This window comes from Triturus cristatus, chromosome 8 (genome assembly GCF_964204655.1).
Source record: "Triturus cristatus chromosome 8, aTriCri1.1, whole genome shotgun sequence".
Lineage (NCBI taxonomy): Eukaryota > Metazoa > Chordata > Amphibia > Caudata > Salamandridae > Triturus > Triturus cristatus.
This window is the reverse complement of record NC_140591.1, coordinates 964,629,294-964,701,382: the sequence shown is the minus strand read 5'-3', so window position 1 is coordinate 964,701,382 and position 72,089 is coordinate 964,629,294. Positions and strand designations below refer to the sequence as shown.

Genomic DNA, 72,089 nt, shown 5'->3' with positions numbered 1-72,089 from the left:
CTACTAAAAATGTAACACATATGTTAAAATTACAAACAATTGTTACAAAAAAAATACATCACTTACATTTAAGACATATACTAAAATACAAAACACTAATTAAAAAAAATCTATATTTTTTGCAACTATATTTTTGCAAACGATATTAAACACTTCAATATTTTTAAAATCGATATTACTTACCTTAAGTTGATATTCTTGACCATGATATTCTTGCTGCCGATTTTTCTGAATCACGATATGTCTGACTCGATATTTGTGCAACTCGATATTTTTAACTTGATATTCTGTCTGCACACCAGTGTGTATCTATCTTAATCTGTCTAGGATTGTGGTTCCAGCTTGCACAGGGTGCATACTCTGACAGCCAGAAACCCAAGTTCTAACAGTGTGTGCGTGAAAGGATGGATGGGTGGAAGGATGGCTGGATGAGTGCATTAAAGAATGGGTGGGTGAAAGGATTGGTGGGGAAAAGGGTGGATGAATATGTTGGTGAAAGGATGGATGAATAAGTGGGTGGTAGGATGGATGGGTGCAATAATGGATGGATGAGTGGGTTAAATGGATGGGTGGTTGAAAGGATGGGTGGATGACTAGGTTAGAGGATGGGTAGATGGATGGTTGAAAGCATGGCAGTGAAAATGGAAATCTGAGAGCATGGATGGCTGGGTGGGTGAAAGGATGACAAAGTAATTAGAAATCTGAGAGGATGTATCGAATGGAAGGATGGATGAAGGTACAGATGGGTCGAGGGTGGCAGAGTAAATGGAAATCTGAGAGGATGGATGGATATTTGGATGGATGAATGGATGGACCGTAAAGGAAGCAGTAATCTGAGAGGATGGATGGAACCATGGCAAAGTGCATGTTAATGTTAATCTGAGATGGATGGATGGGCGGGTGGATGGATGGGAAAAAGGACAGCAGAGTAATTAAAGTCTGAGAGAATGGCTGGGTGAACGGATGGCAAAGTACATGGAAATCTGAGAAGATCGATTGATGGGTGGGCAAAAGAATGGCATAGTAAATAGAAATCTTAGAGGATAGAAGGATTATGGATAGATGGACAGATAGATGATAGGATCAATTGATGGATGAAAGGATCTATTGATCTATGAGTAAGTCAAATGGAATGGTCAATAGATGATTGGAATGGTGAAATATTACTTGAAGGATAAATACATGACAGAATGTAAAGATGAAGTGGAGGTATCAGTGGGAGAATGGAAGGGCGAAAGGATGAATGGATAGATGCTTGGATGGAAGACTCACACTTCTAGGGAATTTCTGGCTACTTGATTCACTTGTTTGGTGCCATCAGAGCTTTGATTCAAAGTGGTGGGTACTTTAATTTTCTGGCTACTCCTTTGGCCTTAGACTCCATTTTCTGTGGTGCACATTATAATTATTCATTCTGATAAGGAGCATTACATTGAATCCTCAGCTACAAATTGTAGGAAATTGGGTTACTGGTTGAGAAGGGGTGAAAGCATACTCAGGCAGCAACCAAAATTCTTGTCATAGTGAAACACAGGCCCACCCCAAATTAGTCTTAAAGCAGCAAGCAGAGTGAGGATATGATTCAGCTCCAGAAGACATGGCTCTACTTTGAGGAAAAACTGTTGGGATTTGAATTTTACATTGAAGCAATCAATATCTAAATCTATGTTCATTATTACTTTTGCTCCAAATAATGTCTAAGAAATTGGGCTTTGGTTGAGGTGAGTAAAACCCTACTCAATTAGTAATCACATTCCTTGTCAGGGTGAAGTCATAAGCACACCCTAAAGTAACCTGTGAGCAATCCTCTAGTAGCTTGGCACAAAAACAGTCTAGCTTAACCTAGAGGCAATGTGTAAAGTATTAATGGAGCACAGAAATGAAGTGAAAACACCACACAAGAAAGATCCCACGGAAATTCAGAAAAATAGAATAAAATGTTCTAGATTATGTGAAACCAAAACGACAGAAATACAATCTTAGAACCAAAGATATACAAATTAAAAAATGTAAGTGAAAAAAGTGTTTTTAAGTGTAAAGCGCCATCTGTGGTTATTTGGTCATGCCAGCCTGGGACAAAGTCACAAGTTCAGACCGACCGCAATGGAGCATGGGCCGGATACAAGGACGAAGTTAGGCCTGCTGAGAAAAGTACCGTAAATCCAGGTTGCTGAGCTTTGATGCATCACGCAGTGGTGGTTTCAAGGGCAGTGGGGTGTAATGTAAGGTCCTGCGTCAGAGATGCACGATGCAATGGCGGCTCCAATAATGCCATGGAGGCGGGTTGCAATGCGTAGTTCTGAGTCATCATTGAGGATGGTGCTGATGAAGGATTGTGATGCAAAGTGCTGCATTAGGGATACATTGCAAACTGCAAATCACGGTGTTGTATATTTGTCATGCAGCAGTGATTACTATGCGGAGCTGTGAAGAGATGCAGAGTGCTGAATAAGTTCTGCCCAAGATACTACAGCTGGACTGGCAGAGGACCTTCAGGCCCAGTTTCCAAGGGACCAAGTCATAAGTGACATCACTTGGGCGGGCAGGACACACAGAAGACAGATTTTATGTGCTGGGTTTACTGTAGTTGGAGCCTTAGCTATCCCTGAGTCTCTGACCAGGAGGACAGCCAGCAAGCCCTTTGAGTCACTCTGCTGGTCCTGGGTTCGAGATGCAAGTCCAGTACTTCTCACTAGGGCAGCAGAGTAGCAGTCATTCTTGCAGCAGAGCAGCATAGCAGTCCTTCTGTTTCTTCCACAGGTCCAGAGGTGTACTGATGAGTTGGGTCTGAGGGTCTAGTATTTATATATAGTGTCAGCTTTGAAGTAGGAGAAGGTTCTGTAGGTTTACACCCCTAGAGGTGTTTGGAATTTCCTGCCTCCCTGCCCTGGCCTCAGCTCGCATGGAGGAGCAATAGACTGGTGTGAAACCCTTTGTGGGTGTGCTGAGGCAGAGCCTTTGTGATGTGCTCGAGTGGTAGTGACAGCGCCTCCCCCTATCAAGTTTGAGATGGGCCCTCTTATCAACACCTATTTCCCTCTTGTCTCACTGTCTGGTAACAATACACAAATACCAACTACCAGCTACACCAAGTCATGTGACTGAGGATACCAGCTATGACACTAAATGGTTGGGACAAGAAAATGTCAACGTACTAAAAGTCAGTGTTAATTTGACGAATGCACACCTTCCCTTGTTTAAATTTGATTTTTGCTGATATTGCCAAATAAATGCGTGCTGAACAGTCAGCTGTGATCGTCCCCACACAGCAAGTCAATGATACTCGATGCGAAGGCGTCTGTTCCGCCCACGACTGCCGCACTGCTGAAATGAGGAACCTCTCCTCAGGTGTTGTGCCTAACATTTAGCCATAGTACTCCAAAGTAATCCATAGTAATCCAAGCTTTATAAGTGATAATCAATCGATGTTATTGCTCATGTAGTCACTCCTGAGACAGCAATGTTGAGCAAGAATGTTTTATTGTGCATTTTCAAATGTCTAGTGTTGCAATTAATAGCTTAAACATAGACATGTGCTTTCAACATTCCTAAAGGCTGGCGCTTTGACCCAATGCATTTCGAACTGTTAGAGTTCTTCATCAGGGGTACTGAAACAAATAAGAGAGAGCTCTAACAGTTCGAAATGCATTGGGTCAAAGCGCCAGCCTTTAGGAATGTTGAAAGCACATGTCTATGTTTAAGCTATTAATTGCAACACTAGACATTTGAAAATGCACAATAAAACATTCTTGCTCAACATTGCTGTCTCAGGAGTGACTACATGAGCAATAACATCGATTGATTATCACTTATAAAGCTTGGATTACTATGGATTACTTTGGAGTACTATGGCTAAATGTTGGGCACAACACCTGAGGAGAGGTTCCTCATTTCAGCAGTGCGGCAGTCGTGGGCGGAACAGACGCCTTCGCATCGAGTAACTTACTAAAAGTGGCATTTTCAGAACTGTGACTTAAAATCTGGCTTGATCATAAAAGAGGATTTAAATTAGAATTCTTCAGATATCAAACTCGACATTCCTACCTGCTCTCAATTGAAAGTTACCACTTATTAAATGTAATAAGATAGCCCAATGTAATCCTATGGGAGAGACAGGCCCTGCAGTGGTGAAAAACACATTTAAGGTATTTTCACTATCAGGACATTTAAAACATAAAAGTATGTGCTCAACTTTTTAATTACACTGAAACCTTCCCCCTTGGGTGCATAGGGCTACACTAGGGCTGACTTACATGTATGAAATAGGAATGTTTAGGTCTAGCAAAAGCTTTGTTTTGAGAGGTCGAAATGTCAGTTTAAAATTGCACTCACAGGCTGCAATAGCAGGTCACTTAAGTGGGCGGAACAATTAGGCTGCAATTCCACAAGTTACATTTAATTTATAGGCCCTGGGTATAAGAAGATCCACTTTACTAGGGACTTAACCCCTTCGCTGCCAGGCCTTTTCCCCCTCCTGTGGCAAGCCTTTTTTTGGCTATTTGGGGTAGTGCGCGCTAAGGCCCCTGTAACTTTTTGACCACATAAGGTATCCACGCCAAATTTGCGTCCTTTTCTTCCAACATCATGGGGATTCTAAAGGTACTCAGGGTTTGTGGATTCCCCTGGAGGGGTCACAGAAATGAGCCAAAATACATTTTGTTTTTTTTCGGAAAAATTGGAAAAACGGGCTGCAAATGAAAGCATCTGGGTTTTACCTGCAAATGTTATCAAAAAATGGTTTGTGGGGTTGAAATCACCATTTTCCCAGCTTTTCTGGGATACCAGACTTTTGTCAGAAACCCAACATTTTTTACACAGTTTTGGCATTTTTCTGGGACATAGCCTATTTTTGCTATTTTTTGTGCTTTTGACCTCCTTCCAGTTAATGGTCGAAATGGGTACAAAAGCAATAATGGATCCTAGAAAGCTATACAGTTTAGAGAAGTAGACAAAATTCTAAATTCAGTAAGGGGTCATTTGTGTAGATCCATCAAGGTTTCTTAATAGAAACTAACAGTTAAATATAGGATAAATTGAAAATTAGTTGAATAAAACAGCCTTTTGTGTCAATGTTTTCACCTGTAACTTCTTTTAATTATGACAGCTGTTTGAAAGCAATATACCATTACGTCCGCTGGACATTACTGGTTGTGGGGATATATAGGACTTGTAGGTTCACCAAGAACGCGACGAACCCAGAGCCAAAAACTGAGCAGCAACTTGCAATGGTTTTTTATCATGTACCGGGTATATAGTAATTATTCTGTAAAAATATGTACATGTAAAAATTGGTATGAAAGACACCTATGTATTTCTGAAATGGGAACAAAATATAGAGTTTAGAAACAGTAGATATTTGCACATTTCTGAAATTGGGAATACTCATACTAGCATGAGAATTATCAGTCATTTTTTTGAATGACTTACTTTTTACACAATATCTTTCATTTGGAAGGCAGAAATGCATCGAAAGTCAATAGATAATAACAGTTCCTTTACAAATCTTAATTACCCTAAGTCTCCCGATAAAAATGGTACCTCACTTGTGTGGGTAGGCATAGTGCCCGCGACAGGAAACGGCGCAAAACGCAATGTGGTCACAACTCAATATCGCAGTGAAAAATTACCCTTTTTTGGCAAAGTGCCTAGCTCTAGTTTTTGAACCCTGGCTCTGCGAGCACCTTGGGAAACCTAGCAAACCTATACATTTTTGAAAACTTGACACCCAGGGGAATCCAGTATGGGGGTGACTTGACTGCCTCCCACCAGGGTCTGTTACCCAGAATCCCTTGCAAACGTCAAAAATTGTCAAAAAACCACATTTTCCGCACATTTCTGTCGTAGAAAGTTGCGGAATCTGTGTGGATCCACAAATTTCCACCCACCTCGCGTTCCCCAAAGTCTTACGAGAAAAATGGTACCTCACTTCTGTGGGTCGGCCTAGTGCCCGCGACAGGAAACGCCGCAAAACGCAACGTGGTCACACCTCAATTTCGCAGTGAAAAATGACCCTTTTTTGGCAAAATGTCTAGCTGTAGTTTTTGAACCCTAGCTCTGCGGGCACCTTGGGAAACCTAGCAAACCTATACATTTTTAAAAACTTGACACCCAGGGGAATCCAGGATGGGGTGACTTGACTGCCTCCCACCAGGGTCTGTTACCCAGAATCCCTTGCAAACGTCAAAAATTGTCAAAAAAACCACATTTTCCCCACATTTCTGTCGTGGAAAGTTCCGGAATCTGCGTGGATCCACAAATTTCCACCCACCTCCCGTTCCCCAAAGTCTTACGAGAAAAATGGTACCTCACTTCTGTGGGTCGGCCTAGTGCCCACGACAGGAAACGGCGCAAAACGCAACGTGGTCACACCTCAATTTCGCAGTGAAAAATGACCCTTTTTTGGCAAAATGTCTAGCTGTAGTTTTTGAACCCTAGCTCTGCGGGCGCCTTGGGAAACCTAGCAAACCTATACATTTTTGAAAACTGGACACCCAGGGAAATCCAGGATGGGGTGACTTGACTGCCTCCCACCAGGGTCTGTTACCCAGAATCCCTTGCAAACCTAAAAAATTGTCAAAAAAAACACATTTTCCCCACATTTCTGTCGTGGAAAGTTCCGGAATCTGCGTGGATCCACAAATTTCCACCCACCCCTCATTTCCCAAAGTCTTACGAGAAAAACAGTACCTCACTTGTGTGGGTCGGCCTAGTGCCCGCGACAGGAAACGGCACAAAACGCAACGTGGTCACACCTCAATTTCGCAGTGAAAAATGACCCTTTTTTGGCAAAATCTCTCGCTGTAGTTTTTGAACCCTAGCTCTGCGGGCACCTTGGGAAACCTAGCAAACCTATACATTTTTGAAAACTAGACACCCAGGGGAATTCAGGAAGGGGTGACTTGACTGCCTCCCACCAGGGTCTGTTACCCAGAATACCTTGCAAACCTAAAAAATTGTCAAAAAAAACACATTTTCCCCACATTTCTGTCGTGGAAAGTTCCGGAATCTGTGTGGATCCACAAATTTCCACCCACCCCACGTTCCCCAAAGTCTCCCGATAAAAACGGTACCTCACTTGTGTGGGTCGGCCTAGAGTCCGCGACAGGAAACGGCGCAAAACGCAACGTGGTCACACCTCAATTTCGCAGTGAAAAATGACCCTTTTTTGGCAAAATGTCTAGCTGTAGTTTTTGAACCCTAGCTCTGCGGGCACCTTTGGAAACCTAGCAAACATATACATTTTTGAAAACTAGACACCCAGGGGAATCCAGGATGGGGTGAATTGACTGCATCCCACCAGGGTCTGTTACCCAGAATACCTTGCAAACCTAAAAAATTGTCAAAAAAAACACATTTTCCCTACATTTCTGTCGTGGAAAGTTCCGGAATCTGTGTGGATCCACAAATTTCCACCCACCCCACGTTCCCCAAAGTCTCCCGATAAAAACGGTACCTCACTTGTGTGGGTCGGCCTAGTGCCCGCGACAGGAAATGGCGCAAAACGCAACGTGGTCACTCCTCAATTTCGCAGTGAAAAATGACCCTTTTTTGGCAAAATGTCTAGCTGTAGTTTTTGAACCCTATCTCTGCGGGCACCTTGGAAAACCTAGCATACCTATACATTTTTGAAAACTAGACACCCAGGGGAATCCTGGATGGGGTGACTTGACTGCCTCCCACCAGGGTCTGTTACCCAGAATCCCTTGCAAACCTAAAAAAATTTGAAGAAAAACACATTTTCCCCACATTTCTGTGGTGGAAAGTTCCGGAATCTGCGTGGATCCACAAATTTCCACCCACCCCACGTTCCCCAAAGTCTTATGAGATAAACGATACCTCACTTGTGTGGGTCGGCCTAGTGCCCGCGACAGGAAACGGCGCAAAACGCAACGTGGTCACACCTCAATTTCGCTGTGAAAAATGACCCTTTTTTTGCAAAATGTCTAGCTGTAGTTTTTGAACTCTAGCTCTGCGGGCACCTTGGGAAACCTACCAAACCCATACATTTCTGAAAACTAGACACCCGGGGGCTTCCAGGGAGGTATGGCTTGCGTGGATCCCCCAACGTTTCCTTACCCAGAATCCCCTGCAAACCTCAATTTTAGCTGAAAAAAATCAAATTTTTCACACATTTTGGTGTTGGAAAGTTGTGGCATCACTGGGCTCACTCAAATTTCCCACCACCCAGCGTTTCCCCGGGTCTCCCGGTAAAAATGGTGCCTCACTTGTGTGGGAGGCCCAAGTACCCGCGACAGGCAAGGGCCCAAAACATAGTGAGGCGACATCAAAATTGCCTATCTCAAAACCACCTGGTTTTGCAAGGGGGTTTTGGCCCGGTGCTCGATGGCCATCTTGGGAAACCTACCAAACCCGTACATTTCTGAAAACTAGACAGCCGGGGGCTTCCAGGGAGGTATGACTTGCGTGGATCCCCCAACGTTTCCTTACCCAGATTCCCCTGCAAACCTCACTTTTAGCTGAACAAATCACATTTTTCGCACATTTTTGTGTAGGAAAGTTGTGGCATCACCGGGCTCACTCACATTTCCCACCACCCAGCGTTTCCCCGGGTCTCCCGGTAAAAATGGTGCCTCACTTGTGTAGGAGGCCCAAGTACCCGTGACAGGCCACACAAGTGAGGCACCATTTTTACCGGGAGACCCGGGGGAACGCTGGGTGGTGGGAAATGTGAGTGAGCCCGGTGATGCCACAACTTTCCTACACAAAAATGTGTGAAAAATTTGATTTTTTCAGCTAAAATTGAGGTTTGCAGGGGACTCTGGGTAATGAAACGTTGGGGGATCCACGCAAGCCATACCTCCCTGGAAGCCCCCGGGTGTCTAGTTTTCAGAAATGTAGGGGTTTGGTAGTTTTCCCTAGATGGCCGCAGAGCACCGGGCCAAAAACCCAAGTGACCCCCCTTGCAAAACCAGGTGGTTTTGAGATAGGCAATTTTGATGTCGCCTCACTACGTTTTGGGCCCTTGCCTGTTGCGGGCACTTGGGCCTCCCACACAAGTGAGTCACCATTTTTACCGGGAGACCCTGGGGAACGCTGGGTGGTGGGAAATTTGAGTGAGCCCGGTGATGCCACAACTTTCCTACACAAAAATGTGTGAAAAATGTGTTTTTTTAGCTAAAATTGAGGTTTGCAGGGGATTATGGGTAAGGAAATGTTGGGGGATCCATGCAAGCCATACCTCCCTGGAAGCCCCCGGGTGTCTAGTTTTCAGAAATATATGGGTTTGGTAGGTTTCCCAAGATGGCCGCCGAGCACCGGGCCAAAAACCCAAGTGACCCCCCTTGCAAAACCAGGTGGTTTTGAGATAGGCAATTTTTATGTCTCCTCACTACGTTTTGGGCCCTTGCCTGTCGCTGGTACTTGGGCCTCCCACACAAGTGAGGCACCATTTTTACCGGGAGACCCGGGGGAACGCTGGGTGGTGGGAAATTTGAGTGAGCCCAGTGATGCCACAACTTTCCTACACAAAAATGTGTGAAAAATTTGATTTTTTCAGCTAAAATTGAGGTTTGCAGGGGATTCTGGGTAAGGAAACGTTGGGGGATCCATGCAAGCCATACCTCCCTGGAAGCCCCCGGGTGTCTAGTTTTCAGAAATGTATGGGTTTGGTAGGTTTCCCTAGATGGCCGCCGAGCACCGGGCCAAAAACCCAAGTGACCCCCTTGCAAAAACAGGTGGTTTTGAGATAGGCAATTTTGATGTCGCCTCACTACGTTTTGGGCCCTTGCCTGTCGCGGGTACTTGGGCCTCCCACACAAGTGAGTCACCATTTTTACCGGGAGACCTGGGGGAACGCTGGGTGGTGGGAAATGTGAGTGAGCCCAGATGCCACAACTTTCCTACACAAAAATGTGTGAAAAGTTTGATTTTTTCAGCTAAAATTGAGGTTTGCAGGGGATTCTGGGTAAGGAAACGTTGGGGGATCCACACAAGATATACCTCCCTGGAAGCCCCCGGGTGTCTAGTTTTCAGAAATGTATGGGTTTGGTAGGTTTCCCAAGATGGCTGCCGAGCACGGGCCAAAAAGACAGTTGACCCCCGTGCAAAACCAGATCGTTTTGAAATAATTAGTTTTTGGTTTCTACAGCGTGAGAATTTCGTCACAATATTGCAAGGAAAATGTGACAGACATTTTTAAGTTTGCAGCACATTGTGGATAAAATATCTTTTTGGAATTCACAAGAGAGACATCACCATGAACTCCCATGGGTTTACGACAATATCTACAGTTGGTGGATTATTCTTACATGGAACATACACCTTGGCAGAGAAACTAAAAAGACAAAGATTCCTGCACAGCCATCTATTCCTCAAACACACACACATACTGGTTGGATTTGGCACGAGGGCGAGTGATGGTTCAGTATATTAAATTTTATTAACAAGAGATTTCACAAAAATGAAATGCACTGTCAATAATTAAATAGACAAAAAACTGAACCAATGACTCGCAGCTCGTGAGCTGTAAAGCCACGGCAAGGCACCAACTGCTTTACAGGCCATTCGCACAGCTTTCATACGTGATACACACAAGACCATTCACACCACCAGGCACAAAACCAACACATCACAACATTCACAAAAAGGGACAAAGTACACCCTGCTTCAGGAAGACAAAAAAATATATATATTACTGCACAGCCATCTAATCCTAAAGCACACACACATACTGGTTGGATTTGGCACGAGGGTGAGTAATGGTTCAGTATATACAATTGTATTAGCAAGTGATTTCACAAAAATGAAATGCACTATTAATAATTGAAAGGATGAGAAACTGAACCATTGACTCACAGCTCGTGAGCTGTAAAGCCACGACAAGGCACCAACCTCTTTACAGGCCATTCATACACCTTTCATACGTGTGACAGATACAAAACATTCACGCCGCCAGCCGCGGGCCCATCACATTACAACACTCACACCAGCAGACAGCGCCATTCAAGGGCCCATCACTTCCACACGCCCACATTCCTGACACAGCAACTACACAAACTGATGGATTGCGTGGAGTGGCGCTCAGCTAGCAGTGGGTGTAGTGACCAGCAGCAAGTTACTACTCACACACCGCCAGCCGAACGCCAGTCCACACACACCACCAGCCAAGCACCAGTCCACGCACACCTCCAGCCAAGCGCCAGTCCATGCACACCTCCAGCCAAGCGCCAGTCCATGCACACCTCCAGCCAAGCGCAACTCCACGCACACCGATAGCCAAGCGCAACTCCAAGCACACCTCCAGCCAAGCGCCAGTCCAAGCACACCTCCAGCCAAGCGCCATGCCACGCTCACCACCAGCCAAGCACCAGTCCACGCACACCGCCAGCCAAGCGCAAGTCCACGCACACCTCCAGCCAAGCGCCAGTCCACGCACAGCTCCAGCCAAGCACCACTCCACGCACACCACCAGGCAAGCACCAGAAAACACACACCGCCAGCCAACCGCCAGTCCACGCACACCTCCAGCCAAGCGCCAACCTACACACACCACCATCACATTTAGGATTTTATATACAAAAAAACACAAACCAATTGCAAATAGATACAAATCTTCTAACACAAAATCTGAAACTAAATACATTGCACTAATGCCAACCTTGAAACAGAATAATTTTTTTAAGCAATACAGACCAGGCAGGTCACTTTACCACTCATGGAAGCTCCCAAAATGTCTTTTGCGTGTGGTACGCTCTAAAACAAGCAGGCATACAAAGCCCAGGGTTAGAAGGACACCCGGTACAGAAATAACGAGACTCCTTCCGCTTATCTCTTCGCCAACAGACTCTACATCTCCTAGTGGGAAAATCTTTTGACGGTGTGAGAGGGATGAAATCTGGAAAGTGGTGATCTTTCAATTGAGCCACATCCTCCACCACTCCAAATCTAGGAACACTTGCCTGTTCCACAACAACAAGGCTAGCTATCACAGAGTGCTGAAACTGAAGAAATGTCAACTTTGACGCAGGAGAACACTCCTTGAACACAACAAAAGCATTGAAATTTGCTAATTCGAAGAAATGGATGGCCAACTTCTTATACCAAACATAAGCCTTCCGAATAGCAGAGTAAGGTTCCAACCTCTGATCTACTCTGTCAACACCACCCATGTGCGTATTGTAGTCTAGAATGCACACAGGTTTGCGCACTTCAGCAACTTGACCCCAAACAGCCACAGGTGAAGTACTCTCATCATGGATGGTAGTCAGCATGTACACATCCCTCCGGTCCACAAATTTTACAGCTAGTAGTTCATCACTACGCAAGGAACTGCACTGCCCCCTCTGAAGTTTTTTGCAAACAAGCTCTTTCGGATAACCTTTACGGTTAGAGCGGATTGTGCCACATGCAAAAGTGTCCACTTTATACAATTCCTTAAATAATTGCACAGCAGTATAGGAGTTATCAAGGTATAAATGGTGGCCCCTGTTAAACAGTCTTCTAGCAAGATCCCACACAATTTTCTCTGAAACTCCAAAAGTGAACGGACAACCTGGGGGGTCAATAGTAGAATCTCTACCAGTGTACACATGAAAATTAAAAACATATCCTGTCCTACTCTCAGACAACATATACAGCTTAATTCCATAGCGTGCCCTCTTGCTAGGGATGTACTGCCTAAAAACCAAACGGCCCTTGAACAAGACCAAAGACTCATCAATAGATATTTCTTTCCCTGGCGTATAGATCTCAGAAAATCAATCTACAAAGTGATCAAGAACGGGCCAAATCTTAAAAAGACGGTCACAGTCAGGGTGATCTCGTGGCAACGCCATAGAATTATAAACAAAATGCAGCATACGTAGCAAAAGTAAATACCGATTACGAGTCATAACTGCAGGAAATATGGCAGTTGCCAACAAGGGGATAGTAGACCAATATGAAGCCAAGGTTGGCTTCCTTACCACACCCATCAATAAAGTCAAACCCAAAAACTTCTTAATCTCTTCCAGATATGTGGGAGTCCACCGGGTAGCTCTAGACTGGGGCCTAAGTTTGTCACTGTTGTCCCTCAAAAACTGTTCAGCATACAAATTTGTCTGCTCAACAATCTCACCCAAAAATACATCATCCATAAACAACTGAAAAAAATGTATAGGCAAAAAGTTTCCACAATACACTCCACACCCTGCATCACCGCTAAAGGCAGGCAACACCGGCTGCACCATGTTTGGATCAACCCAAAGTCCAGCACTTCCAGTAGGAAGCCTAGCAGCCTCAGACTGCAATCCAGATGCCCTTGCACCATCGGCACAGCAGTGTCCTCCTCTAAGACAGGCACTTCATCCGCACTGAGAGTTGCTTCATCCACACCAAGTGTACCTTCATCTGCACTGAGAGTACCTTCATCATCTGAAGATTCCATATGGAGAGAAAACTCACTGCCAGAATCTTCACCTCCCTCCTCTTCCTCAGACGCACTGTCATTCTCATAATCATGCTCAGAGGAAGATTCAAGAAGCATACCAACCACCTGCTGAGCAGTCATTCTACGGCTAGCCATAATGCTTACTAATAAAGGTAACTTGTCAAACAAGTCAACAACAACAAACACTTTGTAAAATAAGTAATAAACAAAAAGCACCTTTATCAAAAACACATATATACTCCAAAACAATACCACTCACTTGCCAGAGGCAGCTAAACTACTCACCACCACCTACTCTGCACAGACACAGTATGGATCAACAATATCCCACTAAAAAAGAAAGAGAAAAGAAATTACACATAAGACTATGCAAAACACATCGCAAAGAATTTCATGCTCAAACCACTAACTAAATATGCTGCCATTATGACATCACAAAAAAATTCAGTCAAACATTACAATATTACTCATTTGGAGTAAATACAACAAAAAAATAAATCTTACCAAAACAATGCAACTACACAAAACTGCAGAACAACCACTGTCGAAACCGGAAACAGGAATCAAAAGCTTTAGACCAGAATAAAAAGGAGAAAAAAACATTAATGTCACATATGCATATAATGCTCTAGACCATCACGTACTGCGCAAAATGTATTGCTTGAACCTCCAACTTTCAAGAAGGAAAGATCGATGGCCCAATCCTTTACAGGCAACGTGGCGAGAATCTGGAACTCAGCCTCAGCTCTGGACCTCCCCCTCTTCCCAGTCCTTCAAAATTGACCTCAAAGTTCTCCTCCTGCAAAGACACTTCCAAACTTAATTCACGCCCTCTCTATTGTCTGAAGAAAATCTTTACATTATAGGAAATTCTGTTCTCCATGCCTATAGAAGTGCCTTCCCAGTGTGTTGCTGTGTTTGGAGTGTCTGCCATTTATTGCACTTTTATACCTCTACTTGTACTCTGTACTCTTCTGTAACTTGCACACATGTCACTTTTCCTCTTGTAACGTATTGTTTGCTACCTCTTTGAATTTGTTTGCACTTTAAAATATTAAAATAAGGGGAGCGACCCTTGCCTAAGGCGCCACTCCCACAAACAACCCCAAACCTAAAAAACAAGAACAAAAAACCCTGGCGCTAGTGGCCATTCCTGCTGCACGATCGTGCAGCAGGAATGCATAAAAGAGACATTGGGGGCAGAGGCGTAGCTAGAGCTTGTGGCGCCCAAGACTATCTCTCCGATTGCCGCCCCTTGGGACAGGGGGTTGCTGGGGAAAAAAGATGGCGACCACTTGAAAGAGGTCCGAGAAACACGTAGTATCACCGCTAATAGTTACCTCGATCATGCAAGTTACATGCACATACATGACACGGTCCAAGGCTACACAGTTGAATACACCGGTGACTGGCAGTACAAAAGAGAACACACAGACTGCATGATATATCTGGGGACTCAGAAAAACCACATGTGACATCCATCAGAGAGCTGCGTGAATAATTACCTGGTAATCCCCTCAGCGCAATGCAAACATGCACATACATGACACTGTTCAGGGATCCATCAGCTACAGCTGACATTAAATGACCATTCATCATGGTCCCCCCATTAAAGCAGTGCACTTTGTGATCTGCATAGTACATGTTCTTTGCAGCAGGCACATTAACCCTCTGTGCTACCTTTCCAGGAGTCAACCCTTCCACTAGACAAAACTCCATCTCTCTCTAGGAAGAACATTAATCACCAAAGTTATCAGGACATTTTTATTGTTTCTGAAAATTGCTGGAGGCCAGGAAGGAGGCAGCAAGTTTTTTTCAAACCATAATAAACTTGAAAACACTACACACCCACCCAAAATAGGTACCCAGTGAGGTCACACCTTTCGCATCGCCCTAATCTGCTCAAGGTTCATGTGACCTCAGTGACAGAGTCACAGCGACTGGATCACTGTTGCTCTAGGGTGTGCTGCTTTGTAGGCCTGCCCGCAAGACTGGAGATGGATTATGGTGGACAGGCCTTCAAGGTTAACCCACAATAGACACCACTAGGGTACACCTGCTTGTGCTAAGACATCAAGCCTTCTAAGGTCTAGTGGGGCCTTCTACGGTCTAGCTTGGGAATGTGCTCCCTCAGTAGAGTGGTCTGGTGGACTGGTCATGAAGGCTGAACCCGGTTCCCCAGTTCCAAATTCGACAGCTCTGGCCATAGTGCCACATCCTCTCCCCCAATGAACACCATACTTCCCCACTGACAGAAACTCGCACTGCCTTCAGCTATAACCTAATTGTGCCCACTATAAACACTTGGATGGGGCTCAATTCAAATTATGCACTTGATAAGAGTAATATGCTGCCTAAAAAAAAAAAAAAGCAACCACTCTTAGGGAATGCAAGATTAAGTAAAGCATGTGAAATGTAAGCAGAAACAACATGGTTACCTTAACGATCTCTCACTCACTATTCAGAAATCAGAAACTGAAAAGTTATGGACGTGACTAGAGGGCCCTGAAGGGAACCGTTTCAATGTCCATTGCTTATGTCCTTACAAAACGTAAGCACTATGGTATCAAAAAAGACCACATCCATATACACAGAGCCATGGTACACATTGTGTTTTCCAATCCACCCATCAACCAGGTATTGCAGTACCTCCATGGTGCACTTTCCCTCCTGGGAACCACAATGCTGTTCAAAGAAAGACGAGAAAACGAAAGTAGCGCTTCACTGGCAAACTCTGTAAAGTGAGGCTGATGTATTTGGATGTAAATAAAACCAATCTGGCCACTTTGCAACCCCTCTGTCTTGCTTTATTTAGTTGTGTATTTATTTCCCATATAATATCTTCTAACTCTCTTCATCCCATCCTGCTGCACTTTGTAATAGTGAAGATCAGAAGAAGGGCATTACTCGGCAGAGCGTTATTTCTTTTTTGGATCCATTTCACAGGGAAGCAACAGACAAAAAACACGAACGAAGCCGAGCCTTGCAGCATGGCTTCGACCTCCCCCTACATAGTGCCCCCACCCTGAAAAAAAACAACGATGACAACAAAATCCCACCTCCCCAGCCCCAAAACTCACCTTCACTCTCCGACGCGCAGGAAGCAAATGGCTTCCTGCACCTCGGAGAACAAAGGGGAAACCTCCGATGACGTCAGCGCGGCTCGCGCGCTGACGTCATTGATGACGCGGGGGTGGGGGGCGGGGGGAGGTCTTCCCCTGCCTTCCCAATAAAAAAAAAAAGATCGACCACTCACGGGGGGAGAGCCAGCGCTTCCCCCGTGGGTGGGTGTCATGACGAGCTGGACTCGTCATGGGCACAGCGCGACTGTGCTCCATGACCAGTCCAGCTCGTCATAGGCACAGAAGGGGTTAAATGTAAATTAAATGTACCAATTGAGAGTAACCCATATTTTAGGGAGTGAGCACACACACTTTAGGGCTGGTCAGCAGTGGTAAAGTGGGCAGATCTTAATGCCAAATAAAGAGATCTGCAAAAATGGAGGAGTATGGAAAAGGCTTGGGGCAAGACCACTCTAAGGCTGACAGATCTAACAAATGTATATCCATACCTTCCAGAAAATATAGCTGGGGATGTTCTCCATTTTCAATACAATCAGCTAATGTTTTGAAATCAGTATCACTGCATCACGAGCCAACTGGGATTTTTTCTTTTTTGAACAGTGTGCCATCAAAACATCGCTCTTCTTCATTGACGATTGACATACACTCGTGCAAGTTAGGTCTTGGTCAATCAGTATGGTCAATCGGGGCTACGTTAATGCTTTGTAAAGGGGCTCAATAGTCAATCAATGAACATTGGTACAGGCATACAATGCAGGTTCTGAATCAAACTGCAGAAGAGCAAACTGCTTGGCACCAATGGAGACTTGTCTCACTTCTATATGAACTCTCCCAACATCTGGTGGAACCCTCACCTTGTCTCAAGATTTCCATATATAAATGACATGGTGTCCCAACCCCTGGCGATATAACAACTACCACTGCAGCACACCAGATGATCTCGATGCTTGGTAACTCTGCAGGACCCCGCTGATCGTTTTCATGATCAGGATCCCATTTTCTCCTGGCTAGGTATAAAAATATTTATTAGACCCTCAACTCTTCGCTTACATATGCATCATAGGATAGATTGCCATTGCACATCCATGTTCCCTTTCCTTGTGTAGAGACCACCGTGGGGCAATGAAACTTATGTTGTCTGCTTCACCCACCCTGACCTGCCCTTTAATTATGTCTGATTGAATTATAAACTCATACTTAAAGACTCTAGTCTAGCCTCGGAGACAGCCTCCTGTGATCGTGGCTAGATTGTTCGTCACATTCGCTTGAGTACTAGGAGTGTCAAAAAATGAAGAAACCTAAGCAGAAAACATCTGATGGAAACTTGAAGGCATTTGACAATGACTCACGTCAAATCCCCAGACACCCGCTCGTAGGGGCGGTGTCTGTACACACCAGTCCGAGCTGCGCCTGGAGCCTCACTTATGATACCAAATGCCTCACGCTCCTCTCATCTACAAACTCTGCCAACCCCGATGGTCTACTCCGGACTGCAAAAGCAAATAGCGCTGCGTGACCCGCTCTGATTATAGAGGAATGCCGTGACTGTAAAGCACTATTTACCAAGGACCACATTTCCGAAGCATTACCGACACCTCCGGCATTTTTCCTAATTTATACTTGTGCCGCCGAACTCTGCCTTGTTGCACGGCCTCACGCAAAAAAAAAAACAAGTAGCTATTTCTAAGCTGAGCCGGTTTCTTTAGCCCCTGTTTGTTAAGAAAAGAGCCGCAGACACGAGAAGAGGTCAGTGGCGTGCAATGTTAAAAAATAATCCCTTAATAATTGTCAGAAGCCCTCGCCCCCTCTTGCAAACTGTGATTAAAGTATTATAGAGAATGACCAATCACGTCACGCGAGTTCCCTATAAAACCTGGACACCGACTCTCCCATCTGTAGCAGGAAGTGTCCAGCCTCCAGATCCCCAGAGAGCAGCAGCACCTGAGATGCAGTCACTTACCATGAAGCTTCTACTCTTCTCCGCACTTCTGGCTGTTGCCCTGGCACGTCCAGGCCTGGGCCCTAATGGTAAGCATGAAGGCATTCTGCATGACGTTCTTGATACAGACCCGAATCCTTCAGCCAGCTCCCCAGTGGATCGACTGGTGGAGAGAAAAAAGCAAGGGAGGAAGAATTTTGTGTTAAGTTAAATTAATGGATGGATGGAAGGAAGGACGGTTGAATGGAGAGATAGACAAGTTGAATAAATGGATGGAAGGTTGCAGTGAATGGATGAAAGGATGGATGGGTGGGTCAATGGATAAGAGTTTTGGCAGGATAGATAGGATGGATGAATAGCAGGAAATATGGTTAATATTCAGAAATAATGAATGGATGTAAAAGATGAACAAATGGATGAGTGAGTGAGTAATGGAGACAATAAGGTGCAGAGGGTGTTATTTAACAATATAACGCTAAAAGTAGACGATGTCTCAAAGAGCAAACGGGAGAGCTTGGCAGGGTTAGGCAGATGAGCGATGGAGCCCAAACAACTGGAGGTGTGTGTGGCAAGGAGAGGGTAGGGGAGGGATATTTTCATTATCTCTTGTTCTGTGTCTGCAGGACGGCTGAGAGCACCCTTCACATGATGGTGTGTTAAGAGGCGTGAGGAAGAGGGCATCTTTGACATGTGAAATTGGAGAATCGACAAACTAATCTTTTACAATTAGTAGTGTGGGGTGGGGCATAAAGGGTTTTTCATAATCAGTTTTGTTCATATAGAGGGGAGGATGCAAAGAACATTTTTTGCGTGGTGCACTTTTAAATGGAAAGATGCAGGGACAATTTTTTAAATCAGTGTTGTGTGTGGCGGGAGGTAGCACAGGGCACTTTTGCAATGAGTGGAATTTGCACTGGGAGTAGTAAGTCAGATGATATTATCTTTTTCAGATGTGTATGGGTGTTTGTGTGCAAGTGAGTGTGCGCATCAAGAAAGGCGGAGCATCTTTGATGTGAGTATGTGAATAGTGGGGAGGTTGGCAAAGGACATCTTTGGAATTAGGGTTGTGTTTGGAGGAAGGGCTAGCAGAAGGCTTCTTGAAATCAATGGTCTATTTAGAGAGAAGCGTAGAAGATTATATATTTACAATAAATGGCATGCAGAGTAGAAAAGTAAGGCATCTTCACAATTAGAGTTGTGTGTGTGTGGAGGGGAGTATTACAGTGGACATATTTACATGTATTTCTTTCTTTGTATCCGTGGATATCAGGAGGGCAGAAGACATCAAGATAATTAGCAGTTGTGTACAAGAGAGGGTGGCAGATGACATTCCCTAATCAGAGGACTGTGTGGAAGAGACAGTGGCAGAGGACATCCCCAGAATCAGAGCTCTGTGTGAAAGAGAGGGTGGCAGAGGACATCTTTGCAATGAGGTTTTTGTGTAAGAGAGGGTGGCAGAGGACATCCACAGAATCAGAACTCTGTGTGGAAGAGAGGGTGGCAGAGGACATCTCCAGAATCTGAGCTCTGTGTGGAAGAGAGGGTGGCAGAGGACATCCACAGAATCAGAGCTCTGTGTGGAAGAGAGGGTGGCAGACGACATCTGCAGAATCAGAGCTCTGTGTGGAAGAGAGGGTGGCAGGCCACATCCACAGAATCAGAGCTTTGTGTGGAAGAGAGAGTGGCAGACGACATCCACAGAATCAGAGCTCTGTGTGGAAGAGAGAGTGGCAGACGACTTCCACAGAATCAGAGCTGTGTGTGGAAGAGAGGATGGCAGACAACATCCACAGAATTGGAGCTCTGTGTGGAAGAGAGAGTGGCAGACGAAATCCACAGAATAAGAGCTCTGTGTGGAAGAGAGGGTGGCAGAGGACATCCACAGAATTAGAGATCTGTGTGGAAGAGAGGGTGGCAGAGGACATCTCCAGAATCAAAGCTCTGTGTGGAAGAGAGGGTGGCAGAGGAGATTCACAGAATCAGAGCTCTGTGTGGAAAAGAGGGTTTGCAGACGACATCCACAGAATCAGAGCTCTGTGTGGAAGAGAGGGAGGCAGTGGTCATCTCCTAAATCAGAGCTCTGTGTGAAAGGGAGGTTGTCAGAGTGCATCTTTGCAATGAGGTTTTAGTGTAAGAGAAGGTGGCAGAGGACATCTCAGAATCAGTGCACTGTGTTGAAAGGAAAGTGGACAAGACATCTTTGTAATCTGAGGTTTGAGTGGATAAGAGGGTGTCAAATGGCCTTTGTAATCAGGTGTTTGTGTGGATGAGGGGGCTGTAGAGGGCATCTTTGTAATCAGAGGCATGTGTGAAAGAGAGGATGGCAGTGGGCATCGTTATCATAGGATTGTGTGTAAAAGAGGGTGACAAGGGGCATATTTGTAATCAGAGGTTGGTGTTAGAGAGAGGGGGCAGAGGACATCTTTAGAATGAGTTGTTCGTGGAAGGGAGGATGGTAGAAGGCTTGTTTACTATCAGTTAAAGTTGCTGACACTTTTTGAAAGCAGTGATTAGCACAGCTATTCTTTAATTCCCTCACTTATAAATCTCTCACCAACTAATTCAGCCATTAGCTTGGTAATGTATTGGTTCTCCGATGCATCAGCTGATGTGGTCAAGATTTAATTGAGTAGTCCATCGTGTGTTATATCCATCAACTCATTCATTACCATTGCTGGTTATCTGAGGTAATAGAAAATAAATAACATTTGCTGTTATCACACTGAAAGGGCATATCACGCATAAGAATAGCTGAAGGATGCTGTGACTCCCAGAGCTTGTTCTTCATCCTGTTCATAATCTTTACAGTGTGTTCCAGCACAAGGATATCATCAGTTCCGTTTGCAAAGTCACATTTTGATGCCCCATTCTCTCTGCATAGTAGCCCACATTTGCCTCAGGAGCAATTTCACGATCCCCTGCTTTTATTACCCTAGGCTGCCACCTATATTTGGCCATCCTAGAACCAATCCTGACTGACTGTATGCATGTGTCTCTATCTAGGACCAAGTAGTAGTGAACGTCGGGGTCCTCTCCAAGGTCTGGCAGTCAACACTTTGCCCCCTCTGCATCCTACTGGTCTGGGCAGTGCAGTCCATCACACTGAGAGAGAGAATCATGACGCTGAGGAAAGAGCACTGAGAAGCCAGGCTCCTCCACCTCCATCTGAGAGACCAGATAATGAGAGAGACCATCCACGTCCAGCAACCAATATACCCGTCAGAAGCACCATTCAGCCCCGTCCTGAACCACCTCGCAATCAAGCTGAAAACCGTCCACGCCACTGAAAACATTGGGTGAGTATCCAACAGATTATCAGTTTAAATAATATTGTAGTCAATGTAGTTTTTTTTATAGAATTTGTGAGAAATGTTTGTACAATGTGGAATTACTTCCTTTCACCCTATGTCAAACTCACTCAATCCTTGCTAATGTCAAATATCAGTAAACAGAATTATTCACAGCAGTATGAATGATTTCTTGTATATGTTTGGATGTATACAAATGTAAAGTAGAGGATGGTCGAATGCATCAAGAGAGGTTGGGGCTTTGCAGATCGATCTGGGAGCATTGATTACAGGAAAGGAAAAGGAAGACCAAGGCACACAGGGAGGAGTGGACTGATCTTTGAGTGGGAGTAGGGGGTGGAGAGTGGTAGGCACTTCGGTGGAGGAAGGTTGGCTCAGCACATGGGATAGGTTTCAGAGTGCGACACATCTCAGATGCACCTGATAACTGGGAAGTTAACAGATGTATCCAAATCAGGTATTTCTTTTCAAAATCATAGTGATATCAATGATAATCATAATAATCCTAACACAATCTTTTGAACTTTACTGACCCCACAAAAACAACAGAATAACTCAAAACAATTTGTAATCTATTAAAGTGCACTACGAATGGAACCGCATTTTCATATCAACAACATGCAACATGTTTGAAGAAGTTTAATACAAACAAGTGCAAACACAATGGCTGCATTGTTGGCCCGGGAAGCAAGCTACCTGGGTTCAGTTCACAGCTTTGGCATTCGACCAACAAACTGAGGGTTTCTAGGAAAATCTCTTTATGTACCCGTGCCTCAAATTATAAATAAGACAAGAAATGTCCAGGATGAGAAAGATGGCAAAGTGGTGACCTAGTTCGACACTAGGCTCTAAGGTTGGGTACCACATGCCACCTGAATCAAGAATCCAACACTCTTAAAGATGTTCTACTTCCATCTGAAGAAAGCAGGTATGCGTCCTTGTTAGATTCATTTGGAGTCTTTTTCTCATCAGTGGGGTTTTTCTGTTCGCTTGCAATTTTTTGGTTCCTGTGAATGCTGCTCACAGTGGAAAGGCATGACTTATTGGTATCCAATTAATCAAGTTCAAAGATCTTACCCTTTCTGATCTTCACTGTGACACCATGATAATGCGCTAATTATTAAGAAAAACACTATGTTTTTACTTGCTACCCATGAGGCTCTAATCACTGTGCCTATATTAGACCTGGAATTAACCCTGAAACCTCCTCAACAAATGGTGAAAAGGTAAATGCAGCTGTGGCCTACAGAGGCAAACCCAAAAGTGTTAGATCTCACAGCCTCAGATGTTATACCAGCAGGCAATGCTTTTAAAATGGTCCAAAAGGAAGGTCAATCCAAGGGACTAATTGAAGGAAGAAATATTATTTGTCCTTCTACCACTATAGCAAAAGCAGAGCTGACGAAAATATAGATTATCTCTGCAGAAAAGGCCACAAAGTTCTCAATATCGTTTGCTAAGAGAGAGTTAATTTTGTCACAAGAACGTTTTGCCAGGTCTAGGGACGAAATATTATCCTGGCAGGCTCTTCCTGCTGGAATAGTGATGTTGCAAACAGCTTCTAAAAAAAAAGGCTCACTCACAATGGACCCTCTCAATTTAGTGGATACAGACCAACACTCTAGAGAAATTTCTCTGGATCCCGCTGTTGACCTAGGAGTATGGTCAAGTACTCAGATATTATTACCCAATGGGCCTCTCACTGATAGCTCACCACAGGATTTTTAATAATAATTCCCCTGGTGGAAATAGATTTTTTGTTTTAGACAATTTGAAATAACAGACTGTAAAACCTCTCCAACACTGGTGATTATTATGGATCCTTTAGCTCTTATACAAGTGACAGTGGAGCAGACCGGATGCAAGGTGGAAACAAGAACCCACGACTAGTGTACATCCGACACATGTTTGAGGAACAAGGGATAAAGAGTGGAGTTATCAAGGAATCATTCGATGTTATGTTATGTGTATTTGTAAAGCGCACTATCACCTGTGAGAGGATCCTGGCTAGATAACATCGTACAGTCTGAAGCAGTTACAGGTATTACTTCGTAGCATTTCAACTTGATGCAAGATCGACACAAGAAAAATAAATTGCTTGAATATAATATCGATTGAATAGAAAGCCAATAATGGAGAGATAATGTAAACCTGTTTGGGGTGATAGAGCAAGCTGATATCAATAAATCGATAAACGCCTACGTAATTAAGCTGCTGTGTGAAAATATTACTAATGTAGACACTAGAATGGATCCTGTGGATCTAGATGCTGAAATTCAATGGGCACACAACAGTTATCCTTGGACTCCAAGAAGTATCCCACTTGTCCGCATAAAATCTTACAAAATTTCTTTTCGAATTTGGTGGTGAGAAAGTCTTGCATATGATCTTCAAGCCTATGCATACAAGGTATTTAAACTGCTGGAGAAGTTCACATTTTTCAGTTCACAGATTAAGAGAACTGGGAGCTACAGCAGTAAATCCTAATATTCAAGGTTATAGAGGCCTTTATACAACACACATCTATGGCCCTCGTTGTGAATGACCCAATGTTGTCTGATCCCTTTAAAAAACCACTAGCACAGGGGTCGATATTCTAGGGTATGTGAATGCTAATACACCCAGTAATTACACAATTCAATAAGGTTTGCATTGCATTTCTTCAGGTCAAACCTTCTGCAATCTAACAGGAGTAAAATGCCGGGCAAATACAGAAACTTGCTTATTTTCCATGAAATAAGCGCCAAAATCTAGATGTTCTTCCACTTTATCAGGAAAAGCCTAGTTATGCATGCTGTATATTGCATAAGATGAATTTCTAACACCTTTCTGTATCGGATTTTAGCACATTTATTAAATATATCCCACCTGATAAATTCCATCCCCTGTGGTGATCAAATTTTACAGGGTGTGATCAATAACGTAACCTCATAACACTCATATTGAGAGTCTATCTCAAAAGTCCAAGTTAGTGACTAATGAGCTGGAAAAACTATTGAATTAAACAACCAATCTGTTTCAAGACACACATCCTGATTATAAGTCAGGCAGAGTGGAATTACCTTATGAAATTCCGCTCTGCCTGTGGGGTGTGGGAGAACCAACTTAATTGTTCCAACTGGTAAAACGGACCATAAAAATTGGTAAAGGATTTGGCTGCAGTTGGAGTAAAGTCTTATTCCCTACTTCTCCTGCCCCATCCCTCACCCTCTACCCCACCCATGGGACAGTGCATACATTTACCACCAGCTCAGAGCAGGTGATACAGGTATGCAGAAAACCCCCAGTTGTGTGGGGAAGGAAACATGCAAGAAGGCTAAACCTTTGGAGCACCCTATAACCATAGGAGTTCCATAGATACAGAGAGGTGCCCAAACATGGGTAAATCAACTTGCGTATTTCCCACACAGTCTCTTTCATGCTACACATAAAATTTAGTTGGAAACAATGGGGCTCCCATATGACTAACAGCATGGATTTGCATGGGATAGCCTCTATGTGTGGTCCCATTGGGATTCAGGCAAACATGATCTGTACCCTATTACTATAATCAGCTGCCACCAACTGATATTAATGTCATAGCCTTGCCACTGTTGTCAAGCATCATGCTGTCATCATGTAGCGGTGACATGGTCTCTTGTAGAAGAGTACAACCCAAGTCTGTAAATGTAACAATAGGGAGCAGTTTGTCACATGGCTTCTGCTACCAGGGACGCTCAACCCTACTGCTTAAACTGAATATCAACTGCTCAGCACTGTGGTGGGAGCAAAGCAACAGAGAATTTTGAAAAGGCAGTAGACCTTTGAGAGAGGTCTTTCAGCAACTGAAAGTTATAAGGGTTTAAGATCACTGTCTTTGGTAAAAGAAGCTTTTTAGAAAATGTCACAATGTCATGAGGTCAGTTTCCAGATGTGTAAACAGCACAAGCAACTTTGATAAGGATAAAAGCAGCCCTGGCAAAGATGCTGAAATAAGACTCACTCCCTTCATCTCCTTGCACGGTCCTTTTGTTTCCATCCATCCATTTTCTCCCTTGCCTTCTCTCCTCTCTTTTTTAGCTCTCTGATTGTGTTGCATTCTCTTTATCGTCCCCTTCCTCTTTCTCTCATGCAGCCTTCCTGTACCTGCTGCAATTAAACTCAAGAAGCTTACGAAAATGACAGAGACACCAGGAGTGGCCCTGGGCTTTCAAAACTGGCCTCCAAGGGCTCCAGCCCACCAGTGATCTGCTTGGTGGGGGAAAAAAACTGTCCAGTCCTGATAAGGAAGAACATTTTATGAATCACTGTTTTGCTGTTGAATGTTATCTTCTCAAATAAACGTCCTCACATTAATGCATGTGCTGTCAAAATTCATTGTTCAGCCCCTCGTTCTGAGCCTCCCATGCAACATTCCTTTGACTTCAAGGCACGCGGAATCAGCCACTGGCTACTGCAGAGCTCAAAGTACACCTCCCCCACCGCCACTCCAGTCCTTTGCATGGCCCAATGAAAGGCCTTGATGAGCTCTGTGAGGAGGGGCACATGAGCAAAAGGGAGCAGAGTTTTGCGATTTAACCCACCCTTAGTGCCCATCTCCTAGACGGAATGCCTCTTTAATCCTAATTCCTGCACCATTTATTCTGGGCAGTAGCATTTCCTTTTTAGCCTAGACTAGTGCATGATCACGAACCTGAAGTGACATCCTGGCAACACACAAGCCCAGAAGACAAGCTGCAAATGTGCAGAAGGTTCTTTTTAAATAGAATTTACCTGTTTGAATTGTTTTATTGAAGTCAATGAATAGTCATATCAATAAACTATTTGAGTACAAAGTCATATTTACCAATCAGAACAAACAACAGAAAAACAGTAGCTGGACAGATGTGTTGGGACTATGACCATAGAGGCTAGGAAGTGAAAAAACATAATTCATATTACTTTGCATACAAAAAGCAGCCCCCCATTAAATCTGATGTTAATGTGATATCACAAAGCAGCAATTTTGGGGCTGTGTATAGTTTTAAAAGTAGTGGCACAATTTTGAGAAATTAAAGTCGATTTCCAATCTCCCCAAAATCCACTCATCACCATTGATTATTTTGCTAATGCATAAAATGTGGGCCCCTTTTCCCTACTCCCTGCAATGGAAATGTCCTAGGTCCCTGAAAAATAAAAGGAGTTAGGATCAATTACAATTTAACAATTACAGTGTAACCCATTTGACTACACAGTAATCGGAATATGGGATTAGGTATATAAATTCTAAAAATTCAAAGCCAAGCTCATATAAATCAGACACAGAATCTTAGTATAAAAATATAGACTTACCAATGGGACTACAAAGAGTCGTACAAAATCCATCCTCAACACCAGGAAGCAAATGAGACATTTTATAGCCACAATACAAAGAATAAGAAACACAGTCTTGTGATTAGATTGAAGGTTTCGATCCTCCTGCCTATACATGAGGTTGTTAAGGAAAATCTATTAAGCCCTATTCTAATCTATGGAATAGGGGAATCCTATTTAAATAAAGAAAGCAAGGAAATGTGTCAGGATAGCAGACCCTCTGTAGAATTTCTCAAAAGGGAAAGAATATAGTATAGCATGAAGGCACACAGCAGAGGTGTCGCAAAGAGGTCTGTATTTCTTAAAGTCTAAAAGGAATCTCTAAAAAAGTTGGAGTTTGCATAATAAGGATACCCACCAAAGAACCTTCTAGAATTACAGGTCACATATCTCATTATGTTCCACCTTACAACAATAAATATTGGCAACTACACTTGTGAGTCCTTTCCTTTGGTCCACACATTCAACACATCCTTGAATTCCTCCTGTCTCCTAATTCCGCATGGACAGTAGTCCTCCCTTGCTTGTTACCACCTCTCATCCTTGCCAAAAATACTCCTTAACTTCACTATCTCTTTCACACAATGTGCATTCTATATTCATTGAATCTCACGACTGCACATGCAGAGGAGAGCAAATCATTGCATCCAAAGCAAACGTTCACACTGTAGGTTTAACATTGGGAAATCCAAATGCTTAAAGCCTCTGGTCATCTTAATGTGGTATACACCTCAATACACAATTAAATGCATGATTATAAGTACGTATACATTAACATTTAGATACATAATACTAGTCAAAGGAATACATTTTCAGTTATAAAATAAATGCATAGTATTATTCAAATGAGCACATGAATTCATGAGAACTAACATTATTCAAACCACACAAATGCAGGTATATATAAAAAACTGCAATTTCTTGTTACTGTAAGGGAAAATATTGATTATGCACACACATGTACATGTCGACATTACAGAGTAAATGCACTTTCTGTATATTAGTGCACCACATCACATTAATAATGTTACATCACATGAGTATATGAGGCAATGTGTAAAAATATGTGTATATATATATATTCACAGAAAAAACCATAGGTTTCAGGCACTTTATAGTTAGGAATTAGCATTTAAAAAACCTCAGAAATTTACTGAAAAAACCATAGGTTTCAGGGGTGTTATAGTTAGCTGGACTTTTCACTTGTACAAAACCATTGAAATTCCCCCGTTATAGTTAGTCAGCTAACTATAACTCGCGCGCCCGCAATGCACTGCTGATGATGTCACATATTACATCACTCATGACATGGTCAGTGACATCACTCATGACATCATTGATGACATCTCAAATGACATCACTGATGACATCACTGATGACATCATCCAGTGAATGTGTGTTTTTCTGAAAATTAAATATGTTTTATATATGTATATCTCAAGGTCGATGGAAGAATAAATGGGTATATAAGTGTCTAAATGGATGATTTGTTTTTGAAAAATTGATTGTGTAACTGACTGATTAAGTGTATCATAGTGAATATATGGCTTAGTGAGTAATGTTTAAATATGTAAATATCTGTATCAGTCGCTCACTTTGTGTATAAGTGGCTGCATGGGTTGGTGAGTAGCTACATGGGTGTCTATATAGGTTATTAGTTGGTTTTTTGAGTATCAGTCTGAGTGTCTGCATGGTTCGGTGGGGGGTATTACGTAGTGCATAGGTGCATGAATGAGTGACTCACTGTTTGTATTTGTTGAAGACAGCATGTGTGCAGGACTGTATGGGTGGATGAGTGTGTGTATGGGTGTGTTAGTGAGTGAATGACTGTCTCAATAGTGTCTTTATGAGTAACTACATATGTTTTAAACTAGTATATGTGACTATTGGTGTATATAAGTGAGTATATGTGAGAGTGAGAGATTGAAAGAGTTCCTGTATGAATAAGTATGTGTTTCTTTAAGTGATTGTTTAAAAGACTAAGTATGTGTAAGTTTCCGTAGAAGTAAGTGTGGTGGTGTGTGTATAACTGTATATGCAAGTAAATGTATGTTTGATTCTTTATTAGCTTGAGTGACTATGTGTGTGAGTAACTCTATGGATGAGTGGCATTGTGTAACAGGATGTATAGGTGTATGAGTACATATGATGAGTGAGTACATGTATGAGTGACTGTATAGGACTGTTGGTGAATGAGTGGATGTGTATGTGGATCTTAGAATTACTGAAGAGGTTGTTGTAACTGGTATTGGTATGTCCATTGTTTTGAAAATTGTAGTCTCTATTTTTGAATGTGTGTATCAAAGGTTATATTAGGGTGAGAGGAGGTCTGCCACTCTATCACAAGGATGATGTCATCGGTGATGTCATCAGTGATGTCATTTGAGATGTCATCAGTGATGTCATCAGTGATGTCACTGACCATGTCATGAGTGATGTAATATGTGACGTCATCAGCAGTGCATTGCGGGCACGCGAGTTATAGTTAGCTGAACTAACTATAACGGGGGAATTTCAATGGTTTTGTACAAGTGAAAAGTCCAGCTAACTATAACACCCCTGAAACCTATGGTTTTTTCAGTGAATTTCTGAGGTTTTTTAAATGCTAATTCCTAACTATAACGTGCCTGAAACCTATGGTTTTTTCTGTGAATTTCAAAGGTTTTTTAAATGCTAATTTCTAACTATGCCTACAGAGATAGGACATGTGAAGAAAGAAGAAAAAATGCACAGAAAGAAAAAAAAGAAGTGCAGAAATAAGCAACAGAAGTCCTCAAAGACGAAGAAAAGTGCAGGAAGAAGGATAACATGCAGAAAGAACAAAAAGAAGAGCAGAAAGAAGCCTTGTTGCAAAATCATCCTGTACCCTCAACTTTTTCAGACGGATACTGGTGGTAACTGAGTCTGACTAACCAGTCCTAGAGCCAGTGATATGTTAAAAGACACTTAGAATACAGTGAAAACACCTACATACACTAGGGAACATTATGCGTTGGGGTCCCCCTGTGATTAGCATGACCTCCTCTGTAAGCCCCTAGTATATAATAGGGCAGGAGGATTAAAACTACCTCTTAAAACAGGCAACAGGGCGTTTTTGCACACGTTAACTCAGGCCCCGTCCCCTCCCTTCACCACTGTGTAAACACGCCCTGTGTCCGTTTTTAGTTGGGAGATTAAGTTCATTTGAATCCTGAGGGTCCCTAGGGTCCAACTAGCCCACTAGGTACCTCCAGTAAGTGCCACAGAGCTGCGTTGCAGAGAGGTGTAAAAAGTGGCACGGCCTGGACCACCTCTCTTCAATGCAGCTCAGTGGCGCTTACTGGAAGCACTTGGTGGGCTAGTTAGCCCCCAGGGGCCCTCAGTATTGAAGGGAAATTATATCCCCAATTTAAAACGTGCCATAGTGCGTGTTTGCACACGTCACCTCAGGCCCCATCCCCTCCCTTCACCACTGTGTAAACGCGCCCTGTGGCTGTTCTAAGTTGAGAGATTAAGTCCCCTTGAATCCTAAAGGTCCCTAGGGTCAAACTAGACCACTAGGTATCTCCAGTAAGCGCCACAGAGCTGCGCTGCAGAGAGATGTAAAAAGGGGCTTGGCCTCAGAACACCTGTCTGCAGCGCAGCTCCCTGGCGCATACTGGAGATGCATGTTGGGCTAGTTGGTCCTCAGGGACCCTCAGTATTGAAGAGGAATTAATTCCCCAACTTACAACTCGCCAGGGGGCGCGTTTGCAGAGTGCTGCAAGGAGGGGGCGTGGCCTCCGGCACGATGCCAGTCTTTTATTTATTTTAATTTTTTAAGAAGGGGGGCTGTGTGGTTCCCCTTCTTATTCTAATTTATTGGCCCTGATGACCCCATCCCCCAGGGCCTGTCTCCTAATTATATTTCTTTGACCCCAATTCCCAGGGCCGGCCACTGTTTTTTATTATTTTTTTAAAAATATATATTTATAGACACACCTAGGACATGCTGGACAAACCGTACATACCTATTACCATGACGATTTGCGTGATATTCATTAAAAGGCAACTATGCATACAATGAATCCACGTGGAATGTATTTACACCACTAGTGAAGCTCTGACATGTCTGATGCCCTACCGTGCCTAATCCCGGTAGACACCCTTGTCGTTTATTTATACAAACATGGGTAGCTATTGACAGGCACATTTAATACACAGGCACACCAAGACATTCAAAGGGGATTCGACAAAAATTCGACCAAAACTATGCAAGAAACCCCCCTCACGGTTAATAAAACACACATCCACTGCCGGATGTGTAATACTTTTTATTTTACTCTCTGGAAAGGGGACGAACATCACTTGAGAGTCACAGCGCGCTCCTGGCAGAGCCCAATGCTGTGTTACACCCACCATTGCCTGCTGAGTGCCACACACCTCTGTGTTTTATTCCACTAGCTAGTGCATATGCTATGACACTCTCTAGCCCATGTGCACTGTAACACCACCCCGTGAATATGTCATGCCACACTTGTCTTCGCACGGGTTATATTGCCCCATCTAACGTGCCTTCCTCGATGCCTATGTTATAACGCACAGTGCTATGCCATACATATTACAATCTGGGATCCATATCTTTGTCACAGTGCATATGCAACGTTACACTCCCCAGCACATATTTTATATTACAACTTTAGACACTAGTTAGGTTACACAACACTGCCCTGTGCATATTACACTCCAAGGCGCATATCGCATAGCACGCGCTAGTGCCTGTGCTATCTCGCGCTCTCCAATGAATCTGTCATTGCGCACAATGTATTGCATATTATATTTCACGCCCGGTTCATCTTATATCACACTTTTTGGTGCATAGTTTATACCATACACTATATCTAGTTTTCATTTTCAATCGTGCTCTCAGGACTATGTTCTATATAACACTGTGTTCACCTACCCTTTTCACGGGCATTACATTTTGCGATAGGGGGTGGAGGGTCAGGGGGTGTTTCTGCCAAGTGAGCCCGGAGTCACAGTCACAAACGTCCTCTTCTTCCTGAATAAAAGTGAGATTATGCTGCATACTTGTTCATATTTTGAGTAGTTCGCACAGACACACGTTTTAAAAACAATAAAGTTCCTAATACCCGCCTTCTCTGAACAGTAAGCTTGCTGCCCCATCCCCCTCCTCCCTATCCTCTGTTGTGTGAATCCATGGACTAGCCTCCTCCCTCCTGCCATGCATGGTCTGATGTGCTGCCACTGCCCTCAATTTAGTATGATGTACCAGTCCACTCCTCCTGCCCTCCATTGCCCAATTCTATGCCCCATCATTGACCTCCTGCTTAAACTCTGTGCTTAGCTTACTGCCCCTATTCTCCTTCCCCCTGCCCTCCGATGTCTTTGTGCATGCCCCTGCTCCATCCTTTCTGCCCACCATGTTCCATGGACCTGCCACTCCTATCTACTCTGAGTGTTCTGTTGAGCTGCCACTCCCCTCCCACCTGCCTAGCATTGTCAGATGACTGTAACCTGTCCCTGCCACCTCCACCCTGCCTGTCCACATGCCATGCCCCTATCCTCTTCCTCCTGTCCTACATGGTCCATTGTACTGCCACACCCTTCTGCTCTCCCTGGTCTGTTGTGCTGCAACTGCTCCTCCTGCCTGCCCCGTGCGGTCTGTTGTGAGGCCCCTTCACCTGAACTTTCTTGTCTGTGCACAGGTCCTGACCCTCCCTTCTATCCTCCATGGTCCTTTGTGCATGCCCCTGCACCCTCCTTCTTGCCCATCATAGCCATTGTGCTGCCACTAACCCTCCCACTTGCCATGCATGGTCTTCTGTGCTGCCATGGCCCCTCCCACCTTCCCTGTGTGGTCAGTTAGCTGCCCCTGACCCCCTCCCACCTTCCCTCCATGGTCTGTGTGTATGCCATCACAGTCTCACTGTTGCTCTTCATGGTGTGTCTTGCTTCTAGTGCCCATCCTGCCTGACCTCCATGGCTATCTTGCTGCTCCTGCCCTGCCCCCTTGCCCCCAGCCCTCTGTTTACATGTGCAGACCCCTACTCCCTCCCTCCTGGCTTGGCTGTTTCATTGTAATGCCCCTGATCCATCCCTCCTGCCCTTTATGGTCTGTTATGCTGCAGCTTTCTCTCCTGGCTGTCCATTATGGTCAGCTAGCTACCATTGCCTCCTGCCCCTCTGTTCTCTGTTGTCCATGTGCATGGTCCTGTCCCCTCCCTCTTGCTTTCTATGGATTGTTGTGCTGCACTCCCGTCCTGCATGCCCTGTGTGGTGTATTGTGCTGCTGCAAACCCTGATGCCTGCCCTGCAGGGTCAGTTTGGTGCACCTCTACATGTCCCTCCTGTCCTCTGTTATCCAAGTCCATGTCCCTACCCCATTTCCTTCCATGATCCAATGTACCATACTTGCGAACATTTTGAACTTGGTTAGAGGGAGATTTTGAAAAAAAACTGGGGTATTGATTTTCCCCTTTGAGTTACATTGAAAAAGAGGAGATTGTAGACAGGAGACAGATCAAATAAAGCCCATTTGAGCTTAAAAACATTGGACTTTTCCTGGCTGAATCGGGTCTGTTGGCATGTATGGTTGTACTACCATTGCCTCTTCCTTCTGCCCACAATGGTCTATTACATTGCCACAGCCTCTCTTGCAAGTCCTGTATTGTTGGTTTGTTGCCCCTGCCCCCCTTTCCACTGCCCTCCATAGTCTGTTGTGCTGCCACGGCCCTTCCTGCCTGCTCAGTGTGGTTAAATTGTTGCCTTTGCACCCTCCTACCTGCCTTCAATTTTCAGAGTCCGTGCCCCTGGCCTCTGCCTCTCAACAGTATCCTAATGAACAACTAGATTGCTAACATTCTATATTTATTACAAAAGTGTGGAACGCCTGACGTCATCTTGATGTAATCAAAACTGTAATACCTAGAGCATTTCCTTTAGGAAATTACATATATGAGAGGGTCTTATTGGCATCAAAATTATGGTTAGTGCTCTATAAGACTAAAATAAGGACATATTTTCTGAGTTTTCAAATAGCGACAAAGCACTTTTAAATTATTTGTTATCTTTATGTTTTTTTATCCAGTTGACCACTTGATTAAATGTTACACTTAGGGGAGAGGATGTGGTGTTACTTCCAGAACTGCAGACTGGGGAACCAGGTTGGAGTTTCTGCTTCAGCTCGATATTCTGTGATTCTGGTCAAATCACTTAGTCTCCCCATGTCTACAACCAAAATGAATTTGTTCTTGTGTGATGTAACCAATGCTCATGTAAAGCACTCCAATACCTGACAAGTCTGCACTATATAACACTGCAAAAACACAAAATAATAAGTGTTTTGCACACTTCTGTCATTGGGCTATATTTGGGCTACGTCTGGGTGATTTTGGGCTACATTTGGGCTCTTTTGTCTCTGGTGGCCATCTTGGGAGACTTATTTGTTATGAAGTTTCCTAATTTCCTCATTTACTGCAGTCTCCTCAGTAGGAAATGCTTTCAGTTTTTTACTTTGATTCCATCATGAAGGCATTCAGATGTGTCACACATTTGCCATAAATTCTGAATGTTAGCACTCTTTTTGCTCATTAGATCACTGTAATAAAGCTACTGCTCACCAGGGAAAACTGCTGCTGGTATTGAAAGTGCATGTTTCAGTCTGCAAGTCAGAATTTTTTTATGAAATAGAAGAGAATTAGAGAAGTCACTCAAAATGTGCCCTAATTTTTCTTTCTGCAGCACTAATCATACTTTTTATGGAAAAATGAACCCCCTCATTTTGTTCCTTTTTAAATTAAATGTTTTAAGAGTTACCACTTTAATCCAAGCAAGATGGCTTCAGGTGTGCCATACGTTTATCATAAGTAGGACTGTTAGCGCTCTAGTTGTTATTTGGAACACTCTGGGAAGCTGCAGTAGAACACAAAGGAATCAACTGACAGTCTCTGCCCTTGTTGGATGTACATGTTTTACTGAGAATGTCAGACTTCATTCTCGCATGACTGAGAAAGATAATGTGAATTTACAGAAAATAAGCTCTCAGTTTAGCTTATAGATCACCTTCCAAACCTATGTTGGAAAAGCATGAGAAAATATTTTTCTCTCAATCATGATATCCCAGCAGAAGGCTTTTTCACATGGTGAAATCACCTTAGAACATACCACAATTCCTAAAATGAGTATGGTACCATCAACAAATGATTTATAATGTAACTAAAGTCTTAAAACCTTCTATTAACTGCAATGCTTTTTAATGAGGTGCTATCATGTATATTGGTCCCAAGATGGCTGCCAACACTTCTTGGATGAAGTGCTGACAGCCAATCAGATCTCAGGATGAGATGTGTGGTTAGGCTCCGCCCACATATATATATGATTTTACTTTTGATTTTCTCAGGAACTACTGTACAGATTGACACCAGACCTGCAAAAGGCACTTCCCTGACCTGAGGACTACTTCTCTGCCAAATTTCAAGTAATTCTGTTCAGCCGTTCGGGCTGTACCTTGGACTAAAGGTCTCTATGGAAAATTGCATGGGGAAAACGCGTTTTGGGACCCCCTTTTTTCTCGGCCCCCGCTTGACGAATCCCCCCGAGACTTTCAGGGTAGGAGCGGAGTGGAGCGCCCCACCTATTTTGAAAATTTCGCGAGAATTCGTCAACCGGCGCCAAAGTTATTCCAAATAGAATGTTGCGGATTTCCTATGGAAACACGGTCCTAACTATAACTATCTACTGGCGACCGCCAGTAGATAATATATATATATATATATATTCACTTAAAAAACCATAGGTTTCACACACGTTATAGTTAGGAATTAGCATTTAAAAAACCTTGCAAATTCACTGAAAAAACCATAGGTTTCACACATGTTATAGTTAGCTGGAAATTTCACTTGTAAATAACCATTGAAATTCCCCCGTTATAGTTAGTTCAGCTAACTATAACTCGCGCGACCGCAACTCTATCACAGGGATGATGTCATCAGTGATGTCATTTGAGATGTCATCAGTGATGTCATGAGTGATGTCACTGACCATGTCATGAGTGATGTAATATGTGACGTCATCTGCAGTGGATTGCGGTCGCGTGAGTTATAGTTAGCTGAACTAACTATAACAGGGGAATTTCAATGGTTTTTTACGAGTGAAATGTCCAGCTAACTATAACATGTGTGAAACCTATGTTTTTTTCAGTGAATTTGCAAGGTTTTTTAAATGCTAATTCCTAACTATAACGTGTGTGAAAGCTATGGTTTTTTAAGTGAATTTGCAAGGTTTTTTAAATGCTAATTTCTAACTATAACCTGTGTGAAACCTATGTTTTTTTTAGTGAATTTGTAAGGTTTTTTAAATGCTAATTTATGTATGTATTATTATATTTTTTATATATTTATTTTACATTAAACTACCTATGTATATAGTTATAGATTGACTGTATCCTGTAATATGGAATGGCTCAGCTCTTTTTTTGAATTTGGATAAAGTTGAACAGCATAGTTAATATCTTCTATAAACTTATAAACAGTTTAAAATGTTTTTTTTTTTAAGGGTTTTCAGGGTTTTTTTTTGGGATCTTAGGGGTCTTTCATGGTCCCCCTGAGAAGGCCTAGGGGGTCAGGGACTCTATACCCTGCCCCCTTTTCACGTTCTCCACTTGTGTTTTTAGCTCTCTTCTGCCTCTAAAACTCAAAATGGCGGCAGGGGGGTGCGCACACCGTGCGCGCACCCCGCAATTTTTTGAAAAAAAATAAAATGTTTTTTTCACCCTTCGGGGTCCTTCAGGGACCCCCTGACAAAGGCTAGGGGGTCAGGAACTCTCTACCCTGTCCCCTTTTCACGTTCTCCACCTTTCTTTTTCACTGTCACACACAAAAAGGCGTCCGACACTTCCTGATTTCGACCGATTGGAATGTTGACTGACATCTAACCACCAATCAGAATTACGCTCGCTGACATTTGGTGCGCGCACCGTGCGAGCACCGTGCGTGCACGGTGCGCGCATATAGATATTTATGTACTTTTAACTGCAATTTTCTCAGGAACTACTGAACATATATATATATACATATATATATATATGGGTAGAGCCAAAATTACACTGCTCCAGTTACATGAATGAATATCAAGTATCAAGAACAGGACAGTAAACACACACTGCTGTAAATTACCCATTTTTAAAGTAGCAGCGGCTGACCTATATAAGACACCTTCTTTTGCTTTGAGAAGTTCTACTTAGGACAAATTCCTAGTCTATACTGTCATCCCCAAATTCTTTTGTTGTTTGAAGGAACAAATGTCACCAAAAAGCACAATTTACTTGGGTTGATATGGGTTTATTGAAAAATAACATTGTCAGCTTTAGACTCCTCTAATACTTAGAAAGTAACCTTTATTTTCTATCAGTTATTTAAAGGCCCATCAGCATTCAATATAATTGGCATCAAATCATTTTTGTATGCAACTAACTTGACTCTGACCTACTGAGCCAGAGGATTTCTTTTTACCCTATACCAACCACATGCTCTCCCTTTTCCAACTTTGTCCTCAACTAAAGCTCCCACTTGTAAAGAACCCATTAGGACCACTGACACACATGTCTCGAAAGTGGGCAGTAAAAATGGACACCAGAACAGATCCAATAGGACAGGAGATACCAAGTGGTTTCAGAATCAATCAAGGTTTCTCATTTAATAATTTTCTTTTATTTTGTTTCTTTTAATCATTTTTATATTTCCCCACATCTTTTTGTATTTTTTTAATCACTTTAATCTACATTCTCATATTCCTTAATCTTGTTTTTTCCTATCTTCTTTGTTTCCTTGTTTCGAAAATAGAGTATATGTAAACCCAGGCAACCTAGGTGATATCTTGTTACCCAGTTAAAAGTTTCAAAGAATCACAAAGGGTAAGTATTAGATTTGTACGTAGTTTGGAAACATCACCTTCACTGTAGACAGGTGTTGCAAAAATACAAATGTTGAATTGCTTTAAATCTGCTTATGTATTATCTCATCTACAATCTTTGTAGACCTGTATGGTTAAATGAATGCAGGAATTTGAGAATTTAATAATTTGTATGTCAAAATGATTTCTGAGTAGTCAAAATATGTTGTTTACAATTCTGTTGGTCAAAAAATACATCAACATTATCCATGGTGTCATGGGACCTTTTTGTGGCAAAAGAAGGTTCACAAAGCCCACACTGTATTTCAGTGAAACTTTAAGGTCCTTAGTTATCCATTTGCTTCTTTGTTAGGTCAAGATTGCCTGCATTATTATGTCAAATGATTTTCAAACAATTCTAGAGAATACTCTAATAATTATTTTAAAATGTAGTTTATGTTTTTTAATTCAAATTTTTGAATAAACAAGCAATAGAACAATTCTGTGGCATTGTCTTTCAGATCGCCTTCACAATACACAGCGGTCAGGAATGGCCCTTCCAGGCCCATCGGGGGGAGTACTAATCCACTTTTCATCATTTTAAAAATTCATGCTTCACCGGGGTTTTGCATCAACTAACCCCCATAAGATGTGCAATGCATCTGTGGAAGGGAAGTCTGATGGGGGGGTAGTCGGTAGCAGCACGCAGCTGCCCAGCCACCGTTACTTGCATCCAGGCTGTCCCACACCCAAGGAAGTCCCTGCCTCGTGAACGGGTGAGACCGAGCCCTGTACCCCTCTCCCTCTACAACTCCCAGTCACTCCACCATCCCTCCCCACATCTCCAAGTCGCGCTCTGCCTATTCATCAATCTGCACTCTTTTCAACCAACACTAATTATTTTTATTTAGTTTAGACTGACCCATGCATATACCATGTATAGGTCCTGCTTCAGAGCTGTGCACCGCGGTTGTCTCTCCATAATACCGAATAATGGTAATGGAACTGGAAGATTATTAGACAGTTCCAAGTTAGGAAAAGACCAGGTGCATGAATTTGCCAAGTATCAGGACATATCCAAATCTGCAGTAGTGCACTCACTAATGTTATTGCTGTGTTTTTTTGCAGCGTTTTTCAACTGAAATTATCTAACTTTTCTACCCATCTGGTGCCCATGCCTGGGTATTCTACCAAAATATCATGCTTAAATATAGTGCTGTCTTGACAATATATATACATATCTATGTATTCAAAGTACATAAAAGTGGAGTTACGAATAGTAATTCTATCCAAGTCTATGTATATCTACCTTCTCAATATTGTTTTCGTCAACATTTTGGCTACAATATCCTTGTAGTATTATCATTTTGTGCATGGTAGTCTCACATTCCTGGTTATTGGGCAAGTCATACTGAATGGTTGTATCACCAATCTTGGACTAAAGAAAGAAACCATGAAATAAATAATTTTATCTCTAACAATTAATATACAATTGCAGAATTTCCTGACCCATCTTCGGTTGCTCATACTTCACTTTGTACTAGAACTCATTTTGTTCCAATTTCTCCAAAGTCCTTGAAATTTGCCATAAAAAGCAGGATCTGTCTCCATGCTGACAATTGTTTCATAACTTTGGTGGACTTTGGGAGTTGACCACGGGAGAGATCACACTGCATCTGTATTACCTATTAGGGTCCTGACTGGTGGAACGTGAACCCCATCAGCCATTCACCCCCACAAAACGCTTAACTCTCCACAGTCCTATAGCCTAATGTCACATAGTCTCAACCCACTGCCATCGTGCTTCTCTAATGAAACCAGTACTCCGTTTTTGATGTGTTTCTGTGCTAATCATCATAGCTATTTGTGATGATTTAGAAATAGTGAGGGAACACTAGTGCACACCATTCTAGAGCTACAGATGTGATATGGTCATTCACACAAATAATCTAAATGGCATTCTGGACATTACAGGACACAAGAGACCTGCTGGAAACAGACTAAGACACTGGGTAATTTGGAAAATATAATTTGGTAACCAATTTAATTAATTTCCATACCTCTCAAGTGCCTCATGTTCAAAGCTGTCAGACCATCTTCATGGGACCATCAGGCAAACGCTTTCTACTGGGCCTCAGCCATAGGGGCTGGGGAATATGCTTCTGAAGTTATGGGGTCCATTCTAATTCTGGTCGGCACAATAGGGCAAACACAACCCCTTCTGTACTTGTCTCTCAGTGGTAGGGAATGCAAGCTGTCACAGGCTTCTCAGGGAGGTAGTATAGGGGTGAATTTTGCTTAGAACTCTACAATTAACCAGCAATGCACTAATTGATTGTCCAACCCAGTGCTTGTCTTTTCTAAAAAGGAAATACTTTAATACTCTCAAAAACAAGTAATGCACACACTGCAATATACAGGTTCAAAACTTCATTGGGGCTGGTCCACTGTACCTAGGATTAAAGGTCCTCTTCCCCCATTGTCTCCGAATGAATATATGACATTACAACCCAAACAATTACAACACATGCTTTTACACACGTTTTTTACATCGCAACTACCATTACATTGCATGATTTTACAATGAATGCCATTACCACGCATCTTTCAAAACTACCATTACAACGCATTTCATTACAACATATACCATTACAACGCATACCATCACAACGCATAATACTTTTAGGGCAACAGTAGGGTAAGTGTTGGATAGCGAAGGGGTAAAAATTACTATTCCCATCCACCCCAAAACCCATACCCACCCTAAAACATAAAAATCTCAATTTCTTACATTATAATGCGTTGTAAAAGCATGCTTTGTAATAGTATGTGTTGTAATGGTATGCGTTGTAGTGACATGAGTTTTAATGGCATGCGTTGTAATGGCATGCGATGTAAAGGTAGTTGCGTTGTAACAGTTGCATTGTAAAAGCAGTGCAATGTAACGACTGCGTTGTAATTGATGTTTCCCTCTCCGAACTAGGTGTAAGATATGATACAGTCAGGTTTCAGGAACTGTGACGTGCTACCCCTCTCATTCAGAGTTTGTACGTTCAGTTTTACAGTCTTAGTCCTAGTATGTAAATCTCACCAATGTGAGTCCTTTTCTTCCACTAGTTGCGTTTAATGCTCCGAGCATGTATCTAGTCCCTCTTCACTCCTCCAGAAGGATGACTGGTTGGCTGAATCTGCATTAGCACTCTGGTCCCATTGATGGAAGGTACAGCCTCGGAGGTCCTCACCTAGAGTGTGGCTGGCCGGTGAGCTCTGGCAAAACTGGTGTCTGTAGTCATTTGCAGGCTCTCATCTGGACGCAGGGTGAGTTGGATGGGGTCAGGGCCCATGGGCCAGAAAAGGCTGTTCTCAGGGCGTATATGCAGTGCCATCACCACTTATACTAGGTGATAGAGATTTGGTCTGAACAGATCCAGCTAGCCATCATGGTGATGCAATCCACTTCAATCACACTTCATGACTTGCAGCGACAGGGTCTGCTTTGTTCACAGATATTCAGTGTCACGGCAGTGCATTCCACTAGAACGCCTGCAGTCCAACAGGTACTATGCGGACAACCTCATTCCTTGGTCAAAGACAAAATAGAATTGAAACAACAAGTTGGTCAGCAGATCTTAGTTTATACAAATAACGGAGACATAGGATGTGGGTTGTCTGTCTTTACTTACAGAACTGGTTTGGGTTACTTCTATTTTCATGTGTCTTTTTCAGGCTGTCTTCCAGACACAACCTTTGTGTGGCATGCTGTTCCCCATAGCAGGGTCATCGCAGTAGGAGGAGTCACGGCAGAGTTACAAAGAGGTGTGAACGTCTGCACCTGGCTTTCAAGAGCCACTTAGAACACTGATCAGGAAAAGAGCCAAAAGGCTGTCCTTCCATAAAGGACCCATGATACTCTGAACAAGAGAGTGCGGCCACACCCTTCACCCCCACCTTCTTGCTAATGGGAGAGTTCTGGAAGACTAACCAGCAGCTCATTGCAACAAATGGACCTAGTTGAATGTATAAAGGGAGTCCTTTCTCATCTTTCCCCAATTCGATTGATAGATTTCCTCTCTCCAGCTTCAAACATGTCAGAAATACACTACCACTGCCAGGGAAGACAACCTCATCTCCATCTTGTGCAGATGAATAGGCTAGGAGATTCCAAATGGAACTCATGGACCTCCATTACTCTGGTACATTCATGCATACAATGTATGCACAATGCAAGCCAAACATATACATAGACACAAGAAGCACTGTGATGTAAGCACTATGGACTAGATTAGCGCATAGCAACAGAACTTTACAAGAGTGGGCCAGTTGGCCTCCCCTGCTGTGAAACAGATAAAATGCTCAGGTCACAACTACCAAGTCACAAAACACCATCTGCTGCCACCACTGCTCTACATGCTTAAACCATGACAGGGATAGTGTGCTCTCTGGGTACAGGACAGGCAGCTGGCGGCATGAGTTTTGGGAGGGGCGGTCTTCCCCGCTCTTACCTAACGTCTCGGGGAAGCAATCTCCCACCGCTCTTCAATCGGCCACTGCGGGGTGGCAAACAAAACGGCGTAATTTTTCCAGCACCACCTCTGCTCTTCAATGCAGCCAAATGGCTAGCTAGGCCACTGAGGACAAGTCCAGGACCTCACACTTATCAAAGGACAGACCTAGGCCATCATTCACACAGTAGATTATCATGAGACTGGGGCCAAAATCAGAAAGGAGAATACTAGAATCTTGCAGTTGAGCAGTCATGGCACGGTAACACAACAGTACCCCATGAAGTGACATTTCCATTCCAACAAAAGCACAGAGCCTTTTTTCAACTATTTGTATCCATATTGCATCATCTCGAGCAGTTCATGTAATGTCCTGGTTTATATGCTTGTTAGGTCTAGTGTGGACCGCTTTTGCTGTCTGTGAGACCTTATTCAATCAGTGCATAATGCACTGAGAAGATAGGGCAGCCATTGCTTTCCAAGTGTTGTTCAAACTTTGGATCAGCATACATTACCATCATTTGGAGTCGTAACTGTCAGCCATGATATGCTGTGTTTTTCCATTTTACCGCATGAGTCCACAATACCATGGAGTCACTATCCATGCACCTCCATGTCCTCTGCACACCAACACATCAACACATAGTAAGTTCACTTCTTACGGCCCGATTCCGATGCAGTTGGGACTGGCTCCGACCGTCAAAGCCATTCAGACCACATCGGAATTGCCCGTTCGGATTACTTTCCGACCAAGCCATTTCGATGGGCTCGATCGGAAGGGAATCCGAATCAGTTTTCTGAATGGCCTCCGACGGGCTCGGAGAGCCGGTCTGCCATTGAGAAAGCCCTCAGTAATCCCTCTGCCGGCTCTTTCTGGCCGAAGATTTACGATGGCAGCTTCCCACTGCCTTTCTGTATCGGTCTTTTGGATATGGAAAGTCATTGGGATTCTGTCTTTATGGGCCCATAGCAGGGCCCCCATGGGTACAAGGCCACCAAATGGAGGTCTATGGGGCACCGATGTTGCCCCCCTGTTGATCCCTGAACCCGGTGGCAGGCACCCTGAGGTGCCTGCCATGGGGTGCAGGGAGGAACTGCACCCCTGCTGTTTGCAATGAGAGCATGCATTCTGTTTCGAATGCATGTTCCCATTGTAAAGAATAGGCATCCTACTTCCTGGGCTGCAACCGACGACAGAAGGTTGTTTGTTTCCAGTTCCAAAACGATGTCGGACGGACAGCAGTCCGTCCGACATTGGAATCGTGCCCTTGATAGTAAATGTGAAAAAGACCAGATGGAGTAGCTGAAAAATGTGTGTTCTTACTACTAAATTGGAGGTGTTTAGGGAGGAGAAAGGAGGGCTTTGGGGATTAAGGAGGGTTTGAGGGTTAGTAAAGTGTATAGGGAGGTACATACACCCAGTCACAAAAGGGTAAGCATGTTGCTATTCAAACAGTGCACTTCTAAAGTTAATGCAGAAAATAGTAATAAATTGCATAACACATGGCCAATCAATGGTAATGCAAAACCCCTCCCATACAAAAAAAAAAAGCCGGGATGGACTTATAGGAAATAATTTGATATTAAATTATTTAAAATAGAAATCCATATGATTTAATTTGAAAACATATTTAAAAACATAACATATTCATCATTTAATTATAAAATATTATGCAACCTGTGTTGAAATTTATAAATGAATGTAACACTCACAAACTATACTTCTAAACTTACTGCAGCCAGAAAGGACCCACAACTGTAGTCAATTACTCAAGCACAGAGCTGGAGTAAGTCCAGCACCACACATGTACGACCACTGGTACTGCAACACCCCTCCTATACAAAATAAACCTTGTAGGAAATGAGGTTCAATTAATTAATTAAATTAAAATAGTTAACATACAAATATGCTAAATTTATTGTTAAAACATATCTATTAACTTTTACAAAAAGATAATTAAATTAATTTTAATTAATTGTAGTTTTTTAATTTAAAGTTCAGAAAATTACATTTTATTTAATGTAATATATTTAAATTAATCAAAGATTTAATTCAAAATTAAGTTGATAGTGTTGCAACATATTTTCAAAAATGTTGTTCTACATTTAAATATATATATATATATATATATATATATATATATATATATATATATATATATATATATACATACACACACACACACAATTAATTTATCTTAATATTTAACTTAAAAATATGTTGAGTTATTTTTTTCAAGTTAGATTAACTTTTTTTTTACTTTCCCCAGATCTCCCCCCGACTCGATGGTGGGTGGGAGATCTCCATATGGTACAATATAGGGAAAGCGTAGTAAAAGTATTAAACTTTTAAATAAATTAGTAAGCATATTTTATGTTAAATATTAATGTAAATCAATTATATACACCTGTTTTACATGTAAAACAAAATATACAAATACAATAGTGCTATTAATTAAATGTTTAATTAAAGCGTTAATTCTTTTAAATATTTTTAAGTAACTAAAAATTGTTTTTTAAGTTAATTTCCATCGAAAGTAAAACAAATGATCATACATTATTATACATTAAAGGCAATTATAATTATTAAAAGAGATGTAGAGATTTCATTAAACATTATTTAAACACGTTTTTTAATAAAAAAGTCTCTTGCATCAATTTTTACATGAAAATAAATTATTGGAATTTTATAAGTAGACATGTATAACTTTTAGATTTTTTAATATTAATCTATATGTATTTTTTTTAAACTATTTTAAATATTGTAGCTTATTTTAACATTACTTCCGAGGGGTTTCTATTGTGAGTCCCTACCTCCAGTATTTTCAATAGTAAAGTGTTGAAGCATCAGTGGTTGGCCATGGTTTGTGCCGGACTTACTACTGTTTCTTTGTTGGCAGTAGTAACTCACATTCATAAATTCGTCTCCATCCCCTTCTTCAGGGGATGGAGGAGTGTTAATCTACATGCTTGCATAACTTTGCACTCGGATTATGTGAATAGCCAAAAGAAGTAAAGTTACTCACGATGCAAGAGTAAATTGCTTGTTTAAATTATTTACAAGTGCAAGTTACCTTTCTAAATGTGTTCATTCTTTGTTATTTGAATGGCATTAATTGCACCACAAAGCTCGGAAAAGTTGGAAACAGATTTTTATATGGAGTACAGATGGAGCTTAATTATTTCCTTAAGTTTTGTTAAAATTAGTCATGTTACGGAATGTTAGTGTATACCGCATCAGAAAGGCGTATCATTTATCAGTGAATTCCCCATTTGTGATGCATGCCATTTTGCGCTTCAGAAGATTTGTTGATGCATGCATTCAGCACCGTCAAATTGACACATGCTGCCTACCTGGGTCCACTTACCCACTTCCTGCTACAGTTAGCCTCTTTCTCCTTCCTTCAGCTTTCTTCACAACGTCCTCTGATCCCTCTATGTCAATCCTGTTTGCCCCTTCACTCTCTCTAGTTGGAAGCCTGTCCCTGACGCTCTTTTATTCAGAGAAGGTTTATTTGCGGACTAGCCGTCCAAGCCTAGCAATGACTGAGGCAGTCTGCTGCAGATCAAGCCTAATTCATCATATGAGTACTCCTCTTTTGGTCCTGCTGTAATTGGAAATCACTCTGAATGGTCGCAGCTCATAAAGATCTGTATTTATTGATCATGGAGCAAGGACTCATACATTTATGAAACCAAGCACTTTTGTCTGTTGTTCCAGCCATTCAGTCATGCAGACTTGCAATCATGCAACCTTACAGTAACACTTTCACCTATCCAATCCTATAGTCATAGCCAATTATCTACTCATCCATCTACACAAATATACACACAAACTTAGTGAGTGATAAAAAGCGCTTTCACGTAGAACCCAGAACCACTGGCTTTGTCAATGTTTTCATTTAAAAAAAATAGCTTTTCCACTTTAACCTTAATTTCTTTTTCTTGTCACTGTTCCTATCCTCCCCTGTTCTACTCTTCTTCTCTACTACTTCTATGCTGGGGAATTGTGGAGAGGTCTCCATGTCCTTTAAGCATTACACTTGAATGGATGCTGCTGCTGTCTCTTTTTCTTTCTCGCTCTCACATTATCACATTTTCAGCATTTTTCTTAGTTGTTCCTCTTCTTCCTTCTCTACTTTCCATCTGTCCCATTATCTTTATAATCTCTGTCTGGTGGCCTGCCTTTACACCTCCCCTTATCTGCTCCATTACGTCTAATGTACCCTCTCCATTGTCCCTCTTTCTAGCAGAAGCTCAGGCCACAGTAGAAGTGGAACAAGACTTATTACAGTGTTTCCTTCTCTTCATTCCCATTTCTACTTTTATAAACAACCCTTAATTTTTTTTATCTAGCAATTCCTCAAATGCTGGAAACAAACTGTTCTTTTGAAGGAATCAACCCAACTCCATAAACATGCCCCTGATTTCGATCACAGGCCATTGAGTATTTTTGTCAATTTTTAAGTTGAAACTTAACCCTTCTTTATTTAGGTCATATGTCAACAAGTTGTCCTTAAGTCAACAAGAATTAACCCTCTTGAGGCACTGCGACAAATGGCATCAAAATGGTGTTTGCACCAGCAGAGGGCCTTCAGTTAAACAAATCCCTTCTTTGAAACTCAGTGTGGAGACAAAAATACACAAGCGTTGTGGTCTAGGTGTCTCAAGTTAGGAATGCGGTGCTGTATGTGGTATCTGATAGTTGTAGCTTTTTCATTCCCATTGATTAAATCCCCTTAGATGCTAGTGTAATAGTTGATTACCCTGTTGAAGTAGGACCAGAGGAAAAATGACGCAACAGAGGGCATGTTGATGAAAGATAACACTTTAAATGACATTACTGATCTGATGCATAAGTGACTGATTGGAACTGAATGTCACACCCACGTTTCAGACCCTTTGAGTGAGTGATGGTGTTAGTCCATGGTGGTGGCAGTCACAGTGAGGAGGGCCTCTTTACAAGGATGAGATAATTTGTGCCATTTTTGACTTGAGACTGAAAAGTAATCTAATGACCAAGAAGGCATCCTGGGTTAGACGTGTTTCTTTGTGAGGCACAGATGGTTTGTTGTTACCTGGAAAGGAGGATAAAATTAACGTTGTTCTATATCTTTGCTTTCAGGCAACCACGTTTTTCAGGACTCAGTGGGAGCTGAAGACAGCAAATTTACTAAGTTGAGAGTCCACCTGGTTTTATCAAAACATGCTTATCTGTGAATTAAATTTGGTGATTTCATCCAACTGTTTCTGGTTATGTTATCTGTGTGCTTGCTTAATTGTGACATGAAAAACGCACAATCCAATTCAAAGTAATTCCTGCAGACTTCATTCTGTTGTGTTTGCATGGTTCCCTCCTGATTGGAACAACTAGTTACACTGGGTAAGCTACATAAATTAGTTTGATTCTGAAAGGAATAAGCAAGAGACTTTGGCTCCGGGAAGGTTTCCTAATCTGCTGATGGACCTCATTACAAGTGCCTAAGGCAATCCTAATAGGGACATATACAGGAGTTATCTGCTTCATCAGGATTACAAATTGTGGTGTTTCACTCAGGGGATATTCTGCTTAAAGCAACCTAAATATACCTGTGAAACAGCGAGGAAAAACAAGGGAAACTGGTGCAGAAATCAAGGCTCTCATGTTATTACCTAAAGATTTTAACCATGTTCAATCCTTAACCCTGCAATTACTGAGAGCCCTGTAATAGTAACTCTAGGGATAGGGAAATAAAGGGTATTATTCCAAGCAACTTGTAAGGAGGCCCTATGCTTATCGTCTGTGTGGCAAGTATGTGACTGAGCCTCATGTGTCTCTACACAATGCACCTGTTTAAAGAGAAACCATGAGGGCAAGACATAGGCTACGGAAGTGATCCTTCTCCCGGCATCCTTTGGATATAATAATAAAACCTGAACTCCCACAGTGCTATTTCACATACAAAGATGGACTGAGAAACCAGTTCAGGTAATGAATACTAGGATCTTTGAGTGATTTATATTTAGAGGAAGAGATGTTATAATCTACTGCAAGGAGCCGCCCTCTTTGAAATATCATCTGATTTGATCTCTGCAAACACCCTCCATGACCTACCTGATTTAGTGATCCCAGCACATGCATGGTTCAGGATAAAACACCAGCCTGCAGAAACTGGGTAAATGTTGTTAAGCCGTTTAAGAATCAAGTATAAAGTATGGATTTATAGAAAAAATGAGTCAACAATTAACCTCATTACAAGATCATATATCAGACAAATCAAGCCTCTTGCCTGTCAATAAGCAGACAACTTACCAAGCTGCATGGCAATGGACGCACAAGAAATGAAAACACAAATACAAAACTCCCTCTGCCTTTGATAGAGAGAAAGTTCAAGAGGATGTTGATACTGGTCATTGCCTTGTGACACACTATTATCCTGTATACTTCTCCGTCTATTCACAGAGGAGAATACAGGAAAATAGCATCCCATGGGGACAGTCCAGCCCAAAGTGTTAAGTCAGGTCCTCCCTGGACCAAAACCAAGCACCCTGGGACCAGTTTCTGAGTTTTACCCCTCATCAGCCAGGCTAGCTTGAATCCAGTGGTGTAGCGAGCAAGGGACCGACATCTGGACATAACCTTAGCCACTTAGGGCGCATATAGCAAACCCAAAAAAATAAAAATGATGGGCAGAGTGTTGAAACTTTTCAACCACTCACCCCAATCACAGATCTGGGTTTAATCCATTGTTATTTTGCTTGCCACGTCACCCAGTTTGAACCCAGCCATTTGCAAATCAGTCTTAACCCTGCTCCCCATGAGAATCAAGCCCAGCCCAAATTACCATGTCAGGTCCTCACTGGACCATAAACAAGCATCCTGGGACCGATTTTGGGATATCACCCCTCATTAGCCAGGCTAGCTGAATCTAGTGGCACAGCGAGCAAGGAACCCACGTCTGGGCATAACCTTAGTCACTTAGGGCGCATATAGCAACATCACAAAATAAAAAGATGGACAGAGTAGAACACTCACAGATCTGGGTTTAATCCATCAATTGTACTTTTTGCTTTTATCCTGTACACTCTTCTGTCTATTCACAGAGGAGTATAAAGGATAATTGCGTGCTCAAGGGGAATTTCCTGTGTGGGCAGTGTGACAACGGTAATAATATAATAAAAGGCAAAAATATCATATTTGATGGTGTTGTACATTGTCTTAATCAGATGGTGAACTGTAAACGCAGAAGTGTGATATACCTCATAATATGTCCATGTGGTAAAGATAACATCGGGGAAACAGGGAGAGAAATCAGACATGCAAAAAGAATGCACCATCTTCGGAGCATTTTATGGAGAAGAAACATAATGAATGTATCATGAAGTGGTGTATCTTGGAAAGGGTAGAACTGTCTCAAACAAAAAAAGGGATAGAGGGCTTATAAATAATAATCTTTATTATTATTCATGTAGGTCCAGCATACGTGCCCAACAAGCAGTGAAAACAAAGAGGTATGCAGTTCCTAGAAGTGACGCAGGGTGTAGTAGTATAACTCAAAGGTGCCAAAGTGACAATGTGAAGGTACTGATGGACGCAGGAGAGAAGATCACTCCTTCTGGAAAAGAAGACCTTCACACACCCAACAAGCGGGTGTCTTGCTTCATCATCAGGTCCTGCTCCTTATCGGGCTGGCGGCGCAATGCCCGATCAGGCACCCAAATGGGGCCTTCCTACCGGAGATCTTTATTTCCAATGCCAATGAATGACGTGTGTAAGGGGTTACTTCTACTAACTGGTGTAGGTGCATGTGAATTGTGAAGTGAGTGAAATAAAACAGGGATAGGTGATCCACTTCAACCTATTTTAATAAAGCATGGTCACCATCCCGATTAAAACCAAAGTGAAACGCACACATCTCACCATTAGGTATGTGAGTCAATGTGCTAAAAGGGTCAACATGTTTCTTGCCTTGTAATTTATTAATTGGCAATTCTTAAGGACCAAAGGTAAGGCTACCTACACTTTTTTGGTGGTGGTCACAACCTCTAAGAGGTACCAATGGTGGCCACACGTACAGCACCCTAAAAATGTGTGGTACCAGAAGTTAAATAACACAACCCTCATCAGCCGTGTTGAAAGCAAGACCAGGGTGGGGGAGCACTAAATTTATAGTGTCGATTCCGTACTAGGAAAAGCTCCGCAAACCTAAGGCCTCACCATCCATCGATGTAGGGTAGAACTGTCACAAAGGCGACAGACTCTTACCCTAAAGAGAAAACACAGAGAACAATTGTTCATGTCTAAATTTACTACTCATTGGAAAGGCTTAAATAATCGGGAAGAGTGGGACAGGATGTTAAGATAGTCTTCCTCTGGAGATATTGCATATAAAATAAGAGATCTGTCTTAGCTAAATAAAACCAATGACACTGTGTAACAGTAAATCTCAAGGGGTGTAGTTCAGAGTATTGTGCCAGAGAATTCAATATTAAATTGCCGCAACAAGATCTACAAAACTAGAATAATGTAGGGAATCTACACTTAATAAGTAGGGTATAAGGAGCTACCTGCTTTTAAACACCGTAGTATAAGGACAAGAACAGGCAGGATTAAAGGATAAGGGTACGGACTGGCTATATAATGGACCTATGGATTACCACATGTTCAAGAACAGGCAGGCTAAAAAGTTGACAGGGAGACTAAAAAGATAAGGAAACGGATTGTATAGATAAGGGACCAATGGTAACCACAGGTACAAGAACAGGCAGGCTAAAAAGTGGAGGGTATGGATTGGTCAGATTAGGGACCAATGAGAAACCACAAACACAAGAATAGGAGGCATAATAGGCAAGGAAATGGACTGGTTAGATAAGAGGCCAATGGGAAACCATCTTCTTGTATAAATCAAGGCTAGTAATAGGTCCCTATTTTTCAAAAAAAAGAAATGAAGGGTATTATTCCGAGCAACTTGTAATGAGGCCCTATGCTTTCCGTGGTACCGGCTGCCGTCCTCGGGCAGCGGGAGTCCTGGGGTTGCGGTGAGTGCGGGCCACCTGTCATTGTGGACGTGAATGGCGCTTGGAGGCCTGGCAGGCGCGGAGGCCTGGTGAGTGGAGGCGGCAGTAGAGGGAAGGAGGCTGTGACTGGGGTGGACGACCCCTCCTCTCGCCTGCTTCTGGCCTAGAATTGGTGGGGATGACTCGCTTGGAGCGCAGGGCCTGGCGGAGACAGCTGGGCTCTCCGGGTGTGATACCCCCTGTGTCTTCACCCCACGCATGGCTGTTATCTGCAGCGGTGGCGCCTGGAGCTGCACCCTCTGGCTCTCCCGCGGCGCTGCCGTGGTGTCGGCTGTCGTCCTCGGGCAGCGGGGGCACCGGGTTGGCGGTATTGAAGAGCCGTCTGCCATCTTCTGAATCCCGCGACTGGAGGCCTGACTCTCGGTGGGCGTGAGGACCTGGTGAGTGGCGGTGGCGGGGGGGAGGAGAGAGGCTGTGACTGTTATGGAAGGCCCCCCCACTCACTAAGACCGCCTGCTCTTGGAGTGTTCTGGGCCCTGGATGTCGTGAGCTGGGTGTCAGTCCTCTGTTCTCCTTGCTGAGCCGCGGCACTGTGCCTGCTTGACCTGATTGCCCCCGGAGCTACCTTGGTGCTGTTCCCTTGGGGCCTTACATCACCTGGGGAGGGACGACCCGGCCCTGGGGGAGAGTTGGAGCCTGGGAGCTGACCCTATGTGTCTCCCTGCTTGTCTTGGTTGACTGCGCCTGCCCGGCCTAATGGATTCTGAGGCCGCTCCTGCACCGATTTCCCTTAGGGGCCCCACTTTGACTGTGTTGTGCGTGCCTTGGGTTCTGGACGCTGCACCTTCGGAGTTGGCTTGCTGTATCTCCCCACCTACCATGGTTTGTTGCCCCTGTGCTGGCTCCGCCTGACAGTTCCCTGGTGCTACCTCCTGTGCCGCTCCCTTGGATCCCCTGCTGTGCTTGTCTTGCAGGGAGGGGGTCCCCCCGCACCTGGATTGCCCGCTCTGAAGCTGAATTGGACTCAGGTCCCTTATCAGCCCTCGGTCACTCCTCCTGCCTTCCTTGTATTGCCTCTGTTTGGGGAATGCGGCCCAGGGGGCGATCTTGATCACCCGCGGCGGGCTGCGTGGGGCCCTGGCAGATAGCTGCTCCTGTTGTCCCCCTGCTCCTGAACCGTGGCCCTCCTGGTACCTGGAACGACCTCTGGCCCTGCTACTGAGTCTGGAGCTGGACCTCTCTACTGTCGCTCCACCGTGGGCGTCCGCTGTTGGAGACACAGTCAGCTGCGTGTCCCGTGTGCCGTTGGCTTTTGCTGGGATCCTGCCCCCCCTCAGCTGTCTTGATCTCTGACCCCTGCTGTAGGACCTAGTCGGGAGCGTGACTGGCCCCCTGTCCTACTGACTGTGGCCATGGGTCGTACCCAAGCTGCCAAAACCCCTGCCACCCAAACCAGAATGAACAGTTTCACAACTGTGGACTCAGGGGCGTCTGGTGGCGGTGTGGATAAGGATGCCTCACCTGCAGCGGACCTATCTACTATCCATCAAGCTATCCATGCCTCACAGTCCTCTGTAGAGGGCAGATCGCTGATGTCCAGGTGGACGTCACTCTCCTTCGGCAGGACCTTTGGAACGCCACGCCACGGCCCGGATCAAAGAAACTGAATCCCGAATCTCTACCGTGGAAGATGAAGTTCAGCAACTCAAGGGTCAGCTCGTTCGCCTCCAATCCCACACTCAAGAGGTGCACCGGCGGGCGGAAGATGCTGAAAATAGGTCCCGTGGCAATAACCTCCGCCTGGTGGGATTTCAGGAAGGAGCGGAGCAGGGCCAGATGGCGAACTTTGTGGAGAGGTGGCTGCACACCTGGATCCCAGAGGGCTCCCTCTCTCCATGGTTTACGATAGAGCGTGCGCACCGTTCTCTCGCTCCCAGGCTGCCCCCAGGGACACCTCCCAGACCGATTATTATGAGGATTCTCAACTTCAAGGATCGCAACTCTGTTCTGGCCGAGGCCCGTAAGCAGCAATGCCTCAAATACAACAATCACACCATCATGATTTTCCCTGATTATACTCGCGAAGTCCAGGGTCAGCACCGTTCATTTGGGGAGGTCAAACAGAAGCTCCGCGCTCTTAACGTCCAGTACAGACTTCTCTTCCCGGCGCGCCTGCGAGTGGTCCACTCCCACAAGACCCTATTTTTTGACACCCCCGAAGAGGCCTGGACTTGGGCCACAGAGGGATACCCCCTACAAGTCCCCGCTGAGTCCTTCTCAACAGCCGACACCGCTCCCTGAGAACGACCTGGTCCTGCGGCGGTCTGGCTCCTCTGGCCACCTGAACTCTGGGGGTGCTTCTCCTCGCCCGTAGCCACTTGACCTGCCTGACACAGACCTCTCACGTAGCCCGACGCTCCTCTCGGGCCCTGCCTGAGCTTGCCTCTGCCTGCCGGGCCGGGCTCTTCAGCCGGAGGCATGCTGGCTCGCTCATTCTTCCATTCCTGACGGACTTGACTATGCACATCCTGAGATGAGATGGGGTCCTCCATGCTTCCCCATTCCCAAGCGTTCTAGTTTGGCCTTTTGTTAATAACTGTGGGCCCGATTCACAGAACTAACTTAAGACAAAATCCTAAACTTACTACCATTTTGGTATTCACAGAAGGCACTTACACATTTTGGTATTCACAGAAGGCACTTAGTCATTTCGGTATTCACAGAAGTTAGGAGTCCTAAATTTAGGACCCCTAAATGCATTCTGTGAATACCAAAAGTCTTAAAATTAGGATTTTTCTTAGTTTAGTAGTAGTACAGTTAGGACTACTAACTTTAGGACTCCTAAATGCCTTCTGTGAATACCGAAAGTCTTAAAATTAGGATTTCTCTCAGTTTAGGAGTCCTAAAGTTAGTAGTCCTAAGTTTACTACTACTAAACTGAGAAAAATCCTAATTTTAAGACTTTCGGTATTCACAGAAGGCATTTAGGAGTCCTAAAGTTAGGAGTCCTAACTATACTACTACTAAACTGAGAAAAATCCTAATTTTAAGACTTTCGGTATTCACAGAAGGCATTTAGGAGTCCTAAAGTTAGGACTCCTAACTTCTGTGAATACCGAAATGAGTAAGTGCCTTCTGTGAATACCAAAATGAGTAAGTGCCTTCTGTGAATACCAAAATGGTGGTAAGTTTAGTATTTTGTCTTAAGTTAGTTCTGTGAATCGGGCCCTCATTGTTTAAGCAACAGATGCTTCCGTTCCTGAAGTACAGAGTTTGGTTTGAGGGCAACTAACAGTAGAACCCCATCAGATAGCCAGGGGGCAAACACCTACAATAGAGTTAGATGCCCATCACGCATTACTACATCCTACTAGACGTAAGGCTCTGGGGTGATATGATAGACAGCAACAACAACCCTCTTTGCACCGATATGAAGTCCCAATGGGCTGTCCTTTGTCATCCCCAGAGCACCCAAAAGCTATCCTCTACTAGAGAGGTTGTTCCTTCAAATTGCAAAAGTTTTTATAGTGGCGTAAGGTTTCACTGCAAGAATCAAAAATTGCTGGCATTCAGCAAGTGCTGACACAGAGCACATTAGAGCTTCAGGCTGCAGCTACTGAACCAGGGGGGCTGGTAGATGTACCTGCTATCCACTCGCGCACAACAGAACAACTGAGTTCATATTTTCTAGGACCCGGCAGGAGTAGCAAGTCGAGTGTGCCTCATAAAGGGCCACACTTGTGGTACGCAAAAGACTACAGGTAAAAGACAGCTCTTAGCCCCAGCAATTAGAAACAAGAATTGCCCCCTGATCAAGGCTGCCAGGAAGGATTATAGAGTATCCTTGCACCAAACAAAGATTAAGTGGGACGAATCTCACTGGCAGGAACTGAAGGATCCTAGTCTAGCTAAGGACACCAAACGATTCTGGACCCTAGTCGGGCCGGGGCAACAAGAAGGACTCTTTCCCACTTTCTAATTATATCTTAAGCCAAGATTGGCACGATCATTTTGGGAAGCTTTACTCTGCACCAGAGGCCACGCCTCAGGAGGGACTATGTGATCTCATAGACCCCTCTGGTGTTGGCAATGATAGTGAGCTCTTCTCTCTGTATGAAATAGAAGCTGCACTAGGGAGGATAGTACCTGCCAAAGCAGTTGCACCGGATGGTCTGCCCGGAGACTTATTCCTCGCAGACACAACAAATTGGGCACGTTATACTCTTTTACTTGTCAATGCCATTGCCAGAGGCTGCCCAGTACCGGAGTCTTGGAAGGGTGCAGAGGTTGTCCCAATCTATAACAAGGGTGCCAGAGAAGACCCCTCAAATTACAGACCAATCAGTCTGATAGACGCAATGCAGAAGGTCTTCAGTAGAGTCTTGCTACAGAGGATCCAATCTTGAGCAGAGGAAGAAGATGTCATTTCCCAATATCAGGCGGGCTTTAGGGCCAGCACTGGAATGGTTGACCAGGTATTTAGGCTGCTACTTATATATTCGAAATTCATGGTTATCGGCAAAGCCAGTGTTTATCTCGCTTTTATCAATTTAAAGACTACCTTTGACTTGGTACCCAGGCATAAGCTGTGTCAGATACTTGGAGATATGGGCATCCCTCCTTTAATCCTTAACCTGCTGGTCCGGCTCCATGAGAGCAATTATGCTAAGGTGAGATGGTGACACAGGGATGTTATGTAGTTCCTAAAGTACCCATGCAGGACCTGCGCGTTTGGATAACATAAACTGTGGGTTTGGTGGCAGACTAACTCTGAGCACCCCCATCGCGTATGTTAGCCGGTTTTTGCATTGGCTAGCTCACAGTGCCACTAGTATCTCCTCTTATCGAGAAGACATTAGTTTCTAGCAGCCTCAGAAAATGACAACCCTGATCCCTCAAGAGCGTGGAAACAATGTACTACTTTTCGCTCAGTCACTAGTGCTCGTTTAGTTTATCTCAGAGGTACACAGAATAAACAGTCTGGGTGTTTCAATACAGTTGTTATTGTCGTGTAGAATATATGAGCTGTAACAACCATTAGACAGTAGCAGAGATATATGATTAGCAGTACTATGAATATAAATGGATAGTTAAATTCTACCATTGTGCAATTAGCATGAAAAAATATATGAATATAAAATGCATGATAAAAGTGTGCGTACTCCTACGATGCCTATCTAGATGTACCTAAGTGTACCTTGCATATGAGTAGGTGCCAAAGCCAAGAATCCCTCAAGGATTTAGTTGAACCCCATTACCTGAAGTATGAGAAATGTCGGAGCCCTTCTTGGTTTAGAGTTGGACACCCTACAAGCGATGTTCAGACCACTGACAGCTGTAGCGTCTGCATTCAGGAGCCTCAGCATCTCTGGTCAGTGTGTCGGCCTGGAAGTCTCAATTCCCTCTGCCTTATCTTGGCAAGATGTGGTGTATTTACATAGAAAGTATCTTAGGCTTCTTTGTCCCTTGTGTGGTTTGTATGGGTCAATGTTGCACTGAGGAAGACATAAGGGATGAACTTTGAACAGAGATAAAATGCAGGTGATGTAGTTTCTGCTTTGTTTCCATCATGGATACTCACGCATAATGTGTGAGCATATTGGAGTTGTTATAGGAGGCCTTTGTTTGGGAAAAACCCTCCTGCATCCAGACCACAGACTAGATAAGGTTCAACCCTCAGAGCTCGTTATTGTGTAGTGTGGGGAAGTAATGTAGGTGAAAGATCATGCCTATATAAGGGCATCTCAAATCATGCCTATATCAGAGCATCTAGAGTCAAGCCTATATTAGGGCCGCTATATAAAACATAACAGGGACAGCTGACGGAGGAGATCCCTGTCAACAGGGAAGTCCACCAGGGTTGTGTTATGGCACCCACCCTGTTCTCTTTATATGTGAACTGGGTGGTCAGCTTTTTGCAAGAAGATCCAGATGACGCCCCAACCCTGGCGGGTGACAGGTACCGACTCTCCTGTTTGCCAACGATACCCTGCTTGTGTCCCAGACCCCAGCAGGGTTACAAAGGCTGGTAAATAGATTCCAATCTTTCTTTGACTCTCAAGGGTTTATCATCAATACCACAAAGACCAAATTTGTGACTTTTAACCCCCACAAACCATTTAGAAACAACCTTATATTGGATGGGACTCATCTGGAGAGAGTCAGTACCTCCTATTATCTGTGTATCCGACTCTCCGACAAAATGTCTTGGGGGCCCCATTTAGCTAAAATGCATATGAGCCATAAGTGTGTGGTCGAGGTACTAGGCAAAGAACATTGTTTTTTTTGTTGTTTTTTTAAAACTTAATTTATCTTTTATAATCAAATCAACAATCAAATCACATCAGTAGTTACAGTAGTCGTGGTGTGCAATAAACATTTCGCCGACAACACATCTGCCTCCGTTTACAATATACCTTTCTGGCTCTGTGCTAACAGCATCCTTATCTTGCAGTATAGTTCGGGCTTGCCACGCCTTTCCAATGTCAATGGGGTAATCCCAACTCATCACATGATGTTCCCCGATATCCCTTGCTACCAACATACCTCTGTGCCCTTTGACTACTACCTTTCCCGCCAAATGTACCTGTCTAGGGGAGCGTGGGATGATACATCCACCATCACAATGCCCGCCCGGCTCCACAGCGAACCTGACGCATAAGCTAACCAACCCCTGTGGGCACAATCCCTGAGCTGGAGTGAGAGGAAGTGGAAGTGGGCATTGTCACGATATATGCTCTGTAGGGACCCCAGATATCGTTAGGGCGCGCTACGCTGGGCAGTAGGCTAGATTAAGTCTCGCTGTTTATGCTGCAAAAGGCCAAATCAGTAAGCCATGCCTGCTTCGTTCGAAGCGCTCCGCCTCCCCATCGCAGTGCGATCTCCCGCTTTGTCAACAGAAGACATAGGGATGCCAACCTCCGCACCGACTTGGGAAAGTTGATCGTGTGCCCCAGCAATGCCACCTCCGGGGTAGGAACCAACGAGAGCCCAAGCATTTCCCCCAGAATTGCGTGTATCTGCACCCAGTACGAGTGTATGCGTGGGCAGGACCAAGTCATGTGGGCAAAATCAGCGTGTGGTGCGCCGCATTTCCAGCATGTGTGGGGCCTCTTCGGGTCAATAGTATGTAGTTTTGCCGGTGTCATGTAGCTTCTACGAAAAAACTTATAGTGTAAAAGCTTATGGCGACTATTTAATGACTCTTCAAACAACAAGGTAACAGTTCCTATAGCGGGCAGTCCCAGTAAGGTATACTGCCTGAAGGGTGGAGAAAAAGTGGTCGAGGAGGTTCGTGGTGATGTCTGAGATGTAGGCCAGATACTCCTGGGTGGTGTTCCAAGTGCCCTCACACACCCTTGCGGGTGCAAAGCATCATCATCGGGCGTTGCTCCTCGTGGGGGTGGCGCTGCAGTCCCTCACGGGCCCTTCAAGAGGGCTCTCTGTCAGAGATCTTTTTGTTGGAGTAGCCGTAGTTGTGCGTGCGGGTGTGTGGGGATAGTGGGTGATGTGGTGAGACTAAAAAGACCCGCAGGTACCCCAAACGGTTTATTAGTGAGTCCGTAGGGTCTGGTTAAAATCTAACGGGGAGTGGTGCCTGAATAGCACTCTAAAAAGTAGGGGAAAGGTAGATTGTTCTGCTACTCTCAACCCGTGTGTGACAAAATTAGAGTGAGAGTAAGAACGTGAGGTGGGTGGACAACATGTTTCATGCTGCCCGCGGTCCCTAACGGATCCGTAGCGCTTCGTCAGGACCAAAAGTAAAAAGAATTACAAAAACTGAGATATAGGAGCAAGTGTATCCTATATTCCCATCTTAGAGGGAACACGTATTGTTCGTGTCCCAGAGAGCGAACCCAATATTAAGTGGGTCCAATCAATCAATCAATCAATCAAAGACATTTATAGAGCGCACTACTTACCCGTAGGGTCTCAAGGCACTGGGGGAAGGGGGGTGCCGTTACTGCTCGAACAGCCAGGTCTTCAGCATCTTCCTGAAGGAGAGGTGGTCTTGGGTTAGGCGCAGGTCGGACGGGAGGGAGTTCCAGGTCTTGGCGGCCAGGTAGGAAAAGGACCTTCCTCCTGTCGTCGCTCTTCGGATGCGGGGTACAGCGGCGAGGGCGTGGTTGGCTGATCGGAGGTGGCGTTTGGGAGCGTAGAAGTTGATTCGGTTGTTGAGGTAGCTCGGGCCTTGGTCGTGTAGGGCTTTGTGTGCATGGGTGAGGAGGCGGAAGGTGATTCTTTTGTTGACGGGGAGCCAATGCAGGTCTCTCAGATGTCCGGAGATGTGGCTGGTTCGTGGGATGTCGAGGATGAGTCTGGCTGAGGCGTTCTGGATCCGCTGGAGTCTCTTCTGCAGCTTGGCGGTGGTACCGGTGTAGAGGGCGTTGCCGTAGTCCAGTCGGCTGGTGACGAGGGCCTGGGTGACGGTCTTCCTGGTCTCGGTGGGGATCCACCAGAAGATCTTTCGTAGCATGCGTAGGATGTTGAAGCATGCCGAGGAGACGTTGTTGACTTGCCTGGTCATGGAGAGGGAGGAGTCCAGGATGAAGCCCAGGTTGCGTGCGTGGTCTGTTGGTTTGGGTGCGGTGCCCAGGGCTGGAGGCCACCAGGAGTCGTCCCAGGCGGAGGGGGAAGAGCCCAGGATGAGGACCTCCGTCTTGTCTGAGTTCAATTTCAAGCGGCTGGTCGTCATCCACTCGGCTACCTCTTTCATCCCTTCGTGCAGGTTGGCTCTGGCGGCGGCGGGGTCGTTGGTCAGGGAGAGGATCAGTTGGGTGTCGTCGGCGTAGGAGATTATGTTCAGGTTGTGTTGGCGTGCGATGGCCGCGAGGGGGCTCATGTAGACGTTGAAGAGGGTGGGGCTCAGCGAGGATCCTTGAGGGACGCCGCAGATGACTTCGGTGGCCTCTGACTTGTACGGTGGTAGGCGGACTCTCTGTGTTCTTCCGTCGAGGAAGGAGATGATCCATTCCAGAGCCTTCTCCTGGATTCCGACGTTGCTGAGGCGCTGAACTAGGGTGCGGTGGCAGACAGTGTCGAATGCCGCGGAGAGGTCCAGGAGGATGAGGGCCGCTGTTTCTCCGTTGTCCATCAGGGTTCGGATGTCATCGGTGGCAGCGATAAGGGCGGTCTCGGTGCTGTGGTTGGCTCGGAAGCCAGACTGTGAGGGGTCGAGGGATCCATTCGTCTCAAGGAAGGCGGCCAGCTGCTTGTTGACGGTCTTCTCGTTGACTTTGGCAGGAAACGGGAGGAGCGAGATGGGGCGATAATTCTTGAGTTCGGTGGGGTCCGCTGTGGGTTTCTTGAGTAGAGCGCTGAGTTCGGCGTGCTTCCAGCTCTCAGGGAAGGTGGCGGTGTCGAAGGATGTGTTGATGATGTCTCGCAGGTGGGGTGCGATGACAGCGTCGGCTTTGTTGAAGACGTGGTGGGGACAAGGGTCGGTCGGAGATCCGGAGTGGATGGAGTTCATCGTGCGGATGGTGTCTTCGGTGCTGATCGGAGTCCAGGCGTTGAGGGTGGTGGTGGGGGGTGGTGGTTCGGTCGTGGTGTGCATTGGTTGGTTGTTGAAGCTGTTGTGTATGTCTGCGATCTTGTTGTGGAAGTATGAGGCGAGGGAGTCGCAGAGGTCTTGCGATGGGGTGATGTCGTTGTTTCCTGCGCTGGGGTTGGATAGCTCTTTCACGATGTTGAAGAGTTCCTTGCAGTTGTGTGCGTTGTTGTCCAGCCGGTCCTTGAATGCAGTTTTCTTGGCGGCGCGGATCAGCTGGTGGTGCTTCCGGGTGGCAAGCAGGTCGCGGACCACGCTGCTAGAAGGCAGGGGGCGTGGCCACGCGGCGGAGCTCGGCTGGCGAGGCAGAGGCAGGGAACACGCACACAGCAGCTGGTGGCCGTGCGGCGCGGGGGTGTCCTAGAGCTAGGACACACTCACCTGCGTCGCACGGTCGCCATATAGGGCCAAGTGCGCGGGGGGGCGGGGCAGCTGGGAGGCGGGAGCGGGGAGGGTACAGAAGGCAAAAGGGGCGGGGTTAGCGGCGGTGGTGGGAAGCGGGGAGGGGGGACGAAGGGGCTAGCGCAACGAGCAGTACAGTACAATACAGAAGGAAAAGGAACACCAAAATACAGGGAGACAGGCAACAATATCGGCAAACAGTAAACACAGCAAAACTACGGGGGCAGGTCGCGGACCACGCTGCTAGAAGGCAGGGGGCGTGGCCACGCGGCGGAGCTCGGCTGGCGAGGCAGAGGCAGGGAACACGCACACAGCAGCTGGTGGCCGTGCGGCGCGGGGGTGTCCTAGAGCTAGGACACCCCCAAGCTGTACCGGATAGAGATCAGCTGGGGCGGGGGCGCCAGTTAAGCCCCGGGTAATCTATTCCGAAAATCTACGTGCCTCCAGGATCGCACACGGGTTGAGAGTAGCAGAACAATCTACCTTTCCCCTACTTTTTAGAGTGCTATTCAGGCACCACTCCCCGTTAGATTTTAACCAGACCCTACGGACTCACTAATAAACCGTTTGGGGTACCTGCGGGTCTTTTTAGTCTCACCACATCGCCCACTATCCCCACACACCCGCACGCACAACTACGGCTACTCCAACAAAAAGATCTCCGACAGAGAGCCCTCTTGAAGGGCCCGTGAGGGACTGCAGCGCCACCCCCACGAGGAGCAACGCCCGATGAGGATGCTTTGCACCCGCAAGGGTGTGTGAGGGCACTTGGAACACCACCCAGGAGTATCTGGCCTACATCTCAGACATCACCACGAACCTCCTCAACCACTTTTTCTCCACCCTTCAGGCAGTATACCTTACTGGGACTGCCCGCTATAGGAACTGTTACCTTGTTGTTTGAATAGCTAACTTAGGAGCGTTGGTACAGGACCTATTCTTTAACCCTTGCTCCTGGTCCCCCTCTCAGTGTGTTGACTATTTAATGACACCTTTTGGGTGACCTTGCAACAGGTGGACCAATGATCATCCGCAATAGGACGTCCCAGGTCCGCCTCCCATTCCAGACGCAGTTTGACGTCTATGCAGGGAACCTGTGCTATACACAGTTTGTACAGTTTGGAAATTATATCTGCCCCTGTTTCTTTTTCAATTAGGAGAGTCAATGGATCAAAGGATTCAGACTCCAGTGGGAAACCCCCCACCTCAGATCTTACTGTTAAATAAAGCCGGTTGAGCACAAATTTGTCCATGAAAGTGGCATCCATGAAACGAGCCTCCTCTGAGACCGAGAATATGTGCCCGCCCGGGTACAAATCACCCATCTTGGTTATATCAAACTTCGTCAATGTGCGTTGCACTAGCCTCTCGCCGGTGACTGGAAGCCATTGTGCATTTGGCAACGGGAGAGCAGAGGAATATAAAGTGGATCGACCCATGTAACGTAGGAGCCTGTTCCAGGCCCAGCTAGTGGTCGATACCGTTTGAATGTCAACCGGACTTCTGGGTTCGCCTCTAGGGAGTACCGCTGCTAAGCGGTCAGGGAGCACAAAGTCAGCTTCCGGGCGCAGAAATGGAATCCGCGCATCAGGGTGGAACCAAGCGTACGCATGAGCGCCCTGTGCGATTAGGTAACATAGATAAAAATCTGGAATACCAAGTCCGCCTCTATCATACGGAAGAGTAAGTATCTTCCATCGAATCCGGGGCTGCTTCCCTCCGCAGACCAGTCTAACCAAATGCGTTCGTAACTTGGAGAAAAAGCTTTGAGTGAGAGGTATGGGGATATTATTAAAGAAATATAAAAATTTAGGAAGCACTATCATCTTTATAATAGCGATTCTACCTGCCATGGATAAAGGAAGCCGTATCCATCTGTCCACCTGCGGCTCGAGCTTCGCAAATGCGCAACCATAATTATGTCGCAGAATCTGCTCTTGACTCAAGTTTATGTGGATGCCCAAATACTTTACAGAGTCTGCACACCATTCCAGCGGAAACTCACACTGCCAAGGGGAGGCGCAGTTGGTCAACGGAAAAATTATAGACTTATGCCAATTGATACCCAGCCCGAGTGCCGCCCAAAACGAAGTATTTCCCGTATAAGCGGTGCAAGATTCAGATGTGGCTCTCTAACATAAAGTATAGTATCATCGGCATATAATGAGACCAATAGGGGACCCGTCCGAAATTGCAGCCCTCTATGGAGATGCCGCTCTTGAAAATGCCGAATTAAGGGGTCCATAGCAAGAATGAACAAAAGCGGGGAAAGCGGACACCCCTGGCGGGTGCCCCGGGTAAGAGCAAACGGGTGTGACAACGTGCCATTAATGCGGAGTCTCGCCGTGGGCCGACTATATAAGAGCTTTGTGATGGCGATAAAGCCAGCTGGCATGCCCATCCGCCGCATTATGGATAAGAAAAAGGGCCATTCGAGAGTGTCGGATGCTTTTTCTGTGTCAAGTAGTATTGGCGCCGCGGGGTTTATTCTGTGCAGCACCGAGAACAAAGTTCGCAAATTCAATGAGGTCGAGCGGTGCGGGACAAAGCCCGATTGAGCCGGCGAGATAATAAACTCCATCAATTGTGAGAGTCTGTTGGCCACAATTTTGGCGAGGATCTTGTAGTCGATTTTCAATAGCGAAAGGGGCCTGTAGGACACACACAGCGCTGGGTCCTTATTAGGTTTTGGAAGAGAATAATAACCGCTTCGCTCAAGGTGGGCGGGAGAGACTCCCGCTCTAGTGCCTCAGCACACACCTCAATAAGTGTCGGCGCCAACAGATCCGAAAAGGCCTTGTAGAACTCGCCAGTCAGGCCATCAAGGCCGGGAGCAGAGGAACCCCGAAGCACTTTAATCAGCCCTCGCACCTCAGTTACCGTTATGGGTTCCGCCATAAACTCCTGCATACCCCTCTCTAAAAACACTAGCGCAATTTCAGATAAGTAGTCTTCTCGCGCAGTGGCGTCACTGCTGTGTGTAATGCCGAGAGATGGGCCAGGAATTCATCCCTGATCTCCGAAGGTGTCGAGCGAAGACGTATGCCTTGCTGTACAGTGGCCTCAGGGCCTGAGCTAAGGTACGGCCCGGGCGATCGCCCTCCCCATATCTACGGACAGTTTGGTACTTTCCCAAATAAAGGATTTCCCTATCTGCAGTCTCCCTGTACTCAGAGAGAAGGCTCAAACTCTTGGCCAATACTAAGCGAGGAGGCGCATGCAGCGCCTCTGCATCTAGCGACACTAGTTTAGCCTCCAACTGCGCAAGTGATGTACGCAACGCCCTAAGGACCCCTGCATGTTTGGCTATACAAACACCCCGTATGTAGGCCTTAAACCCCTCCCACAGCATGGCCCAGGAGTCCACCGAGCCGGTGTTAATCGCGAAATATTCCTCAATCGCCTCATTGACCTCATGACAGAAAAGGTCGTCTAATAACGCCCGCCCAGGGAAACGCCACTGTCTCTCAAAACCCTCGGGCCGCGGAACGTGCAGACAAAGCAACACCGGAGAGTGATCCGAGTACGTCCTTGGGAGGGTCCTCAACGTCCGGTACCAGGGGGACACACCTGGCGATAGCAGCCAGTAGTCAATCCTAGTCCAAGTATTGTGTTGGCCAGAAAAGTGTGTGTAGCAAGTGGAGGGAGGGTTACGCCTGCGCCAGATGTCAATCAGGGAGAAATGGTCACAGAGTTCTCGAAGTGCGCGCCACGCTCTGGGCTTAGTGTCTGCCACCTCCGAGGTGCTGTCCAAGCCCACATCCTGTAAAAGATAAAAATCCCCACCAATCAGGAGCAAAGCAGGTTCTAGTTTAGAAAGTTGAGCGTGTAGTGCGTGAAAGTACACCGGGGAGTCAGTGTTGGGGCCATAGACACAAACCAAGATGACCCCATGGCCCATCATCACCCCCCTCACTATGGTGTAGCGCCCTTCTCTATCGCCAATAACCTGCTGGCAATTAAACGGGACTCTTTTATGTATTAATACAGCTGTGCCTCTGGCATAATTGCTAAAGTTGGCGAAGTACCTATGTGCCTCCCAGCTCGCTGCAAACCGCGTTGTGTTCGTGGAGTGTAAGTGTGTCTTCTGGATAAAGGCAATGTCCACATTATGCGGATCCAAATAGTGCACCACCTGCCTACATTTACGTTGATTATTAAGGCCCCTGACATTCCAAGATAACAGTGACAAGCCTACGGGGCATTCATTTAAACCTATCCGAGCCATCTAGAAACTTAAAAACACAGACGGAAACAGTTGTCGACACTACGCCCATGTTCCACCCAATATGACACACCTTACAAATGCTACTGTGATCAAAATTACCATTCCCATCCCCCCACCCCCCACCCAGCCATGCCACCAAAAGAGTGAGGCCAACCCCAACCTGTAAACAAAAAAAGATGAGCCCTATAATTGTGCCATCAGCAACCACAATTAACAATAGGAACGTTAATACCAACATAAGATCCCCGAGGTTTCCACCACCGGGGGTGGAAACGCCCCGACAGCAGCCCAGCAGTATGCAGCGTATTCAACAAAATGTCATGAGTCCCCAACCTGTAAACAATACGATGAATAAAGCTCCTACGGTGCACCACCTCATCCCACCCCGGAGCCAGAAAACAGGTCCAAGCTAGCCACAGATCCACTGTGCGGTGGAGAAGGGGCACCCCCCCGCCCCGCGGTGGGCTCTTTTTAGGTCTATATGGACGACAGAATTCCTGAACATCCGTAGGATTGTCAAAGAACCGCACCCGGCCTTCAATCTCAACCCGCAACCGTGCCGGGTATAGCATGCCGTATTTAAGGCCGAGATTGCGGAGCGCAGCCTTAACCCCTGTGAACTTTCGCCGGGCTTCCTGTACCATTGCTGTAAAATCAGGATAAAATGCAATTTTAGAGCCCTGCCAGGTTACTTCCCCCCGCTCCCTGGCAAGACGGGCGTGGAGGGAGTCCCGGAATAGGACGCGGCCCAAGAGAGCGGTGCGCCCTTTCGACCACAAAGCCTGGCGTGAAAGAGTCTCGTCCAAAAATGTCAACCAGCAACCTTTCCACAAATACATCCAGACGACCCGTCGCTGTGGACTCCGGAACCCCAATAATGCGTACATTATTGCGACGACTGCGCGCTTCAAGGTCCTCGTTTTTAATGGCCACATCCTTTAGTATGCGCTCCATTCTGTCCAGTCGCTTATTCGTCTGCGCTGCACCGTCCTCAACGTCGGAGACCCTGGCCTCAGCCACATCCAGGCATCGATCATGGGCCAGAATCTTGGCCCCCATTGCTTCCAGCGTTTTGTCCAGGGAGTCAAAGCGACTATCTATGGATCTGAACCCAGCCCTCATCTCCTGTAGCCAGTCCGCAGGTGGGGCCGGGGAGGCAAAGAACATTGTTCCTCACAAAGTAGGCCAGTTGCCCTGGCCCTCAGAGTTTATGACGCTAAAGCAGTTAGCCCTTTATGGAGCTGAGCTATGGGGGTTTGACAATGTGGACGACATATGTAGATCTGAGCATAAGTTCTTGAGGGATTTGGTGATGCTGCCCCTTAAGTCCCATTGACACCTTTAATGCTCGATATGGGCAGGCGGTCATTTAGAGAGATTGCCAAGTTGTGCCCGCTGCTCTTCTGGGCCCTTATAAGGCAGACTCCTGAGCTTTACAAATATGCCAAAGCATTAACTGAGGTGATGAGCTTAGATGTTAGTCACAGAATTAGGTGAATATCAAGTGTCAGGAAAACATTGATAGCTCTGGGCTTCAAAGAATCCTGGGAAAGGCAAAACCCTCCCAGCAAAGTGGAGCTCAAACGTTCGTACTGGAACTGGGTAGATAGCCAAGAATTCAGCAAGATAAAAGTGGGCAGACTAACATAAGAATTCTATAGCCACAAGCAGAGTAGAGCCCTAGAGCCATATCTAGATATAATTCAGGCACCAAGAGACAGGATGCTGTATATCCATTCTAGGTTTGTCACGCTTCCTGTTCATGCATTAACCAGAAAATGGCATCCTCCCAAACAGACAACAGAAGATTGCCCTTGCTGCAGAGCCCCATCAGAGTGTGTTGCCCATGTTATGTTTGTCTGTCCGGCATATAAAGCAGCAAAGTCTAAATGGCTAACACCAATCTGCCAACAACTTTGCACGCCGGACCACCGGGTTGCTCTGCACATTTTGAATCTGTTGCAAGAGCCTTCTTTGCGTGCGGTGTGGCTAAGCCACGCCTGGATAGTTAGGCAAAATGCCTTGCGTGGAGTGGTCTAACATCACACCCTAGGAGCTGTGGAGAATTCACTTCAGCCCAAGAGGAATGCTTAATCCGACACTAAAGCTTTGCCTTTTGCATTGGCACCTTGTATTTGCCCACCTGCCCTCCGAAAGAGGGTTCAAATTGTCTTTTTTATTAGGTACACACGGCAGGTTCCACGCTCTGCTTTTTTATGATGTCTTTATCAGACAGTACTGTTACGATTGTATTTAATTGCTATTAATGTAATTTCCAACAGTCTTATCAATGTTTTTTAAATATTTTTATTGTGTAGTCTTTGATAACTGTTTTATCTTTTGCGGTGCAACAGCAAACTTTTAATGCAGTAGATGATGATGATGGGTTGATGTGGTAGATGCAGAAAAAGGATTTGACAGGGTGCCCTGGCATTATTTGTGGACTGTTATGGCATCTTTGGGGTTCGGTCCCAGATTCCTTTCCAGGAGTAAAGCACTCTATTTTAGTTTAATGGCAAGGGTCACAAGTATGGGGATATTCTTGGCACCAATCTGTATTTATCAGGGCACGAGACAGAGATGTCCTCTGTCTCCATTATTGTTTGCCTTATATTTAGACCTGTATTTCTAGCCTCTTAGCAATCCTCTGCTATTTCACCTTTTCGCCTGCATGTATGGGAAGTTAAATTGTTTTTGTATGCCGACAATATTGCTATTCTCACCTCTTCACCTGCAAAGGCTTTGCAGGCAATAGAGGATGCTGCTAGTACTGTTGAACAAGTCTCTGGGAATAGGCTTAATTTTGATAAAACAGAGATTATCGCAAATAGAGAACTTGATCCATCTCACTTTAGATATGTTACATCAACGAGATATGTGGTGGTCAAAATATCCTTTAACATGCATACGACGATATCTTCAAATAATGTCATACTTTTTGCAGAAACACAAGCATTGTTTATAAAATGTGATAGACTGCATGTCGGCTTAATAGATAGATGTAATACAATTAAGATGATAATTTTACCACAGTATATCTACCTATTTAGGTCTATTCCCCCCATATGTCTGTAAGAGCTTCTTCGAAAGAATTGAGAGCTGTTGGCACAAATTCATATGGCATTACAAGAAGCCTAGATGTGTTATAAGATAGCTGCAGTTACCGTGTAATGAGGGACAATTTGCCCTTCCAATATCAGGGAACTATTTCCTAGCAGCCTTCATGTTTAGGCTGTTTAAGGTTATTGGTTTTGGCACCTGGGAACTCGTCAAATCATTCCCCAATACTTGAAATCTTTATTAACATCTTTTTAACAGGTAATACCTCGTAAAAGTCTTGTTGACACAGACTATTTTAGGCATACACGATTTAAGACTCTTTTAGTGTTTCACCAAGTATGGCAGGAGACTCAATCAGTGTGCTATTTACCATGGTTTCATTATTACACCTCACCAGGAAATAACCCTTGCCTCCCTCGTCGCCTGCAAGATGCCTATTGGAGGTGCTGGTGTGAGGGGGGCTTGTGGTTCCTTGGTCAATTTTTTAGGGATGATGATCTCTGCCCTTTTCCAGATAGTTGTGGTTCTAATCGACTTTCCAAAATAGTTTTGTTTTTTACAGTTAAGAGAATTTTTTTCGCATCTTTCCCCCAATGAAATGAGCATGAGTCATAATACATTTTTAGAAAATGGTATTAAGGTAAAGAGACAGGGGTAAAGTCACACTTTCTATCAAATTCTCTCAGGACAGTGAAAGGAGGTTAATAAATGTACCGCTTTGTCAATAAGGTGGTCTCATAACTTGCACACTCATATTTCCATAGCTGACCTCCGATATACTAATAGCCGTGCACAGAGTACCCTTAATGTATCCAGGCTAAACATCCACAGCTTCAAATTTTTGTAGGCTCTATACTATACCCCAAGTAAATTGTTCAAATGGGGTCTAAGGGCAACACCAGATTGTTTTAGGTCTAAGGCACCAGAGGGTGATACAGTACTCATCTATGCTGCTTGTGACAGCATCAGTCAAATCAAATCAAATCAAAACAAGCTTTATTCGGTATATAAAAAATATCCATAAAAGTATTCTACATAATAAAACATTTCTTCATTTTACGTTCCCCTTTTTCCCCCCTCATAAGAAGATTTATTAAAAAAGGATACATATTTCATTTTTGATGTATAAACACCATATTAGTCAGTAACATTTCATGGGGTAAATGGAGTTACAATGATCTTAAAAGGGTAGTTGAAATAAAACGAAAACATTTGATCAACTAATCAGTCTCATAGACAAGTGTTTCCAAATATGAGAGCATTTTCATTTGCTTAATTGCTAATTGAATGAAGGAAATTACCGCATTACACATCGTAACATGATCTAATTTACATATAAAATAAAAAGCGGAGTACAACTTATTGAAAATAAAAAGTGGGCGCAGAATTGATTTCCTAAAATCCCTGTAAAAGTTACAAAACAGTATAAAGTGCAATGTGCTTTGGGCAGATTTATCATCGCAAGGGCACATTGGAAGGTTTGCACTCCAGTTCCCCATCTTAGGAAATGCTATCTGAAAATGCAATGTTGGTAGCCTTAGTCTAGTCAGATAAAATCTGTGTTGGGTATTCCTAATAAATATAAGATAGGGTTGGGTGCCAAATGAAAAGGGACCTTCACAGTATAATCTGACAATAGATTTAGTACATAGCCCTGCTTCCCTTTTTATCTTCCTAGACCCGAGGAGTCTCTTTTTAAGCTCCCCCTTACTAAAATTCTCAATAATAAATGGGTCTTTAAAAACAGGATTCACGTTACACTCAATCCGAAGATCATGGACGTATTTTAACCATGGTATCTTCTTCGAGTAATCTAGACTAAGACAATCGTATATTATTTCCTTGGTAAAATGGGTTTCTTCCTTCGTCCAAATACGATGCCACAAATTAATAGTGGATACACTAATCAAATCACTTAAAAAGGGAACATCTGTTTCTCTATGGACAATATAAGTAGCAGTGGAATTAGGGGCTGATAACACCCTACGCAAACATTTATTTTCCATTATTTGCAATATAGCGGTATCTGCCATTCCCCAGAGGGCACCACTGATACACATTTACTCCCATAAAGTTTTAAAATGTCTCTCACAGGCTTATTACCTATTTTTTGTGAGAATCTAAAAATAGCCTCACTTGTCCTTAAAAATTTCAACTTGCTTAGATTATTATGTGCATTCCAAGTACCTTTACAATTAAAAAGTAATCCTGAATAAGAAAAGGTTGAAGTCCTCTCAATGGGTACACCTTTTATGAAGTGAGTACTACTTTTAGTTTTACATTTCCCGCAGGTCATGACAAGGGTTTTAGATAGATTAATTGCTAGGTCTTTATCAGTCATAAACTCTGTAAAATTATCAATCAAAAGCTGAAGACCATTTGCAGTCCTGGAAATCAGGACTGCATCATCTGCATATAATAAAATAGGTGTTAAGCATTTACTTACAATAGGGGCATCAGCTTTAAGACCCTGCAGCAAAAGGTCAACTCCATTAATATATAATGAAAATAAAAGTGGTGCGAGAACGCAACCTTGTCTAATCCCTCGGGTAACTTTAAAATGCGTTGTGCATTCCCCTATTGGTCCGTATCGTATCTTTGATGTTAGATGGACATAAATTTGAGACAAGAGACTAATGATATTAGTTGGAGCACCCATCCCTTCCAGCGTTTGCCATAACATAGTATGGTTTACTAAATCGAACACGCTGGAAATATCAACGAAGCAAAGGTGGAGAGAACCCTCCTTTGCACGTGTATATTTTCCTATGAGTAGCTCCAAATTTATACATTGTTCAACCGTTCCGATTCCCTTTCTGAAACCATATTGTGTTTCAGTTAATATGTTCCCCTCCTTCACCCAACACTCCAACCTAGCAAGTAAAATTCTGCCCATAAGTTTGAATGTGGAGTCAAGGAGGGAAATCGGTCGATAACATTTAGCACTAGCTCTATTGCCCTTTTTAAAAATTGGGATGATCACACTTTCAGCCCATGTTGCGGGCAGCGCCCCATTAGTAACAGCATTCAAAAATTTTAATAAAATGGGGTACCAGAAATCAATGTTATATTTAAAAATGTCTATCGGGACCCCGTCAGGGCCTGCCGCCTTCCCACTTGCACTATCGTGTAGGGCAGTTCTAATCTCGTCTTTAGTAATTATATCAATCTTGCCAAAAGTTAGCAAGATTACGTTACCTTCCTTATCCTTATTATTGCAACATTTTGTAGGGTTAAAAATTCCCTCGAAGTACGTCAACCAGTCCTCTGGAGACACCACAGTATCAATCCCTACCGAATAATCATCTTTATAAAGGGGTTGATCTATGGTTTTCCAGAAGAGAGTAGAATTTTTAGTTTCGGCTGCCTGGACCAGGTTTTCCCAAGCCATCTCTCTTATCTCTATTTTCCTGGCCTGTAATGCTTGTTTGTA

General features: G+C 44.4%; 1 long non-coding RNA gene across 2 annotated transcripts; it reads left to right on the top strand.

The window, feature by feature from the left end:
* Positions 1–18,343: 18,343 nt before the first annotated feature.
* Positions 18,344–47,658, top strand: LOC146805297 (uncharacterized). 2 transcript variants are annotated; one of them, XR_014967446.1, is made up of 3 exons: positions 18,344–18,498; positions 21,413–21,705; positions 47,545–47,658. It is a non-coding gene; the product is annotated as an uncharacterized LOC146805297 (long non-coding RNA). The 2 variants fall into 2 exon arrangements; XR_014967447.1 differs by lacking the exon at positions 47,545–47,658 and adding an exon at positions 25,832–26,046.
* Positions 47,659–72,089: the final 24,431 nt, after the last annotated feature.